Source organism: Ambystoma mexicanum, chromosome 9, assembly GCF_040938575.1.
Source record: "Ambystoma mexicanum isolate Mex_15411 chromosome 9, UKY_AmexF1_1, whole genome shotgun sequence".
NCBI classification, from domain to species: Eukaryota; Metazoa; Chordata; class Amphibia; order Caudata; family Ambystomatidae; genus Ambystoma; species Ambystoma mexicanum.
The window spans coordinates 1,487,099,438-1,487,171,526 of NC_090931.1; the positions used below are offsets into that span (position 1 = coordinate 1,487,099,438).

The 72,089-nt window shown below is 47.6% G+C and overlaps 1 protein-coding gene across 1 annotated transcript; it reads right to left on the reverse strand.

Annotated features, from left to right (window-relative positions):
- Nucleotides 1-819: 819 nt before the first annotated feature.
- On the reverse strand, nucleotides 820-47,976 carry LOC138489822 (uncharacterized). Its single transcript, XM_069617398.1, has 3 exons — nucleotides 47,881-47,976; nucleotides 37,777-39,012; nucleotides 820-1,218 (listed from the first exon to the last, which is right to left on the reverse strand). Exons 2-3 carry the CDS (start codon nucleotides 38,995-38,997, stop codon nucleotides 1,060-1,062), a joined length of 1,380 nt encoding a protein of 459 aa, XP_069473499.1. The 5' UTR covers nucleotides 38,998-39,012; nucleotides 47,881-47,976; the 3' UTR covers nucleotides 820-1,059.
- Between the last annotated feature and the right edge of the window lie 24,113 nt (nucleotides 47,977-72,089).

Below are 72,089 nucleotides of genomic sequence, written 5' to 3' on the forward strand. Positions count from 1 at the left end.
TGACATATTTAGACCCATGCTTGCCCAGTGTCTTAGATGGGTTAAGTCAGAAGCTAGAGTGGACACCTATGCCTGACACACTTGGACCTTCGCTTGCCAGGTGTTTTAGGTGGGTTAAGTCACAAGCTAGAGTGGACACCAATGCCTGACACACTTGGACCTTCGCTTGCCAGGTGTATTAGGTGGGTTAAGTCACAATCTAGAGTGGACACTTCTGCCTGACACACTTGGGCCTTCGCTTGCCAGGTGTATTAGGTGGGTTAAGTCACAAGCTAGAGTGGACACTTCTGCCTGACACACTTGGACCTTCGCTTGCCAGGTGTATTAGGTGGGTTAAATCACAAGCTAGAGTGGGCACCTATGTCTGACACACTTGGACCTTCGCTTGCCAGGTGTATTAGGTGGGTTAAATCACAAGCTAGAGTGGGCACCTATGCCTGACACACTTGGACCTTCGCTTGCCAGGTGTATTAGGTGGGTTAAGTCACAAGCTAGAGAGGGCACCTATGCCTGACACACTTGGACCTTCCCTTGCCAGGTGTATTAGGTGGGTTAAGTCACATGCTAGAGGTGGCCTCTATCTTTTCGTAGCACACTCAGCTAGAAGCACATCCCCTCTGAGACATCTCTGGGAGGTGCAAGACTGGAAGTTAGAGTCAGTGGAGTAGTCTGTTCTAAGACATTTACCTTTCAATCTACCTTTTTAAAACTACTAAAACATTCCATCACTGGAGCAATGCTTCATTGAAGATGATGGCTTAGTAGGATTTTGTTCTTAAGCTTTGCCGCTCTCACAATACAGAACGTTACAAACTGCTTCCATAATTTTTTTATTTTACATGCAAAATACACAGAAAATTCACAACTGAAATGGTCAAGCCATGTCAACTATCAATATGGTATTTCTATGTTAAGACTCAGTTCCTATTTATGGTAGTGAGGAGCACGTTTGCATCACATTGGTACAATCTGCTTTACACCGGTGTAGTCTGGTTGACAGTGGGGATTACCCCCAAGGTTTTAAATGCATCATACCCATTTGGTCTTCCCAAAGATGAGCTAGTCTTTGTTAAATATGTTGAACATGGCTCGGGAAGGTTCCGAAAAGACAGACAGCGTGTCCGAGTCGGTCTCGCTTGACGGCAGAAGACTCTCTTCAGCAGGCTCCTGTTCTCTCTGCTTTAAGACCATCTCCAGCCGGCTGCAGCTTTCCCGAACCTGAGGCGGAAAAAAACAACACTGCCCAGTCACATGACAATCAAGAAGGCCCAGTCACATGACAATCAAGAAGCGAGACTCAGGATAAGGGTGTGACAGGATTGTCATAGTCGGCCTTATGCTCCGCCAGTCTATTCCCATACACACTAAGAGGTGCATGACACTTATGGTTCCTAGTTGGCAAAGGTCTCCTTAAAGCTTCTGGTCACTAGGCAGGCTTCCTTGATTATATGCCCCCTGGACCCTTATATTTCCTCTTAAACAAGTGACGGGACAGTGATTTGCAGGATGTTAGCTGGTGCTTGGAATCCTGCTGAGATGGTACTCGTCACAGAAACGGCTGGGGATAGGAGTATCTTCAACTTTCCAGCATTCTGGTGGTAGGGGAGCAGGTTGGGCTATTTTTGTGGGGTAAAGGGCCACAGGGCAGATCATTTACTCAGTGAAATTCAATGGGCTAACCAATGATCATATTCATTGTGGATTTTCTGCTGATATGACTTGCAACTGGCTCAGGAGGCTAGCTCAGGGGCAACACGCTCGTCTTGGAAGCAAGACGACATGGAGCAACACAGGTGTAGAGGAAGTCCCAAATAAAGCCTGCACTCCCATCACCCATTTTGAAGTACCAGGAACGTTCACACCAAAATATGTGACATACGATGAGCAAATAAACCAGCAGAGAGGCGCAGTAGGGCTCTGCCCAGTACCCATCAGAAGAGCAACACCTATTGAAGTACCAATACCCAGACAACCATGGACAGTAAGGTATCCATTGAGAAAACCCTACCAACAAATGAGACAAAATGAGATTGCCTAAGTACCGTCCTTGAAGAAACCAAAACGGCCTTAATGGAAGACGAATGGTGACATCACGAGAGCCCGGACGGACTCAGAGATAGAACAAATGACTAACCAAGAATGACACAAAGAGATGAAATGCCCTGAGAAAAGAGATTGTGAGCTTAAAGTGATAGAAAGCTATCAAAGCGTAAGAGAGTTAAGCTGTAAACAAAATGAATACAGTCATTCAGTTTACGCCTGTACATATGCTTGAAACCGCAAGAAAGCTAAGAAAACAGTGCAGCTTGCTATGCTAAGTAGAAGAATAGTGCGGCAAGCACCATTATACGTAATCTACTTCAAAACGAAGCACATTATTATAAGTGCGATTCCACTTTGCACGAAAAGCAGAATCAACTCAGGTTACTAGAGGCCAAACAAGACAAGATTCATATTGTAGCAAATGAGAAGAGACGGCTGAATCGAAACTCGGCAGATGCAACTCGTGCCAGGAGAGCCAAGGTCATACTAATAGAAGGAATGAACAGTAGCTGCATCTAATTGAAATTTAAGAACAGAATATCCTGTCTTTTAAAGGTCAAGATAAGGAAGCGTAGGCAGGTGGCAAGCTAAATAAGAATTAAATGCACAAATTGAGAGAAGCTAGGCAAATTCACACAGACTGCATCACATGACCATCCGAGCGAGGAGAAGTTCGAGTTCACACCTACGCTTGGCATCCGCCCAGGAAGAGATATCGGAACTTTCCCAGACAGAAGATGCAGTTTCGAGGCCAACCACAGTAAAATAATTGACACATTGTTGTTGAAGTGATGATTGATTGTAACCTTAATTGGAGGAAGGCCGGGTAGGTGAGGGGGCACCCTGCACCTGGCTGACAATTCTGCGTGCTGCTAAGTAAAGTGGAAATGTATGCATGGGGTTGGTGCCAACCCAATCACAATGGACCAAATAATCTAGGGTCCTATAGTTAGTAGAACCAATGGGACGTTATACTTTTAGTGACGTCTACAGTAGTCATTTTTGAAGGAAGGGCTTAGACGCCCACCTGACAGTATTTAGCCAATCCCCTCACTCCGTTGCCATATACAGATATAGTACCTATATTAAAGTTACCTTTTCCTAGCTAATAGAATTGCATGTTAACTTCTAAGTGTAACACGTCATTATGACGAGTTTTGAGTATAAATGCCACTGTTTGTATGAAGTTCGTTGGAGTTGAAGCGAGACGGACTATCGCATCACTGCTGATTGCCATGACTCCCTTTGCCAAACCATTGAGTTGTCCTTATTGAATGGTGTTGGAGTAATAAATCTGCACCCCCTTCCATCTCAAGGTGCAGCTATCTCGTCTTAAAGTACTTCAGAGCAAACCTCGGCTCTATGGGCCAGCTGGGGGTCTCCTGAGTACACTGGTTAGATCCCTGGGTCCACGCTTAGAAACTCCTGGGTATTCTGGTCCAAGTGTGGCCCTCCTGACCCCACCCGACTCGCAGCCCGAAGACTGGAAAATGACTGATGTACATCACTCTTGGGCCCTTCATCACCATCGTCGATGTATCGCAGATATGAGAAACTTTACTCGCTCAACACTGCCATTCAAACCATACCCAACTGACAATATGGAGGACAGTTATCTTCCATCGAATACGTTGACTAACTACAACCTTGAAAACTGATGATATCATCATTACTGGCTTGATGCAGGCACACGTAGACATAAAGCATATAGGCATCCATGCACGAAGCTACACAAACACTCATCAGTTAATTGCAGTTAGACTTGAAACAAATTCTCATGACTCACGTGGAGGACTGACACACACACACACACACACACACACACACACACACACACACACACACACACACACACACCCCCCCCCCCCACCCCCTCCCCAAAGAATACAAATATCCAGCTTGCACATTCTCAACTGCAACTAACAGGGGAATCCATAAGAACAAAGATGGAAGCCATAGGTGCACTGAAGTGAATGGGAAAGATGAGACAGACTTCGAATACATAGAAAAGCGGACAGCCTGATTCAGCCAACGACAGGCAGACAGACAGAGCTTCCAGAGCACATACAGCATACATCCTAGCCAAGGACGAGCAGAGACAGAACGTTTCCAGAGCACATACAGCAATAAGACGCCTGAAAGGACTGCAGCTTAAAATCCTCATAATTACAAGCTCCATTTCGTGGTCCCTACACACGTGACCTGGAAAAACAGGACAATGCTTATTCACTCGAGGTAGATGGAGGGAAGCTGTTTCCATCGAACCAGAGGTGGAAAAAAACAATTACTACAGGGGTTCAAAACTGGATGTACTCTCTCAGGGGTTAAGGGATCAGAGATGGCAACATGATGGGAACACACAGCACCTTCGTGTTCGTTCCCATTGCCTTGAAAGGGTTCACTCAACCTGGTAGCTGTCCAAGGATCCAAGGCTGGGAAGACACGTTCTGTTCAATCCTTAGCTACCTTTCACATTAAGGCCTATTATGTTGCAGTGCCCAATAGTTTCTCTGCTAACCGGCAACTTTGTATTTGTTACATGTAGAGGGTGCCCTGGGGTGAGCCACCAGATATGGCAATGCAATAACCAAACTAAACCCTAAGGATCATATATATAGTTTTCCTAAACTGACCAATCCCCTTGCCAGATATGTTTTGGGGGATGCAACTTGTTCTTGTGATGCCGTGTATGGTTAAAATGGCGTGACACACGTTTGGAGGACGCGAGCTCTGCAAACGTCATGCTGTTGTAGTTTGAACCCTGTCAATTTGTTTGATAATAAATAAAGACAGCACATTTTGCCCTATGGTTGAGTCTTCTCTTCTTGCAGCAGGGATTTTGTTGGGGCCCAAGTACCCTCTTACTGGTAATCGGGGTGGCTGCTAAGAGTGACTCTGCCACTCCTTTACAGTAAGTTGAACAATGCTACTGTACGAAGGTTAAAATGTTCCTTATTGCAAACCTCCTATTCTGGAATCTTGAACAACTTCAATGAAATCATTTGTTGGTATCAGGGTTTTAAACCATATTTAAACTGCTTACGGTTAATCAACTACTGATGACCTGTTACCAGGCTGCACAATAATTTACTGCTGTTACCAGAAGGATCCATCTGCGTCCTTGTTGTGGATTGTGAAGTGACTTTTCTCTCTGGAACTTTGGACTGTGACTGTGAACTGCGCTTTTTGGAACAATGGTGACTTTCTCCCTCCATTTGGCTCGCGCCCTCGTGCCGCCTGGGTTAGGGAAGCTTCCCTGTGCTGTAAACATCCTACAAACATCCGGCCAGGGTCCCCACCATCTCCGCCTACAAATGGTCCTTTAACTCTTCGCTGGCTGGTGCTCTATGCAAGTAGGTGCGCCCCTTGCATCGCAGCGTAACAGGTACGAGTGGGGTTGTCTCTGGGTTACACGGGTGTACTGGTTGGATCTCGAAGAGGTATTGATATTCTGTATCTGTTTTTTTCTTCCTCTAAGCTCTGCTGCCCGCTCCTGCCTTTTCACCTGAGCCCCTGGCCTAGCAGTAGTTACCCTTTCTGCAGGCTGTGCTCTCGAGGGAAAAGTCTCCCTTTCGTCCGTGAAAGGAGGCCCCAGTACTCCTTTGCGACTGGGGCTATTCGAGTGTCTCCGACATCCCGACGGGACACTTGCTGATGTCGACAGCACCTTCTCATAGAACAGGATATTTGGCCATGTTCGCTCTCGGAAGAGGGGCACTCAGTCCTTTGGCTGCGGGCTCTCCTCTATTTTAGTATTGAAAATTATACAAAAAGGCCAGGAAAACATTCTATTTCCAGTTCTGTGAGCATTCCAAATGAAGCAGTGCTGCCCAGCTTTGTTGTTTCAGTTTTGGGTGAATTCCCCTCGATCCACTTGGGCATAAGTAATTTTGTACAGGCTGCCCTGTATAAAAGAACCACGTTGTTAATGTATTAGGACCAAGTTGCAAAAATGTTTCTAGGGCTATGTAATGCCTGTGCGCCCCCCCCTACTCCCGCACGTGTATATTTGAATTATGTAGGTAGATTCTGGGCTGGGTTTGGAAATAAGGTATGGATAGAGTTGCCTTGCTAATTTACTACCAAACTGGGGATTTAATTTAGGGTATTTAATGTTCTTTAAATGTTGTATGACTTATGTTTTAGTCTCGGGAGGATAGCTCAGGAGCAACGTGCTCACCTTGGAAGCAAAACGACACGGAGCAAGACGGGTTCTGGACAACACAGCCTTATGGACGGAGGGAAAATGACTCAGTTACCCAAACAATAGTAATCCCTCTAAGGCCTGTAAAAGCAATACATGTTTTGGAGCTTTCGTGTTGATGGAAAAACATTAAATAGACAAACTGAGTTAGTAATGTGTTTTTGTTTTGTAATATTTAAATAAGCTTGTCTTCATTAGTTAAGCATTTAAATTGCAACATGAGCATGCATTGGGAGTCATGTAAAAGTAAATGATTTCTCTATAAGAGAATGAAAGCCTTTTCCGATGTTTAAGCTTAATCTTTGTTTAGTTTAATAGGATATTGCAGAAACATAAGAACCTGGGAGGAAGGGTCTTGTTGAAAAGATTCTTGCTTGGAAATTCCATTGTTGTTTCGATTTTTAAAAAAAAATCTTTTTCATTTTGGTTGGTTCAAAGTTTTAAACCTTTCAAAACAGATACAATATAAAACAGAATTATTTTGATTTCCAACTATTTGATTAACATTCAATAATATTTTTCCTTTGCAATTCTCTTTACAATATCAGTAACAAATATAGCATGGCAATTGTATAAAATTCAATACATAAGAATTAAAAGGGAATAAAACATAAGTAAGAAGAACAGGGGAGAGACAGCAAAACCCAGACGAGTGCAAAATCTATCAATCAGTTTAAAATAATGCATTCAAAAACTGTACAATTGCAATTCGCACTGACAATTTAGTGTGGGTAAATAACCATTGCCACGCTTGCATAAGGTCCATAGGAGGTAATAGACATGTGACTCTTTGGAAGTGTTGCTTTCTCAAGTCCACCAAATCTGGGCATTCAATTAAACAGTGTTGCAATGTTTCTTTCTGGGTAGGGCATTTGCACCATGATACAGAAATTCTGATTTGGTGAGATCAGCTTCCTTTTTGCTAAAACATCTCGTGTATGCCAGAGATTGAATCTAAAGCCTAGATATTCATTACGCATTTGAGGACAGGGCCACTTATGAAGATAATCAGCTATGGGTCCCAATTTTTTGTGGCCAATCAACATTATATCAAAATCCTTTGCATGAGAGCATTGATTGATGGTGTTTATCCAATCCATTGAAATAATTTTATTTGAGCTCTATCAGGATTGTGTAGGAGTGTATCCAAAGGAATGCCCGCGTCAGCAAGATGCTGAAGCCATTTGCATGGAAACGAGTCTTCAGAGGATGTTAAATAACAGGCTAGTACACGTACTACATTTGCTGACGATAAATTGATTAAACATTTTCTAAGAAGGGCACATCTCTTCCACTGAACTTGGGAGAATAGTGAAGGCAGACCGAGTTCAAACCGTATCATTGCTCGGGATGTGCACTTGGGCAAGCACAACATTCTTTTCCAAAATTTGGCTTCAGTAACGTCCCAAAATTCACGTTCTCGAGGTAATGAAGTTTCTTTACCATACATTAGAATTGGTACTGCTTTCTGTTTGTAGAACATTACAATATGATTGTATGAACATTTTGCAAATTTGTAGGTTAGCAACTTTGCTTGATTGGTTAATGATTGCAACTTTTGTTGTTGAAGTTCCACTATGCCATCATCAGTTCTCAACGAGTTTGTGATCGAGACTCCCAGATACTTATAGAATGGCACTTTTTCTAATTTTTCCGGACCCAAGTACCAGTCCAGGTGTTTGGTGGTGGTCTTGGCTTTGCAATCCTGCACGAGGACTTGTGTTTTCACAATGTTTATGACCATGTTATTTACAGAGGCATAGATATTTAGCTTATTCAACATGTTTTGCAAACCTCTAGGAGTTTGTGATAACATGATGAGATCTTCTGCATATAGTAAATAGTTAATCAATTGTGAGCCTAATTTTGGAGCATCGCAGATGATTGTCATGATCTCTGTTTCCAAAAAGATCAGGACTTGCCCGACTCCCTTGGAAGCAGACCCATAACCCCGGTTCCGAGTGCCAGCCAGTCCCAATTGGGACCTTTTGGACCCTGTCCTGGCGCCAGTGGCACCAGGCTCATAAAGATGCCCAGTCCCAGCACTGGAAGCGCCGGGCTCATAATGCTTGGGTGGACTTACCTGCAGCAGACCATGCTGCTTACTTACCTGCCAGTTGAACCCCTGATCCTCTTCTGTTTGGGACTACTTTTCCTGTTGGGTGGGGCAGGAGCCACTCCCTAGGTTCAGAACACTGGAACTCTTCTGGAAAGCAGGAACTCTTTTCTTACCTAGGCGTGGCTGTTGAAGGAGACACCTAAGCACTACAGGAGGCTATTTAAACCACACCCGATGGATGAATCTTGCTTTGTGTTATTCTGCATTCTCTGCAGCAGAACGCTCATCGTGTCTTCTGCTTCTGATCCTGGGCCTAAGGGAACACAGGCTTACCATCCTGGAATCCAGTCTTCAGCAGCACCTGTAAAGACAAAGAAAGAACAGGTTAGCACTACGGTCTTCAGTGGCAGCACATCTCTTACCTGGTCCATCGGCTGTCACCAACGCCTCGCGCTGCATTCCGGCATCTGAAAGACAAAGGCTTACCTACTCTTCGCATGCTCCGGAGGTCTTCGCACTGCATTCCGGCATCTGAAAGACAAAAGCTTACCAGCTCTTCGCACGCTCCGGAGGCCTTCGGCGCTGCATCCCGCATCTGAAAGACAAAAGAAGGTGCGTTTAAAGACATTGGGCAACTTTATTACTCACGTGCCATTCCTCCTTGCCACGCCAAATCCAGTGGGTATTCCAGCACCCTTCAGCTTCTCTAAAGCTCCGAACTTGTACCTGCAAGATAAAAGGGACAGTTAGTGCGCATCGTGAAGCAGGCTACAAGCGCTTACTTACGTGCTTCCAGGCGCTTCTATTCCTCACGCGGGTTCGATCCTCAACTCTCATCAGCCCGCCATCCTCCATCGCCGGAACCCTGCAAAACAAGAGATATCATTACAAAAGACTTTTAAGACATTTGAAGTGCCCAGAACTTACCGTTCGTGCAGTTAACAACGGACAGCAGTCCTCTGAGGTCAAGAGGCCTGTACCCTTATCCAGTGAAGAAACTGGTTACGGCACCCTGCCCCGAGGCAGATGGAGAGCTCGGCGTTCACTTACCTAAGGTGAGGGCGTTAACCTTTGGGGTTCTACAGGAGAAGAGAAAGGGAAGAGGAGAGAGGCACCCAATAACCCCAGTTCATTAATCCCATATTTTCTATCTGCAGACATCTTACTCTTCGAGTCAGACATACAGTGCACAGAGGTCCAGCCCAAAGAGCCAACCGTGTGTTACACATCACCTTTGAAGATACGGCATTCCCCCAGTCAAGACCGGCGCCTCTGTGGGAATCAGGTGAGCGTTACAGAACACAAAGCCTACCGCAAAACTCCCACCCAGGCGCTATGGAAACCTCGGATACCGACCAGCTAGCCCAGTTACTTGGGGAACTAAGAGCAGAAGTGCATGCAGCCCGTCAGCAAACGAATGCTCTAAGAAGGGAACTGATTATTTCCAAGGAGCAAACAGACGATCTCGCTAGACAATTGCTACAGTCACAAGCCGGACAAACTCCGTTACCTGCATCAGGGGCAAATCTTCCTTCAACATCCTCTACGAACCCAGTGCAGATCAACCTACCTGGGAATGTACCTCTGGCTCCGCCCGAACGATTTTCTGGTGACCCAAAGAGGTTTGCAGTATTTATTAATCAGTGCCGGTTGCACTTCTTATGCCGGCCAGCAGCCTTTCCAACTGATCAAGCTAAGGTAGCTTTCGTGCTTTCGTACCTTAGTGGCAATGCGGCAGACTGGTCGATCCCTCTAGTTAATCAAGATGATCCGGTTCTCCATGATTTTCAAGCTTTTCAGCTCAGTATGGAAAAACTGTTTGCAAGACATTCACAGGGGCAGGCCTTGGACAATGAGCTCCTTTCATTGCGACACGGTAATCAAGACCTTTTGGCTTATATTGCGTCTTTCAACAGACTGATAGTGGAAACTCGATGGCCTGAGGACAAAAGGATTACGCTGTTTTATAGAGGTCTACGTGGAGAGCTCAAAGATGTGTTAGCCCAAGTAGTGAATCCCCCGCAAGACTGTTCGGACTATATTGACTTAGTCGTTCAAATTGACCACAGACTGAAGAACAGGAAGGCCGATCGTTCCAAGTTTGATGCTCGAGTATTTTCCAAACCACCAACTCCTACCAAAGGAGTAGACTCCGGGGAACCCATGCAAATAGGGGGCCTGAAAGGACCACTAACACAAAAGGAGCGGGAAAGGAGAAAACAGCTGCAATTATGCCTCTATTGCGGAAACTCGGGACACTTTCTTCGAGACTGTCCGGTGAAACCAGCCAAGAAGGCAGTAGGAGCTGCAGTTACCAGGCTCACAAACTCCGAGCAGGGAAACGACCTCGCCCGACAAGAATAGAGGTCCTCTTGCCGAGCGTTCAAACCAGTTCCGTGACCTCGCATTTCGTGATACCTATGGTCCTCATTAGCCCTGAACATCCGGATCGATTACATGCGATTGAAGCTTACGTCGACAGCGGTGCCATCGGCAATTATGTGGATCATGAAATGGTTTTGAGGATGAATCTGACTCTTTGTCCAAAGGCTGTAAAGGACGTCATTACTACGGTGGATGGTACGGAGATAGCCTCCGGACCAGTAACGCATACCACCCAAGAAGTGACGCTAGTAAGTCAAGATGGACACCATGAGAAGATCCTGTTCGATGTGATCAAGGCCCCTCAGTTCCAGATTATTCTAGGAATTCCTTGGTTAGAGAAGCACAATCCTCAGATCAATTGGCGAGCAAGAACGGTTCAGTTTCCAGAATGTGTCTCTACTTGTCACCCTCGACCTGGTGTTGCACTGGCAGCAATTTCCTCGGAGGCTCCCCAGTTACCTCCTGAATACTTAGAATTCCAAGATGTTTTCCGGAAGGATCAGGCTAACTCTCTACCTCCTCATAGGTCTTATGACTGCCAGATAGACCTGATACCTGGATCTACTCCTCCTTGTAGTAGAATTTATGCCCTCACCGAGCCTGAGAATGTTCACCTCCGACAATACCTGGATCAATACCTAGCGAATGGGTTTATTCGTCCTTCCAAGTCCCCTGCTTCCTCAGCTTTGTTCTTCGTTCCAAAAAAAGAAGGGGACCTTAGAACTTGTATAGATTATCGCGCCCTGAACCAGATCACCGTTAAGAATAGATATCCGTTACCTTTGATCCCTGAACTCCTGGACCAAGTCAGAAAAGCATGCATATATACAAAGCTGGATCTTAGAGGAGCCTACCACTTGGTACGAGTAAAAGAGGGCGATGAATGGAAGACGGCCTTCTGCACCAAGTATGGGCTATTTGAATATCAGGTCATGCCCTTCGGACTTTGCAATGCCCCGGCCGCCTTTCAATATTTTATGAACGATGTCCTCAGAGAGCTCATAGATGTGTGTGTTGTTGTTTACATTGACGACATCCTCGTTTATTCTTCATCAGAAACTGAACATCGGAAACACGTGAAAATGGTCCTCGAGAGATTGCGTCAACACAAACTTTTCGCTAAGTTGGAAAAATGTGTTTTCAACGTGACTGAAGTTGAATTCTTGGGATTCATATTATCACCTAGCGGAGTGCGTATGGATTCAAAGAAGGTCGATGCAATTCTCAAATGGCCATCGCCATCCTCCGTAAAAGGTGTTCAAAGCATGTTAGGCTTCGCTAACTTTTACCGCAGGTTTATCCCCGAATTCTCTCGAATAGTCCAGCCCATCACCGCCTTGTTAAAGAAAAACAAACGTTTTGAATGGTCTACCGAGGCGGAACAAGCTTTCCAGAATTTGAAGACTAGATTTATCTCTGCACCGATCTTAAAACATCCTCGCCCAGAACTCCCCTACATCGTTGAAACTGATGCTTCGAGCCTTGCCATGGGGGCAGTTCTATCACAAAAGGACCCAGTAACCAATCAGTTGCATCCCGTGGCGTTTTGGTCCCGCAAATTCTCGCCTCCTGAAATCAATTACACTATTACTGATAAGGAACTTCTAGCTATCAAGTCCGCCTTTAAGGCTTGGCGGCATTATCTTCTGGGGGCCCGACACACCGTTACTGTGATTACAGATCACCGAAACCTGCAATATTTGAAAAACGCAAAAGCTCAATCCTCTAGGCAACTCTGTTGGGCACTATTCTTTGCCGAGTTTGACTTCATAATTACCTATCGACCTGGTACAAAAAACGGTAAAGCTGATGCCCTTTCTCGGATGGGAGTGGAAGAACATTTGATCAATCCTAAACCTGTACCTATCATTCCCGAACAAAGAATTCTAGGTGTAATCGCCACACAATCCATAGAGGAAGTTAAGGATAAAGCCAGGCTACTGGTAACTCCAGCAGACATACAGAATTGGCATCTGCAGGGAAAGGACTTTACGGTGAAGGACAACCTATTATATTTCCAAGAACGGTTATACCTGCCCAGCACAGATTTACAGAAAAAGGTAATCTCTTGTTATCACGATTCTTTAATGGAAGGACATCCCGGTATGACCAAGACCTCGGAAAAGATCAAGCGCTACTTCTGGTGGCCATCTTGGAAAAAAGATATGAGAGACTTTATAATGTCCTGTGGAGTATGCGCCCAAAACAAGAGTCAAAAGGAAAAACCAGCCGGCCTCTTACGCCCTATTGACATCCCGCCTCGCCCTTGGCATACGCTTTCTATGGACTTCATCACCGATCTACCGCCATGCTCCGGATACAATACGATCCTAGTAATCGTGGACCTATTCTCCAAGATGGCGCATTTCATTCCACTCAAAGGCTTACCAACAGCAGCAACTCTGGCCCGAGAATTTCTCGAAAACATCGTCCGACTGCACGGTTTTCCTTCAGTTCTAATTTCGGATCGAGGTAGTCAATTTATTTCTCATTTTTGGCGAAGTTGCTGTCGGTCGGCTCAAATTGATGTGAGACTTTCGACCAGCCACCACCCTCAAACCGACGGACAAACCGAGAGGACCAATCAAACTCTGGAACAGTATTTGCGCTGCATGCTACAACAAACTGAAAAAACTTGGAAAGATATCCTTTGGATAGCCGAATATGCCTACAATAACTCTGTCCACTCGGGAACTGGGAAAACCCCGTTTTTTCTTTTATACGGTAGTCACCCTCGAACCTCGGAGTTGGATCCACTCCAAGATCTTGGAACACCAGCAGTAGACCACCTGCATTCTACAATCACCCAAGCCTTTAAGGAAGCCGTTTCTCACCTTCAAAGGGCTAAAGAACAATACAAGAAAGGAGCAGACCAACATCGGAAGGAAGCCCCCCAATATCAAGTAGGAGATCAAGTCTGGTTATCCACCAAATATCTACCTCTAAAAGGACCACGCACATTCAACCCAAGATACCTTGGTCCCTATTCCATCACTACCATAGTAAATCCAGTAGCGGTCAAGTTGGACTTGCCCCCTCACATGAAGATACATCCGGTCTTCCACGTCTCTCTATTAAAACCCGTGCAACCTCAAACCCGACTAACTACATCTCCAAAACCCATTCTAGTTGATGGAGAACTCGAGTTTGAAGTCAAAAGCATCCTGGATTCCAAGATCTCCAAATCTAAACTATTTTACCTGATTGACTGGAAAGGCTACGGTCCCCAAGAAAGATCCTGGGAACCTGCAGAATATGTCCACGCGCCTCGTCTAATCAAAAGATTTCATCGAACATTTCCTAACAAGCCCAAACCCCCGGAGAAGCCCGGTTTGGGAGGGGCCTTGAGGGGGGGTGCTGTCATGATCTCTGTTTCCAAAAAGATCAGGACTTGCCCGACTCCCTTGGAAGCAGACCCATAACCCCGGTTCCGAGTGCCAGCCAGTCCCAATTGGGACCTTTTGGACCCTGTCCTGGCGCCAGTGGCACCAGGCTCATAAAGATGCCCAGTCCCAGCGCTGGAAGCGCCGGGCTCATAATGCTTGGGTGGACTTACCTGCAGCAGACCATGCTGCTTACTTACCTGCCAGTTGAACCCCTGATCCTCTTCTGTTTGGGACTACTTTTCCTGTTGGGTGGGGCAGGAGCCACTCCCTAGGTTCAGAACACTGGAACTCTTCTGGAAAGCAGGAACTCTTTTCTTACCTAGGCGTGGCTGTGGAAGGAGACACCTAAGCACTACAGGAGGCTATTTAAACCACACCCGATGGATGAATCTTGCTTTGTGTTATTCTGCATTCTCTGCAGCAGAACGCTCATCGTGTCTTCTGCTTCTGATCCTGGGCCTAAGGGAACAAAGGCTTACCATCCTGGAATCCAGTCTTCAGCAGCACCTGTAAAGACAAAGAAAGAACAGGTTAGCACTACGGTCTTCAGTGGCAGCACATCTCTTACCTGGTCCATCGGCTGTCACCAACGCCTCGCGCTGCATTCCGGCATCTGAAAGACAAAGGCTTACCTACTCTTCGCATGCTCCGGAGGTCTTCGCACTGCATTCCGGCATCTGAAAGACAAAAGCTTACCAGCTCTTTGCACGCTCCGGAGGCCTTCGGCGCTGCATCCCGCATCTGAAAGACAAAAGAAGGTGCGTTTAAAGACATTGGGCAACTTTATTACTCACGTGCCATTCCTCCTTCCCACGCCGAATCCAGTGGGTATTCCAGCACCCTTCAGCTTCTCTAAAGCTCCGAACTTGTACCTGCAAGATAAAAGGGACAGTTAGTGCGCATCATGAAGCAGGCTACAAGCGCTTACTTACGTGCTTCCAGGCGCTTCTATTCCTCACGCGGGTTCGATCCTCAACTCTCATCAGCCCGCCATCCTCCATCGCCGGAACCCTGAAAAACAAGAGATATCATTACAAAAAACTTTTAAGACATTTGAAGTGCCCTGCAGTTAACGACGGACAGCAGTCCTCTGAGGTCAAGAGGCCTGCACCCTTATCCAGTGAAGAAACTGGTTACGGCACCCTGCCCCGAGGCAGATGGAGAGCTCGGCGTTCACTTACCTAAGGTGAGGGCGTTAACCTTTGGGGTTCTACAGGAGAAGAGAAAGGGAAGAGGAGAGAGGCACCCAATAACCCCATTTCATTAATCCCATATTTTCTATCTGCAGACATCTTACTCTTCGAGTCAGACATACAGTGCACAGAGGTCCAGCCCAAAGAGCCAGCCGTGTGTTACACATCACCTTTGAAGATACGGCATTCACCCAGTCAAGACCGGCGCCTCTGCGGGAATCAGGTGAGCGTTACAATGATGTCTTGAAAGGCACACCTTTTGTCAAGTATGAAAAGATTTAATAAGGTTGATGACAAGATGCACCCTTGCTTAAGCCCTCTATGAGTTTGAATATGTGAGGATAGCTGGCCATCCAACGTTAGCCTAACTTGCATAGAGGTGTGAGTATGCAATAACATAATTAAGGCTAATAATGAGGGAGGACAATTATACTTGCTTAGCTTCTGGTATAGTAATAACCGATCAATCGAGTCAAAGGCAACTCTAAAGTCTACAAATGCTAAGAACAAGTTTTGTTCACGCTTTACATATTTCGCTTTAATGAGATTCAAAATCATGATATTCGGAATGGTTCCTACTCCTGTTACAAATCCTGATTGTAGAGGATCAAGTAAGTTTGAATTAGAGATCCAACTATTAAGCTCTTTGAGCAGGATGCATGCAAAGATCTTCCCAAGCGCATCCAAAAGGGCTATTGGCCGATAACTGCTTGGGGCTTGTCGGTCCCCTTTTTTATATATGGGTACAGTTATTGAATGTTGCCAGGATTGAGGAATAGTTTGATATTTGTTGACTACAGCAAAGATGTTGTAAAGGATTTGTGCCCACAGAGTTGGATTTTATTTAAATGCATAATTCGAGAGGCCATCCGGGCCACAGGCTCTCGAGCGACTAATAGTTTTAATACATAATTGAATATCCAAGAGATCAAACTTAAGAAAGAACTTAGATGGGCAAGGCAAATCATCAAGACTCAGATTGTTTGCTGGGGGGCATATAAAGTGTTCAAATGATTGATTCAGTTGTTTTCTGTCACGCTATTAGCTTGCCGTCCAATATGGCTACCATTGATTATGGCCCATGTTCTCGATGAATCCTTAGCTTGTATCAAGTTTAACACGAAATTGGCAAAGGCCATCTTCTTGATATAACGCGGCCCACCTTGCTCTCAACCAGTTTTTGTATCTGGTTTTGCTATTTGCAAGCACCAGGCCTCTTATACCTACATGGAGTCAGAGGATGTTTCTTTTCTCAGCCCTAAACTCTGCTTTTCTCGCTTTTAGCTCCCTATCATACTGATGCAACGATGTTTAAGAGGTGTACATTTCTTAGATTTGCCAGTCAAAAAGGGTGGCATCTTCGCATAATATGATGTATCTGAGGTGAGGTAATGTTCTTTTGAAGAGAGATGTTGTGTCAAGAATTTATTATAATTATGTAGATGTGGCTCCAGACATCATAGTCTATTACCTCACAAGTGGCACACAAGTTCGAGAGTACTACAGCCTTTTTGATGTTCATACACCCTGAACCAGAACGCCATTTGGCAGTCAGCAATTCATGATCGCTATGATGTGAGTTTATGATCTGAAACACATTCACTGTTGGGAACGGGGCAGCACTCATATAAATGTAATCAATCCAAGCAACGGATTCCCCCCCGATGCCATGTCAGGTGCGTGGGAATATCGGACGAACAGGATTTATTGAGCATTATCAAATTGTGGGCTGTGGTGAATTTATTCCACAGTCTCAATCTCAAAGATGATTTGAACGTGGCTTTGCCCAGACAATTAAGATTAAGATCACCTGCAATAACAGTGTATTTAATTGAGTTATCTTGCGAGATTGCAAGCATATGATCATAAAGAGTTTCAATAAACGTGAATCCGAAATACCCGCTGGATTCCAGTACAAGTTAATAAATGCATATTCCTGCGATCTGGTTGTAACCTTTACCATTTGTACAAAGCCATTAATCGTCAGCCATTACTCCGACGTTGGCCCTGGTTGAGTTTTGATCGCTATAAGAAGTCCTGAGGTCGGGCGACCATTGGTCGATTTGGAGGCAGCATTTAGGAAGACATCAAAACCATCTAGCAGTGGAGGGTTCATGAGCCAATTTTCTTGGAGCATTATATTGTTATAGTTCATGAGATCCTTGAAACTCACTGCTAGATGCTTAAAGCCCCTTGTATTCCAACAGACCGACGCACATGTGTCCCCTGAATCAACGTGTGTTGGCTATTTATGAGCATGTGAGCAAGTGCAGACCACAGGTTCATTTTGAGCATTGGGAGCACCATTGGTAGTGAATTTGGCCTTTTCACTATGAGGCTCCTGTTTTGAATTCACTTGCTGACTTGGAAATCAGCCATTGCAATATCAAATCCCAAATTATGAAGGGGTTCTTTCGCTAGCCAAATGGCGTTTTGCACAACTCTGGAATTCATCCAGAGTTTTATGGCCAAGGTCGACTTGTTTTTAGGAAATTCCACACGTGCAATATCAGATGACCTAATGTCTTCCAATTGAGGCAAATCCGAAGCCAAAGCAGCACGTCAATTCAAGATATATTGTGGCGATGGTGCTGGACAACACGTTAAAGTCAAGGCATAGGTCGCTGGACGCTTCACCACTGAAGGGAACAGCGATTCTGCGGATACACAAACCTTTTTTTCATTACTTTTGATGGATCCCTCTAAGTTGGCAGGATTCAACAGTCCTGTCAGTGCTGTCTGAAGTAGTTGCATCACTTGAGCTGAGCGTATTGCAACCGGCTCCCTAATTTGGGGTTCTTTTGACGCCGAGGGCGTGGTTTCTGAATTAGGACACGTAGGGACTTGTTTGCAAGGTTTAAACGCCTCCGTAAGCACAGATGATGCCAAGAGCTTGTCCTCACAATCTCTTTCGGCTCGGATATGATCAGAATCTGATTGCTTCACAGGAACAGCTGATATACCTCGGCTCACCGGCTCTTAGGCTTTCACCTTTGAGTTCACGGTGATATCCGATGTTTTGTTGGGCGGACGACGTTTCAACATATAATCATCCTCAGCTTTACGAATCTCACGCCGCTGAAGCGTTTGGGAGTCACTAGCTTGGGAGTGAGACTTTGGACGGCGTACCTCACCAGATTGTTTCTTTGAAACGGCAGCCACCAAACTATCTAGGGGGCATAGGGTGTTACTTCCTTTGATGTTACATTATTGGCAAAAAAGGTCACCTTTTTAGCCAAATCAAGTCTCTGATACTTTTTGGAGATGGCTTTAGAGGTCAGGAGCGAGTTCTTCATTACTTTAGGCATTGATAATACCTTAATAAATTGTTTAGTTTTCGCTCTGCTAGTTTTTGTTTGGGTCTTCTGGTTTTTTTGATAATTTTGAAGACCGAGGATCCTCTGAAGACTTTGTCTTGGGTTTATTAAAGATGGTGTAAGCAGTTGTTTTGTTTTTTGAAGGTTTTGCTGGCACTTGCTGCGAGACAGGCAATCGAGAATCTGACGCCTGCAAGGCAACAGGTGTAATCGGAGGTAAGTTTACACAATTTAGAGCTGCTTCTGTGAAATTTGACCCGCTTTTATGTCCTTTCCTGCAAAGGGGGCGTGGCCACACACGATACAAGCAAAATACAGCTAAAATAAAGAAAGAAAGCTGTAATATCGTATTACCAAAAGTCAAATAGGCTCTTATTGGACACAGTTCAAAGGACAAGGTATACCGTGCTTCTTTAGTCCATTAGGTTCGCTTGAAAAATGAAAAGCACACGGAGCAATGAGTCACACTGAAGCAGTCGGGAAGGCAAAGAGGCACTCAGTAGGCACTCAATAGGCACTCCGCTAGGTGCGCACGCGCTGGTGCGCGCGGGGACCCGCTTTTACGTCCTTTCCTGCAAAGGGGGCGTGGCCACACACGATACAAGCATAATACAGCGTGCTTCTTTAGTCCATTAAGTTCGCTTAAAAAATGAAAAGCACACGGAGCAATGAGTCACAACGAAGCAGTCGGGAAGGCAAAGAGGCACAACATTGTTGTTTCACTGTTTGCTTTCGATGACAGAATGTTCAGAATGCAGTCAATACCGGTAGTTATTGACTGCACTCAGAACATTCTGACAGGCTCACAGGACAGTAATGATCTCCATGTGCCAATAATATCTAGAGCATTTTGTATCTGATTTGGATTCACTTACATTTGATCTTGAGAGTCGAGTGTTTTTAAATCTGCTGTTTTGTTGATTTCAATTTGGTTTTAACTGATGTATAACACACATGTCACATGTATATATATACATGTGGATATACATTTATATAAGTGTGGAATGTTAGATGAATGTAATAATTATTGTCGTGTTGTATTTTTATGGTTGATCCAACCACTAGAAAGTTTATAACTGACTATTTTAATGACATCTTTTTGAAATAATTTGTATGTGCATGTTTTTTTTCTTTTTAAACGCACATTGGTGTAATCCTATTTTAAATAGAGGAGAGCGAAAATGAAGTCAGTGGTTTTGAAATTCTTGAAAACCATCTGATAATTCTTAATATAAATTAATCCTGGGTGTGTTTATAAAACACAGCAGGGTGCTATTTCTGCTACTGTCTTGTCAGAGTGACTGCAGTAAACTGTAGTACTGTTCAATCTCCAGCACAATGCACCCGCCAAAAAACGCATCTTGATTTTTAATCTTTCCAACCTTTTAAACAAAGTACCTGTTCTCATCGTAATCAACATATTTTAGGAATTGTAGTACGTGTTTGAGTAAATAAGTAACTGTAAACTTTCCAAAGATCTGAACAATATCTGTCTAATTTGTATTCACAATCGGTTTTAATTTGATTGAATGTCATTTTTTGTACATTGACTCTCATTATAAACATTTGAAAAGTCAATTTTGTGTCAAATATAATTGTAATTGGTTATTTATAACGTGTTTGATACCCATTGGTTTCTAAGGGCAGACCTAGGGATCGAACCTGCTTTGCTCCGTGTCATTTTACTTCCAAGGGGAGCACATTGCCTCTGAGCTAACCTCTCGAGACCTGTCTCTCTTCCTGTCCTGTCACCCTACCTGCTCCCAGTCTGATTGGTTTGGCAATAGTAAGGACCAGGAAATGTGATTGCCAAAAAGAAAACGCTGCCATATTTCAGACAATTGAAAGTTTGCTTTCTAGTGCTGATTGGCTGGTTAGTTGCTGAAGTCTGGCACCCAATGAGTACAATTAAAAAGGGGAACTGTCATGTCTACATTGGTACTGCTCTTGGTGTAACGAGAATCTCCCTCCTGGCAGCTACTGGTTGCTCTCCGAGTGGTTCCTGCAAACATAGGGTTCCAGGATGATTCCTCTCAACAGGGAACATAGATGTTCCATTGACTTATTCCAATTATGAAAGTGACTTGGGATTGTAACAACGCTTTAGTGGCATCCTGATGTGCTGGGTTCCATGAAGGTGGTAGAACTCTGGACATCTCAATGATGAAAGAGGCCAACTTGAAAGTGCCTCATTAAGGCATCTCTCCACACCATAAAATTCCCTGACCTTTGCTGTGTAATGTTATGATATGTTATGTTATATGGCATTGGTATAGCGCCTAATGCCATTGGTAGGGTCTCAATGCACTGTGGGGTGAATGCTCTTGGAGAACCGAGGTCTGAGATGTGAGATTTGAAGGAGGATTCTAGAATGCGTTTGTGCATTTATAGCCAGCACAAAGGTAGGTAGGGGTGGTTAAGTCCCTGATAGCGACCCATGGAGATCTGGCTAGTGGATGGATGCTGTGATAGACTGTCAAGGAGACTGCTGGGAGGATAGCGCTGGGGCAACGTGCTCGCCTTGGATGCAAGATGACTCGGAGAAACACAGGTTCGATCCCCAGGGCTGCGCTTAGTAAACCTCTGGGTATTAAGTGTGTTATAAATAACCAATCCTCACAGCTGGACCAAATTTTTTGTGGGACTCAGCTGCATTCTAATGGTAGAGGTAATGTGCGTTATGTCGAGTAGTGAATTGCTGCAGATGTGTGCGGGTGAGTGGCCGTGCCCTGGGCAGGATGTGGCTATGTTCTATTTAGATGGAGTGCTATACGTACCAGAGTATCCCTGTAGGCTTCAGAATGCAAGCCTACAACATTGTCCCTGTGCAAGAAGATGCGGGTTAGTGGCACAAAACAGCAGCGAGATGCAAAGTGCGATCCTACAACACTATCTCTGTGGAAAAGGAAGCAATGCAGTGGCACCAAGTATAGTTAGATTCAAAGTACAGGACTACAGTGCCATCACTGTGGGAAAGATGCAGGGCAGCGGCACACAATACAGCTAGATTCAAAATACAGCTAGAATCAAAACACAGCCCAATTATAGCACTTGATGAACCCACAAAATATTGTTCCCCACCTGATTGTTGCAGAAGACAGGGGTTGTGGCATGGCAGGAGCTAGAGCGCCCATGACAAACAGGCAAACAGGTGTTGGAGGTGCCCTTTGCCTGAGCCTTGAGCCGGCTGCCCTGGGAGGAGGGCTCAAATAGGTGTTCTGGATCTCGTGGCAGCCAGGGCGGCAGTGGGAGGGGGAGGAGTGGCTGAAACTCGGGCCCGGAGGGTCCTGGGTGAGTGCTGTGGTTCTCGGAGCACAGCAGAAAAATAAATAACTAAATAAAGCCTCAAGCAGGGCTAAAGCCTGGAGAGAAGGGCCGCTAGGCCCTGAGAAGTGATCCAGTGGCCAGGCGGGCATCTGTCACGGGCATCAACATTTCAGCCAGAGTAGTACTGGGATGTCAGAGCCGTGCCCCTGCTGATCTGCCACTCTGCAGTGGAGGCGTGTCTGGTGGAAGCGGTCCTGCTAAAGCCGCACCCCTCCCTAGGAATATCTACTGGGGATACACGGGCCACGTGAAGCAACAGGCATCAGACATTTCTAGCAGATTCTAGAACCCAGCTTTCAACATTCACTTTACCAAACAAAAGAGCCTGAGCTTACCCAACAGACCCCAGAAGCTAGACCCCAGAAGCCATGCCCAGGGCTCTTGGGATGGACTGGCCACCTGAGCATGAAATATTCGTGGAGCATTGGTTTCACTCAGCTCTTACCAAATTTGGGTCAATGGTTAACGGGTCTTGTTGGGTTAAGAGAGCTTGGGTATGTGCCTCGGAACACTGATAAGCGACTTTTGATGAAAAGGGCCCGCAATGAGTGGGGCCCCTTCCTCTACCCTCCCCTGGAAAATTCTGCTTTATCACTCTTCTGTGTTCTCTTCTCCTCCTTCTCTCTTGTCCCAGCTTTTGCACTCCCCTTTATGTCTTTTTGCTTTGCTCATCCTCCTCTACTCAATATTACCATTTCCAGGTCTTTACACTCTCTTGTTTTTTGTTTACCTCTATTCTCCCTTCAAGTTCAATTCTGCCTGTCCTGCTCTCTCCGCTCCAGCTTTGTTCTTCTCTTTTGGATCATTCCTCCCCAGTGGAGAATCTCTCCTGCCTGCTTTACTCTCTCCTCTCCCATTCAGTTATGTACTGCTCTGCTTCCCTGGCTCTCTCCAGCTCTGTTCTGCTGGGTTTACTCTTTCCTTCTGGCTATCTTGGCTTCTGCTGCTTGATCTGGCTCTCCTCTTTTTTCCCCTGCCCTGGGCTGCCGGGTTTATTCTTTCCTTCTGGCTATCTCGGCCTCCGCTGCTTGATCTGCCCCTCTCCTGTCTTCACCAGCTCTGTTCTGCCGGGTTTACTCTTTCCTTCTGGCTATCCTGGCTTCTACTGCTTGTTCTGGCTCTCTCCTGTCTGGTCCAGCTCTGGTCTGCCTGTTTACTCTTTCCTTTTGGTTCTCCTGGATCCTACCGCGTGGCTGGCTCTCTCCTGTCTACTCTAGCTCTGTTCTGCCTGTTTTACTCTTTTCATTTGGTTCTCCTGGCTTCTGCTGCTTGGTCTAGCGCTCTAATGTCTTCAGTTCTGCAGACTTGTTCTGCCTGTTTTACTCTTTCCTTCTGGTTCTCATGGCTTCTGCTGCTTGTTCTGGCTCTCTCGTGTCTTCTCCAGCTCTGTTCTGCCTGTTTTGTCTTTCCTTCTGGCTGTCTTGGCTTCTACCATTTGGTCTGGCTCTCCTCTTTCTTCCCCTGCCCTGGGCTGCCTGTTTTACCCTTTCCTTCTGGCTATCTTGGCTACTACTGCTTAGTCTGGCTCTCTCCTTTCTGCTCTTCCCCTGCTCTGTGCTGCCTGTTTTACTCTTTCCTGATAACTATTCTGGTTTCTGCTGCTTGGGCTGGCTCTCTTCTGTCTTCTCCAGCTCTGTTCTGCCTGTTTTACTCTTTCCTTTTGGTTCTCCTGGCTTCTGCTGCTTGGTCTAGCTCTCTCCTGTCTTCAGTTCTGTTCTGCCTGTTTTACTCTTTCCTTATTGCTCTCCTGGCTTCTGCTGCTTGGTCTGGCTCTCTCCTGGCTTCTCCAGCTCTGTTTTGTCTATTTTCCTCTTTCTTTCTGGCTCATCTGGATCATACCGCTTGGGCTGGCTCTCTCCTGTCTTCTCCAGCTCTGTTCTGTCTGTTTTTCTCTTTCTTTCTGGCTCTCCTGGATCCTACGGCGTGGCTGGCTCTCTCCTGTCTACTCTAGCTCTGTTCTGCCTGTTTTACTCTTTTCTTTTGGTTCTCCTGGCTTCTGCTGCTTGGTCTAGCGCTCTAATGTCTTCAGTTCTGCAGATCTGTTCTGCCTGTTTTACTCTTTCCTTCTGGCTCTCATGGCATCTGCTGCTTGGCCTGGCTCTCTCATGTCTTTTCCAGCTCTGTTCTGCCCGTTTTTCTCTTTCCTGCTAGCACTCTTGGCTTCTGCCGCTTGATCTGGCTCTCTCCTGTCCTCACCAGCTCTGTTCTCCCTGTTTTTCTCTTTCATGCAAGCTCTCCTGGCTTCCACTGCTTGGTCTGGCTCTCTCCTGGACCCCTCGCTGTCAAGAGGCATTTGAGCAGATCAAGAACTCGCTATCGGCTGACATGGCCATGGCTTCCTACGACACCACACTACAGACAGAGCTATACATAGAGGCAAGCCCTGTGGGGCTGGGGGAATCCTGGTACAAACCTCCCCATCCGGCGAGACTAAGCAAAACGCATATGCCTCTCGGGCCCTGATACTTACAGAGCAGTGATACTCCCGCATTGAGAAAGAGGCCATCGCAGTTTTGTGGGGCTACAGACATTTCCACCTCTACCTCTACGAACCGAAATTCAAAGCGCACACGGACCACAAGCCACTACTAACAATATTCACAGGCTCAACCCTGCACCCCCAGCGCGGATCACAAAGTGGTTATTACACCTCCAACAGTACGAATTTGACTTACTCTACCAAATGGGAGCCGGTAACCCTGTAGATTTCCTGTCAAGGCAGCCGAGGGCAGCAACAAGAGTCTATGGAAACAGAAGAACACATCTGCCAGATCGTGAGCACCATGAAGCAGTCAGCATTACAGACATTGGGGGTCATTACGAGTTTGGAGGCAGCCATGGTGCTATTAGCACCATGGCTGCCTCCAAAGTCGTGTCCGGGTTCTCAGAATGGGGACTTACCGGGTCATTCCAACCTTGGAGGACCCGATAAGTCCCCATTCAGAAAACCATTCCCCATTCCCATTCGAGCCCCCATAGGGCTCAATGGGAATGGGGAGGGAGCTAATAACGAGCCCGCTATTAGCTCCCTGGTCCCTTAGCTGCTCCCGCTAAGGACGGCTGGTTTTACCAGCCAGCCTTAGTGGGACCCACTAAGGGACCTCGGAATGCGGCAGTAGGGGGTTAACGGCACTGGCATCCTTACCGGTGCCATTAACCCCCTACCACGTACTCGTAATGACACCATTGTCTAAGCCACCAACGCAGACCCATGTTGCGACCTATTGAAGAACGCAATACTGGCAGGCGAGTGAAAGTCATTCCTCAGCAACAACCACCACCGCACGGCAACGGCTAAGGAGTTACTAACAGGGGTGTTCACAGGTCGTCAGGAACTGTCCATCACAAGTGATGGGCTAATTCTGAGAGGCGCACGCATCCTCATCCCGGCCAGTCTCCGGGACAGAATTATCACCCTGGCACATGAAGGACATCAAGGAATCGTTAGGACCGATCCCGAATACGCCACAGAGTGTGGTTCTTGCAATTGGACGCAAAGGTTGAGTGCCTGGTGTCGTCATGCCACCCATGCCAGGTGACCAGTGCACCACCAAGGCATGAGCCGATCTGAACAGCCCTGCAGGGCACAGCACAGTAAGATGCAAAAAGCGTTGATTTCTGCTCAGTGCAGGATACAACATACCTCCTGGTTGTCATGGACGACTACTCAGGGTACCCTGAGGTGGAGGTAATACAATGAACAGCGGCAGAGGCAGTGATATCAGCAATGGAGAAAATATTCACGAATCACGGACTACCAAAATTCATAAAGAGTGACAATTGACCCCCCTTCCAAAGGAAAGAGCTGGCAAAATACATTTATGACCTACACATCCAACACCACCACATCACCCCAACACCAATTGGTTTATGAGAATGATAAACAAGGTACTGCGCATAGCAAAGGCCCAGAACAGCCCATGGAAAGTGGAACTATGCTGATTCCTGCGGAACTGCAGGCTGACACCCCATGCTGCGACTGGCATAGACCCAGCCGACCTGATGTATGTGAGCGTTTTGAACTCCTCGATACCACACCACCCCAGCAGACAGGTGGACAACATGAACCAGCAACGAACGCACGGAAAAAGTGTGGCGGCGAAGGAATACATGAGCATTGAACGTCGAGTGAGCAGAACTCACCACACGGTGGGAGATCAGGTGCTAATCCCATGTAACGTCCCAAAGTCGAAGCTGGTGAGCCAATATGACCACACCCCATAGATCGTGGTCTGGAGGAAAGGGGCGATAATAATAGCCAGCAGGGGAAGCAGGAAAATGGCTCGGAATGCGTCTTGGTTCAAATGAGTACCCAAAACCACGTGGAAGAAGATCAAGGCCGGTCACAGGAGGAGGAAGACGAACGACATCAACAGGAACCAATCCACCCTAGAGGACTCAGAGCCTGTTCCCGACTTCCAAGCCTGAGCGACGATGCCCGATCCACCAGTTAGTCCCGCCGCTGACATAGAAGCAAGGGAGAGCCCAGCGGCAAGCCCACCTACCGGCACAGCAGGTACAACCTGAGAGAAGCCACAAGGTCCCCAGGTAGACTAAATGACTATGGCCTCATTACGACCCTGGTGTTAAGGGTTTAACGGCACTGTAAAAGGTGTCGGCGCCGTTAAACCCTTAACGCCTGATTACGAGGTCCCTTTGCGGGACCCAACCTTAGTGGCTGGTTTTTCCAGACGTTAAAGTAGGGACCCGCAAAGTGACTTTGGTGCTAATAACGGTACCGCAAATTGCGGTACCGTTATTAGCACCTTCCCCATTCCCATTGAGCCCTATGGGGCAAAAATGGGAATGGGGAAGGGCCATGGCGGCATGGGGAATTACCGCCCCACCAACCTCGGAATGGGGTGGTAATTCCCCATTCCGCCATGGCGGACACCGGCATGGTCCATGGTGCTAATAGCCTGGGTCGTAATGAGTCCCAATGTGTGCTAATAGAGACTGGACGCACGGTCGAGTTGAGACTGTTTTGTTAATTGTCAATTGTTCATTTATTTCATGGGAAAACGGCGAGGAATGTTGTATAAATGCTGCATTAGTGCGCCATGCTGGATGAGGCGGTATAAAGCTGGGGGGTTGGACTTCCGATGGGAAGCCGGCACTTCCGGAGTAACCCACAACCTGCTTCAAGCGACTTCTTTCTCAGCTCCTGTTCGGCCTGTATTATCGAGCACATGCTCCATCAGCACTGCGCTGTGTTTGGCTCCAGGCAAACCCAACATCCGCCACAGATGAACAACACGTAGGGGGACATCCTACGGCAACACAGCCCCCCCCCGTGTACATACGTAAGGACATCTGTAGGGTTCAGCATCTTGCAAACCTCAGATGCCAAGGACCATGGAGCTCACTGCTGAGCTCATTTGTATTGCTCCAGGATTACGCCCTGTAGTGTTCTCGTTTTGACTAGGTAATTAGAAGTTACTTTTGTTATTTGTTTTGGGGCAATTGACTATTGTACAGACTGTAAGTGTACTGCCTCTTTTAGTTTGAATTTCTCAGCATCCCAATTTAGCAATCACAGGTAACCAAGAGGCTTCACCTAGGAGTACATTTAGTCATATAGACCTCATACTCAACTCACAATATTATTGTTTTCCCCATGCATTTACCCACGCTACCCTCAACAGTGGTCCAGGAGCACAGTGTTCCGGTTCCAGTGCCCCCCAACCTAACCACCCTTGGGGAGGGTGAGGAACCAAAGCTCCTGTGATATATTTAACAGAGCGTACGGTTCACCGGTTTCCCCAAAGAGTACAGTCATCCTGGTTCCTGGGAGTTCAGGTTAGTGATTTTCAATCTGATATCTTACAAGGGTCGAGACAGCAGCCCCATCCCCGTGACCCTCTTTTCTCCCTCGCAACCCCCTCACTCCTCTCGACCTTACACGCTCTATCTCCTACTATCACCTACTATCACCCGTTGGACATGTATTGTCGTGGGATGCAGAAGCTGACCCTGGGGATAAAGGCGGACCCAGAAAATCCTCAGCAGATGCTGACAGTGGAGTGTGCAGATTAGCTTGTGCAAGAGTTGCAGGAGATACGAGAATGGTATCCTAATGAATTTGAAAAAGGAACCGGATGTCTGAATGGGTTATTCCACAGGATTAAAGATGGGGCGGTTCATGTTCGAGCTAAGACACGGGGATTCCCTTAGCATTGAGAGCTGAAATACAAGACAAGAACTCCCTCAATGAAGATGGCTCCTGTGCCAGACACTGTATGTATATAGTGGTACTTGAGATATATATATATAAATATATATATAGAGAGAGTTTTCATTTTTTGATGGCAGCAGTTAGCTCTAGAGCCAAAGGTCGACCTTCCGGGGGGCTGGCCCCCAACATTCTGATCTCTTTGGGATGGATTACTATATAAGAGGGTCAGTCGAATGGGAATATCTTCTCTGTGACAGCCAAAAGGCCTAGTGCAAATTCCCTTCGGTTGGTTAATAACAAAAATCTTAATAAAATCCTTACAAAATCTAATGGCAAAGGTTTCTCTCCATAAGAGATCTGAGTTTCCTGTGATTGTCGGAGGGGATCTTAATGTTCACTTAGGATCAGGGAAGAGCTCCTCTACGACAATGCGCAGGAAATAGCCTTATCAATTCCAAAGGCATGTCCGGTGCACCCTGTCATGTCTAGCCATGCCCTGCTGCTATGGGAATTGGTGACGGAGACTGGCGTCAGGGCAATGAATGGGCCAGGGGAATCTAACACGGGAGGTAGCTATACCTTTGGCAACAGCCGATTCCGTAGCATCATAGATGATATTCTGATCCTGACGAAGTGGTGGAGTAGTATCAGAGGTTTAGAGATCCTGCAAAAACGGAAAGCGACCATCTTCCGCTCTCGCAGGACTGGATGTCGGGGTAGGCAGTGACCGCTACAGGTGACATCCACACAGTACTACTAGTGAAAGCAGGGTAGTCCACTGGCAGGATGATAGAGAGCTGGAGCCATCCAGGAAGACCTTGGCTTTAAACAAGGAAGTTCTAATGACCTGTCTTGATACCATGTCTTCACTGGCAGAGACCATCAAATCCTTTACCCTATTTGTGGAGAATAGCAGGTTGACGTTTTGCCCCGTTAAGCCCGCCAAGACAAGTGGGAATGCTAGAGGAATGTCCTGACGTTCCAACGCTTACAGAGAGAAAAAGAGGTCACTTCCTGCTGCCATTAAAACGCCTTCCCCAAATGCTGCTAACATTAGAGGAAGAAGGCGGGAGTACAAACGCGAGCTGCTAAACGGAAAGGCAGCGAACGCTAGTGAACAGTGGGATGCTCCGAGTGATATGATATGATAGGTTATTCATAACACGCTTAATACCCAGAGGTTTCTAAGCACAGACCCGGCGATCAAACCTGTGGTGCTCCGCGTCGTCTTGCTTCCAAAGCGAGCACGTTGCACCTGAGCTATCCTCCCGACTCAAGTGTGGCGGCTGCTTCACATGATACCAAAACTTTCTGAAGAATTGTACTCGAAATATGAGGGCACTAGACCTGGGCCATGCTGCAGTCGCGCAAGGGCACATCCTGGAACAGGCCTGCATGAGACTGTTTAATATTTTATGCAGCTGCAGTAGGATTGTAGAGGAACCCAGGGCGCAGCCACTTGCGAGCTCCTGGTGACAATGGCCCCTTTGTCCGTCGAGGAACTTTTGGTTGTTACGAGAAGACAAAAAGCACTTTAAGCCTCGGCTTTTGATGGTGTGCAAATGATTTGTTTTGTGTTAACCTCGTTCTATGGCCCCCTTTCTTCACCCAAGTGTTTAATGGCATTATTGTCCCAATTTATAAAAAAGGTGACAGGGCCAAACCCTCTTCCTACAGTGAGTTACCTTGCTGGGCGGAACATCCAAACTCTTTAAAGGGACACTGCTCTGGACTGGAGTAGTGGGTTGAAGACCATAATCCCCTAACTAATAATCGACTTGCCTATCGGGCGGGTCAGGGGACTGTGGATCAATGTCTGGATCTTTCTCTGATACCACCCAAATATGTGTCTTTGCTGGCGTCTCCTGTCTACGTATCCTTTATGGATCCGGGTTCGGCCTGTGACCACATGGAGAGGAGGCTGCTTTGGAAACACTGGCTCCGCTGGGCATACCTAACCCAATGATCCAGATGATGGCGTGCCTTCATGCTAACTCATAGGTTTGGGTACACTATGGGAGCCATGGTCAATCAAGCAAGCCAATTAGGGTGGCAAAAGGTGTCAGGAAGGGGTGTGTACTCGCACTCCTCCTGTCCAACCTATATACGAACTCCCTAGTGTCAACATTGGACAACACCGATGTTCCCCAATGCGGTGGCAGAAGGTTGCCGGCCTTGGGCTATGCGGATGACGTAGTTCTACTTGCCCGAACACCCAAATCACTGCAGGTATCAGTGGATATGTATAGCAGCTACATGAGGATGAGAGGTCTAACCGCCAATGTCGGGAAAAGTAAGGTCATGGTTTATTTCCCTAAAAACAAAAGAATGCAGGATCTACGTATTAGTCTGAGGGTCAAAGACTCCAGGTTTGCCAGGACTTTGTCTATTTTGGGATTAACTTCAGTCAACATCTCACCGGGAAAACTAATATTGTTAACCAGAGGTTAAAAAGAAATCAAGTCCTCGGCAGCTTGTTTAGGTTTGCCAAGTCTTTGAGGCAGTTCTGTGTCGGTCATATCTTGGAGATTTATAGGTGCAAATCCATCGGCACTGGGGTGATGGGTGTGAGTTCTGGAGCTATGAGAACCTGGATACACCACAGTGGGGAAGCACTCTTTCTTGCACGCCTTTTGGGCGTGCCTCTAACGGCAGCCACACACATGATCCATGCAGAAACTGCTATTGCCTTTCTGACAGATTTGCTCAGGCTTAGGGTGAACCTAGTGTGGCAATCGGTGTGGGTGAGCAGCGAGGGAACTTTAACGCGACTTTTACTAAAGCATCTCCTCAGTTTGGGTAATTTGCCTAGCGTTAGATGGCCTTTGTTTAGCAGTATGGGCAGTAAGAGTTTAGAGTATTACTTTGATAATCCTAAAAGGTTAGAGAGTTTGCGGATCACACTGATCAAATCACATTTTTGGTCAGGTCATGCACGTTTACGTGAGATGGCAAACTGGGATAAACTATGTGTAAGATCGTACCTCCTCTTGAATCCGGCCACCGGCCCGGCTGAGTATTTATCCTTCGCCTCAAGCCAAGGGACAACATCTCTTCAGGCCTAAAAGCTCTCCACTGGCTCCTGGTTTTTGCAAGGATCAAATTCAAATCCCTGTGCATCACCCATAAGGCTGTCTGGGCCCAGGGACCACACTATCTATAACTGGCTCTCACTAAATACACTCCCTCCATTTCCTTACATTCCTCCATCACCAACTCTCTGCTGTTCAACCAATTCGCTAAACAGCATGCTGGTGGACGATCCCTCCTTTGCTAAACCCCACAGTCACTGAGATTGGTGACCAGGGCCCTTATGAGCCCACCTGCCTCCCACCCCCAACCGCCTTCAGCCTCTGCCCACCCCCTGCACTTACCTTAGGTTCCCACTGGTCTGTGCGATCACAGGCCTGCACTTATTTATTGGCAGGTGACCAGTCTCACCAAGTGATCTCTGCCAGTCACTTAACAGTCTGCAACTTACTCCCTAGCACTCCCCCCCATCCCTTTCTCTCTCTGCATGTGCACGCTCTGAAAGCTCACAAGGCCTAGTAGGTCCGCCTCTCTCTCGTTCATTATTATATTTTCCTTTCATTCCCATGTTCCCTCCCTGTTGCCCTGTGGGCTCTTTAAAACACAATTTACTTGATGTATAAGCGCCTTAAAAATGCACAATAAAAAAAATTGTCTCCAAAAAGTACCATTGGATATTATTAACCTCGGCTCGTTTAAACACCTTGGACCTCATTATGAGTCCGGCGATATTCCCCATTGCCGGGCGCTGGAACAAATTACTCTCCCATTCTCATTCGAGTCCCATTGGACTCAAAGGGAATGGGGAGGACGGATGCACCAGCACCATTAATGAATGGTGCTGGTGCATCCGTCAAGGTCTGCGAGCGGGTGCCATTCCACTCGCCAGGTCAGCCCTGGCGGGTTGAAAGGCAGCCGCTCGCAGAACTCGTAGTTTGTCGGTCTGGTAACAACGGTGCCGGTAGTTTACAGGCATTGTTGTTACCGGACCAGAAACCTTGTACTACTACATGTAAATGGCAGGGTGGTTCTGACACAGGTGACAGCCATTGTTTCTGCAGGGAATTGGATTCACTGTTGCACTTTGTGCTATTATGTCCACTTTATAAAGACTTATGTTTCGAATATCGACAGAATGTCCTTAGATCAAGCGACCTGCACCAATGGAAACCAGCACTTGTTTTACTATTGTCTGTGCCCACGGTTGAGGTTGCTTTTGCTTGTTATTTAAAAACTGCATGCTATGAAAGAATTAAGTTATGTCAGGATGTATACAAAGAATTATATTGGTATGCCTCAGACTGTTCCTCGCTTTTTTAAAATTTTGTGTGTTTCCACTTTTTAATCATGATGAGAAGGTGCCTGCCGATTTGTGCACCTAATTTGCCCGTTGGCCTTGAATTAGACCTACAGCCAAACGCGAAAGCTTGAAGGGCCAAACCATTATTCTATTGGGCTAGACTGTGGACGTGTGAGCATCTACTCAAGTACAGACAGGCAATAGGTGATGTGCTCTCTCAAGAAGTCCTTGTGCCCGACTGCTACAACATCTAACATAGAGGCCGGCCGAACAAGACCGGCATAGGCCTCGCAGTCATCCACAAGTTCTTGTGGCCCTGCACCAGACTTGACGTCAACAACATTGGCTCCTTCGAAGTCCTCTACTGCCACTTCCCACCAGATACAGTCACCTTCCATCTCATCTACAGACCTACCAACACCGCCTTCAGCAGAGACTTCACCGACCTAGTCACCACCAAGTCCCTCACGCACGCCAACAACATCTTCCTAGGCAACTTCAACCTCCCAGGGAATAAGGTCACCAAACTGATGAAGGAAGCTCTCCTCAGCCTTCTCGACACCCTCAGTCTCACACAGCACACAATAGACCCGACGCACGAGAAAGATAACATCCTCAACCTAATCATCACAGCACTGCCTTCCCTCCACTACAGCTCTCCTCTCCCGCTTGACTGGTCTGACCACCTGTCCATGCTTTTCAACATCGTGAACACCACCCCAGTTATGCACTCCCAGTCAAGCACTCCCAGCAGAACCCCATCAGATGAACCTTCAGGTCCTTCAAGAACTTCCCAGTAAAAGCCCCCATGGAGGTCCTGCCAATCTCTACATCAAATGGACTGAACACCCTCAACTGACTGCAACACTCTACTGGAAGCATTCAACGCCTCCCTCTCAGCCTCCATCAACCAGCAAATGCCCTGAAACAAAGCACATGCAAACTGAAACCATCCGTATCCTGGTAGACGCAAGAACTCAACCTCAGCAAAAGAGTCATCAGGAAACAAGAGAAAAACCTGGCACTGCTCCAGGACCGCATCCAACCTGGCGCTACCCAAGAAACCTCGAGCAACCCGTTGACAACTAATCAACACAACCAAGGACTCTTACTATCAGAGCACCATAGTAGAAGGCGACAATAAAAGCAGAGCCCTCTTCGAAGCGGCCAAGCACAGTGTCAACCTGCTACCCAACCCTGCCATTCCACACTCCATTGAAAAGTCCACTGCCATCAACAACTTCTTCATTGACAAAATCAGCAACATTCGCCAGCACAGACAACAGCTCTACATTCACAGACCCACCTCACAAAATCTTCATACCCTGTACAACATTCAAGACACTCGCTACAGAGAACTGGTAGAAACTCTGGAGGCCTCAAAGCCACATCGTATATGGACTAAATCCTCATAGAATCCATCCTCAAGACCCTCCGGAGAAGCTCTCCTTTCCTACCTGGAGATCTTCAACAGCTCCCTAACTCAAGGAACCTTCCCATTGACCTAAAGACAGGACAAATCCTCCCTCTACTAAAGAAACCTACTCTAGATCCCAACAACCTAAGAAACTATCGCCCCATCATCCATCTTCCCTTCCTAGGTAAGATCATCAAGAAAGTGGTAGCCACACAACTGCAGCAACACATCGACACCAGCAATCTCCTCCAAACCTACCAATACGGGTTCAGACCCTGATGCAGTATGAAGACGGCAACCAAACAGGTGGTCGACGGCGCACTCAATATCCTTGACGAAGGCCTCCTGGTTCTACTAAACCTCTTGGCCGTTTTCGACACAGTAGATGACCATGCGCTCACGGACAACCTACATCGGCGCATGGTTCTCAGCGACCTTGTTTTATGCTGGATGGGGTCCTACTTCGCCAACTGCCAACAGGTTGTTCAGATGGACTCCTCTAGATTGCCAATGCTACCCGTCACCTGTGGAGTCCTGCAGGTTTCCAACCTTCCCCAGTGATCTTCAATCTATACATGGAGCTGCTGGGAGCCCTCCTAGCCACACAGAACATCCAAATCCACCAATATGCTGATGACACACACCTATACCTCAAAATCTTCTCCATCAAGGACATCCATAGGCTAAAACCTGCATCTCGCTATTTCAGTCTTGCATGTCCAATGCATACTTGAAGGTCAGCCCCTCCAAGACCGAATTCCTACTCTTCACCAACACCGAACACCCAGCTATACAGACCTGGCTATCAACCATGAACTCTGAGGGCTCGACAGCTGAGCTCACCTCCTGCACCAAGTCCCTCGGGTTTCACATCGACAAACACCTTTCCTTCACGACACACATAGCTAAGAAAACTCAGAGTGCTTGGTATCAGCTCTCCCTCCTGAGGAAAGCCAAGCTCATCCTCCCTTCAGACATCTTTAGATCCACGATCAAGCACTGGTCCTATGCCACCTGGATGGGAGCAATACCCTCCTCAAAGGCCTCCCATCGTCCTCCCTTGTGCCACTGAGATGTGTAATACACACGGCCAAACGCCTCATCAAGTGTCTAAGCATATACTACTACCCTGGCCCTCATCGACCTTCACTGGCTCCCACTGCATGCACAAATCACCTTCCAGTCTTGCTGCATCATCTATAAGGCAGTTGCCCTCAACTCACACAGCATCTCCAGCATACAGCGCACCACTAGAAGCCAGGAAACGTGCAGTCTTGAAATCCAGCACTGCAAAAAGGAAAGGACCAGAAAACAAGCCTCCTCTGCCTATGAACCAAGACTATGGAACCTCCTCCCGTCAGCATCAGACAGGCCCCCACACTCCCACAATTCAGAAAAGAACTCAAGAACCATCTCTTCAAGGAGTCTCGCCTCCTCAACACCTAGGCCATCACGTCACTTCTGCGCCACCTGACCTAGTAGACGCTGTCTGCCCCTCTCCTCCCCACAGCCTGTACAGCTGTACACCTCCTCTGTGCCCCCTCCGTATCCTAGCCCCCCGCAGTATATCTGTTATGTTGACAACTCTCCGATCCATTGTGTATCTGTATTGTTGTATGACTCTGTAAAGCGCTCTGCTGCTTCTCGATGCTAGGTCCACACTCAACCATTATAATAATTATAATAATAATGGGAGGGTGATTGATTTATTTTCTAAAAATCTAAATGCCTTAAAATTATGATGCAAAGATGTGTCAGACTATTCCTGTCATTTTTAAAATATGCGTACCCACATTATACTTATTTGCTGCAAAGATGAAATATTGTTTTTAGCACTTTGGTGCCGTTCGCTGTTTTTTTACAATATGTATTGGTGATTAGTCGTCTGTGACTGAATTGTTATGTATTATGTTGTTTGATGGATCTTTAGTATCTGAATAAACAGAATTAACGATGATATAAATTGTGCCCATTGAACGCGAGAGGAGCTCAAGGGAATAAGATTGTGATAGCAGTAGATATTTTGTCAAAATGTCCTGAAGTTAGTGTATTGAAAGACATTAGTGCGAGGAAGATTATACAGTTTCTGGAAGCTGTTTTTGGAGGGAAGATGTTCTTAAAAGATTGATATTGGTCAATGGTCTGCAATTTGTAGTGAAAGAGTTTGAAGAATTTCTGGAAGTAAATAAGATACAACATGCAACAATGACTCGATACCATCCTAAAGGAAATGCTGTCATTGAACGTTTTAACAGAACCCTAATTGATGTGGTTAGAGTAGCGACAACCACTGGGGGTGATTGAGTATGAGTGGTGATGGAAGGGGTCTTCCAAAAGAGGCTAGCTCCACACAGTACTATAGGCACATTGCCATTTGAAAGATTGTGGAGACGAAAGCCAAATACTAGATTGTGTCCGGAGTGGCTGAACAGATCAGGTGCAGTTAAGGTGAAGGAAGAAGAAATGACAAGAAGGGTGGAAGTGCAAGGATTAGCATCTGAAGAAAGGTATGACATGTTAAACTGTGTGCGGGTCATACCCATGCCTAAGGGTACAGTCATAAAAGTGAAGTTGGAGCGAAATGTGCAAAAGGGCATGTCAAAGTTCTCAAAAGCTGTGGTGGTCAAGGTGGATTTGGGAAATTCAGTGAGATTGGAAAATGGAGAAATATGGAACAAAGAAAGGGGTGCTAAGATGCCACGGTGAAGAGATAGAATGATTTGACATGGTTTTTATATGTATATATATATATATATTGTTTGTATGTATGTTTGTATGTAAAGGAAAGGAGATGCTTTACATATTGATATGGGAATGTTAGTTAAAGTATTGGTCAGGTAGGCAAATCTGCATGAAAGTCTGATACAAAATAGATTGTAAATAAACAGAAGCCCAGCAGTGAATGGAATATAGAATGTGGAAGCAAAGGTCCGACTGGAGATAGAAGTAGATGGGAGGATCTAGAATGTGTACGTTTGAAAGGAGTGAGGGGGTTGCGAGGGAGAGGGGAGGATTATATGGCTGAGGCTGCTGTAACGTTATTGCTCAACAAAGAAAGGCCAAATACTGTGGGAGTCTCCACCCTCAATAGAGGGCTTCCAGGAAAGGCTGGTGCAGCCTTTACTCTTTCTGTGGTGGATAGAATGAGTACCCTTTACTTGAAAATTACTGACATATAGTATCGTGGAGCTTGGTCGGCCCAGTGTTGAAGTGCCTTATAAAAACAAGATATATCAATAATAATAAGCATTCTGATTATTAATTTTATTAGTGCATTATGGAAACCTAGTCTGTGTCTGCAATGTAGGCTTACTCATGTTGTGGTGCACATCGGGAAAGAACTTGAGCTCCTGGATTTCTAATTAATGCCCTTATCACACTTCTCCAGACAGGGCACATAATTTGGATGGTGCACTTCGTTTGCAATAACTGACAAATAACACAGTAAGGGGAGGTTTGAAAGTGTCTGGAAGGGGTGTGAGGTGCATCACAACAGGCGCCATATCGGCACCCAATTTTGGGGCTGGATATTGTGGGGAGACCACCCCCCCCATCTCAAGACTTGCAGGAACTTCCTTTTCCAATCCTGGGGATTTCACATGGAACACCCTCCCTCCTTCACTCCCCACACACAAACACCTGTCCCCACATGCTGACCCAGGAGGGGGAAACAGAAGAGATGTCCTTTGCGCCGGAGGTTGAAGTTGGGCGGGGGCTTCCCATGAATATCCCAAGGTGATTACTGTGCACCATCAGGCTGACCCAGCGGCGCATGGCAGAAGCCTACTGGATGGACTCGGCCAGACAGGTTCCTCTTTGTAACCCTTGCTGGCTCAAGGTGTAGCCGAGAGGCTGATCTCCCTCAGGGCTGGGAGGTAGCGAGTGGCCATGGAATAGGCAGTGTTTCCATTCGGCTCTCAAGATCAAGTGTACTACTTACTGTGTCAATTTGTCGAATGAGAGAAGGGCGGACCTCAAGCTCCAGCATCCAGTCACTCTGCAGGATTTTCTTCTGAAAGCGCTCGAGCTTCAGTTGCCTCTCCAAGGCATCTATGAGGCCCAGCAGCTCCTGAGCCGGGCCGTGTGAACTGTCCTTGCCTTCCTGCTCAAGCCTCTGCTGGAGGGTATCTAGGGCCTTCCTCCTGTCCTCCAGTTGATGCTGTAGGCTGCCAATCCTTTGGATGGTCTCTTGTACCTGCATTTCCAAGGCTTCTGCTCGCTCTGCTCTCCAGAGGAGAAACATCAACTCCTCCCGCCGCTCTCTCAACCTGGCCCTTATGTCGCCGAGGTTCTCCAACCAACCATCATCGTCATCATTGCTACGGTCGCCATTTAAGGAGGCATTTGAGTGAGAACCAGAGAGGCTCAACTGTCTCCCCTTTGAAGGATGATGGCGCAGTCTGGGTTGCTTGGTACAAAACTCAGAGAGGCTACTTCCCTGGACCTCTTTGGATAAGAGTTGAATAGACTGGCTGCGGCGTTCATGGAGGTGGACCCACTGCCTGGCTAAGGTGGCAGTGGCCAGACTCTTGTAGAAGACATCCGGTACCAGCCTGAAAACTTTGGCAAAGGGGGCCACATTCCCGAAGGCATGGAGGTCCAGCAGGCTATCGGAGGCAAAGCTTTTCTCATTGATCGCCCCACCCTTGAGGAGCAGAGCCCATTTCCTCCTGTGGTTGAACAGCTCTTTGGCGGTTTCGGTGATGGAGGTCATAGAATGGGGCCGCTTTATGTTAAGAAGCCCTGATCCAGATGAGCTGACGGAGTTTAAGGACTCGTTCAAAGAAAGGTTGGGCGGCTCAAGCGTCTCCATGTCCTCGTTGACGTACAAGTTCTCACATAGTGGGAAAACAATTTTGGTATCAAACATCTCCTTCAGCGACCTCAAGTATCCCACGTATGACACAAACCACGAGACGTATCCTTGAATGTCAGATCTGCCCTCGTTGAAGGTGAGCTTCACCGCGTCTTTCTTGGGCCAGTTCTTGCTTTCAGCGAGTTTCGCCAGCTGCTCTATGCTGTCCAGTTCCTCTGTGCAGTTTTCGGTCAGCAGTGCCAGCAAGTTGTAGAACGTTTGGAGGTCGAATGTCTTCTGGCAGCTCTGCACATGCTCCTCAAAGGTTTGTATTTCGCTACGTAGGGAAGCGTAGAGGGGCTCCATGGACTCTGGGGGACCCTGAAAAGCAGCAAATGGCACGATTAATAGAGAACTAGGCTAACATCCCCAAAGATGTCCTCATCTGTTTAAGAGAAGCGTCCCCCCCCATAAAGCGACATTCCGAAGCATGTACTCTATCAACACATCACCACCCATGAATGACAGACCATCTTAGACTATCAAACACATGTGGATCCACCGTCAAAATGTGTTTATCTTCCACCAAAATGTATCCCTCCTTCTCATCGCCTAATAACTCCTATGTACAATCGGAACCCTTTCGGTTCATAGCTGTACCCATCCTATGTGGGTCAGTGGGTAGGCCTGATGTATTTAAAACATGTGACATGCCATTAGGGGTCTGTTACAGAAAAGGAGGGTTATGGCTGCCTGATGGCTCTAGGCAAACAATGTTTCTCTTCTTCCCAACAGTTTAGGACTGTGATGTGCTACTAGGAGAGGTAAGTGGCAGGTCAGTCTGTTCCAGATCAGAATCTGGGCATGGTTGCCCAGCCCAGGGAACTACCATCGTAATGAGTAATGTGAGATTCCCAAGAGCTGTATAGGGCGAGGCCACACTCAACGCTGATTCAGACAATGTCCCTGCTGCAAGTGCAGTATTGCCAAGACCCTGGCAGCGGGTGCCCTGCTTCGAAGGTGCCTTAGGCCACCGCCCACGATAAAAGGCACAGCTCTGTGGGAATATGAGAGAGAGAGAGAGAGAGAGAGAAGTGTATTGGAGCTGGCAGACCATATACAAAGCACCAGGCAATCTCAGAGGGCCCTGGCAAGGACAGAACACAAGATTATTAAACATGAATTCCCTAATGAGAAGTTAGGCCCACCACCTTATTACACCAGCCCCATGTAGATGGAACTAGGTTCTTAACATCCCAATATAGGTTCCTGATCGGCTGAGCATACAGTGGTGTGCTAGCAGGCAAACCTATAAATGAAAGGAATTGAATGATATTGCCAGAGACGTAGACGGAAGAAAAGGAGTAATAAGTATCTCCTAATAGAGATGCTCTGCTGGAGGAAGGGTTCTATGTTCATTTATCAACAGTCTTTTTTCCAATGTTTTTCTGTGATTTTTCTTCCTCGAACCCTTCCTTCCAACCCTTCTCCTCCCCTATTAATTGTACAGTATTCCCTACCCCAACCCCTTATATACCCTTGCCCACACCCCATATATTTGTCAATGAGATCTTTAGGAGAAAATAATTTGGAAAAAAACCATCAAAAAAACGACTGTCGATGAATAACCGTTATACCGCATGAACATGCTAGTGAAGTCCTGCAACTGCAAGTATGCGCGGTCATGAAGGCCAGCAAGATTGGATGTCCGAGTTCACAATATGCATCGGGGGATTGGTTACAAGATGAAGCACCTCAAATAAAAACGGGATCCTCCCAAGCAGAGCAAAGGTCAGGGTGGTTCTTCTCGTCGGTTAGGTCGGGTCTCTTCCTTCTTAGAATCGTCCCCTTGCCCATTGCCCCTTCCTTCAAATACGGGGAACTAGGCCTTCCCAGCCCTAGAAGCAAGTGTCCAAGATGGTACAGTTCACAAAGGGATTACGCCACCCTTCTCTGGCATGACGGGCTTTACAGTGACCAAATTCCTCTTCTTGATCTGAATTAGATGAGGGATTGGCAGGGCGCCATACACAGGTAGAACACTGGACTTAGCCCGCAGGGAGAGCTGGAGGTGTGTCCCTGGAACTATCTGGGATTTCCTTTCCCAAGCTCCCACAGCAATATCCCTGCTCCAAGGATATCATTGGATCAGGGATCATGGGAGCCACCAGATAATTGGAGCCTGTGGTCTGGTTCTGCCTTATTGGTTAAACTGAAACTCCTTTCAATACATAAACGCAGAATTGCTGGCTGTGGGGAGTTTGTGGGACACCCAACCACCCCGGCTGTCAGCTTCTCATAAAACGACTTGTAAGGCTGGTGATTAAGCAAATGGATGTGAGGAGCTGCTGAAGGTGTCAAGGATAACACTGTGACAAAGCTGGCAATGCAGTCTTTTCCAGAATGCAGGTGGTACCGGGGGAGGGGGCATTGGTGATTCAATGATTGCATGAAAAAGCAAGGGTTCTCAAGGGGAGCCAATAATGACATTGGAAGAAAACAGTACCCCACAAGCTCCAGGAGTTGGGGCATAAGGGGTGGGGAGCATGGACCCCAAGTATCATCAGTAACCACTTGAGAAACGATGAACCCCTAATTCCTTTCATAACAAATACAGTTATTGCAGATGTCTGGGGTCAGCCATATCAATCGCTGCAGTCCCCCAAGTTACCCGAAGACAAGGCTGGATCCATGAGCTCTGCTCACCGTTTGAAATTGAGTGTAGAAAGCCAAAGGTACCACAAGTGGGCAATAACACACATTAGCACACCCTCTCCTAACAAAATACCTTTTCGTGAATGAATCTGAGGCAGGAGAGCCTTGGCTAAGCTCCCAGACCTCCACCAGTCTAGGAAATTCAATGATCTCAGCAGATCTTTCAATTTTAGAAAGGAAAGGAGTGAACGGCAAAGAAGAAGGGAGTGAACGTGGCAAAGAGTTGAGTGGCTGGTCAGAACAGGGAGTTATTCTCTATCACAGAAGGATGCTACACATAGAGATGGTAGTGTTATAACAATTTTGAAAGAGAAGTTGGTGTAGCAAAAGCGTTCAAAGTCACAGGGAGTGAAAGAACAAGCAGGTAGGTCCATTCACGATTGTTCACGTGAATAAACCTACATGTGTGAATGGAATGGCACTGTGCAGTAGCAATGCTTTCATTTCCCTGCACATAGGCTGGACTGGATTTGGGGTGATTGCATAATGAGAAGATGAACTGGAAGAAGGAAGGAATGCTAGGGAAAAGGGGGTAAAAAAGACCTCCACATTAGAAGAGGTTTTGCTCACTAGGATAGACAGTGAGCTCCAACAGTCTTTACAAAACGAGGAACTGGAGAACTGTTCAAAGAGAGTTAATCTAAATACGGTTGGTGTACCAGAAGGTGAGGCCGTAGGTGTCAGAACAGAATCCCTGCTGGTCTCTCTTCTGCAGAAGTATCTGATTTACGACCCAAACCTTTGAGGCTCTTTAGACTGGCAGGGCTCAGCGTCCCTATGGGTGGCACCCCAGAACTATCATTGCTTACGTTAAGACCTCAGAAAGAAGGATGTCATTATGATTACGGCCAACGAGCTACAAATGATTGTTTGCAATTTGGGGGTTTCTTTCCAGATTTTTCTGGACATATCCTATGGAATGTCTCAAGGGCAAACAAATGTACACTTATATCAGAGTTTAAAGTGGTATGGGATTGGGCTTCGATCTTCCGGCTATCCATGTAAGTGCTGGTTAAATGCACTCGTAAGAAGTAACTTCATTGAAAGGTTTCTTGCAGGAATGACATACAAAAACATATAGTGGATAGGCATAACCACAGATTAATTAATGCCATTTATTAGTACATAGTAACTTAATAACTTGGCTGTTGCCTTGATTTAGTACTATCAGAGGAAAAGCAGATATGGGCGGATGGTCTTGAAGGGCCTGGATACCGCTGGTAATCAGGAAAGGTTGGGTTGGATCAGGAACTTTTTGGTAAGATGTTGGACCCAGATTGGGCTGTGAGAGTTATTCTCTGGTGGTTAAACTGGAAAGCAAACATTAAATGTTTGAATTTGTCTTCATCACAGCATGCAGACAATTATTGACCCGTGTTCAGGGTCTACATTGCACCGTTTTAACTCCTTCTGTAATAAGTAGTGGCAGAGGCATTGCTGGGGAGGGCGCGGGAGGGGTCTATAGCCCCGGGTCTTTTGTTTGTAATGCCAGATAGAAGCTCAGGGGCTACAACCAAAAGGCTCTAGCTAGCCCTGAGTGAGTGCTGACAGTCCTGACATTAGCGTAGCCCCGGATCTTTTGCAGACATAGCAACACCCCTGAGGAGTGGAGGGGAGACATTAATAACGTAAGAGGTTTACAAAAATGGAGGGATGGGAACGTAAAAGACACGAAAAACCTACACGAAGCATCTATTGCTTACAAACTATTTCATTTACATGATCATTTTTTAACCATGAATAAATAAACATTGACAAAGCCATAAGGTTTTGTTTGTCAATATGTCATGACACATGAGTTACTTCAAAAGCCCAATAAACTTCCTGCCATTACTAACAGACATCAACAAAGTTCATACCATTACTAGTCAAAGAACTTAACACAAACAGCAATATACTACCAATGAAAAAGAAGATCAAAGCAAATACTGTTCTGCCAAACCTGAGACATCGAGAACTCTTTTCACTAAATTGCCAGCAGAAGCAACCAACTGAAACTAAACTATGTTCACTTTCCAGCAGAACAAAATGGCAAAATATTCATAAAGAGGGAATAGTGACACGTGAGTAAAGCATGTGTTTATTCATGCATGTTTGCCATCTATCACTACCTAAACTGAGATATGGCCCTTGTGGCTTAGGATGATGCGTGTGCATCAGTTCGTCTTATTCGAATGGGATGTCGCTGTGCCCTGTCCACCTGTAGGTAGGGGCGAGCGAAATGCTCACATGCAAAGCCAAAAGTGCAGAATCCACACTGGAATCTGCTTCCGCCCGTTCATCGAAATCAGCATTACAGTTTCACCACCACTGAAATTTCATCAGGTTTTGTGCAGTTTTGCGCTGTATTTTGTTCCCATGTTCATTTCGTGTAGCGTGACGAGAAACTTTGCACAAGTCTTTTTTATCATCCGTATTAGTTTCATGCGAGAGACTATGCAAGGTTTTTCGATTCATGATAGGTTTATCCAGCGTCACAAGAAAATTGTGCAGGTCTATTTTCGATCTGTGCTAGGTTTGCGCCATGAGATACTTTGTGCAGATCTTTTATTCTTGCCGTACTAGTTTTGTGCAATGGCACAAGAATCTTTGTGTAGGTCTTTTTTATCTGTGGTAGTTTTGTCCAGTGATATAAGTCATTTATAACGTGCCTATACACAAGTGTTTCAAGGCGCGACAAGACAAGGTAGGGAAGACAGAGGGAGGACAAGACAAACAATCTTACTAGGCCTTGTGTCATTCAGATTGTGCATGTGCGACAGCGCAAGGTGCAGGGGGGAAGGGAGAGCAGAAAGTGCCAGAGATAAGGAGGTGGGAAGTGCAATCTGGGCAGCAATTGCTCTGAGTCAGTGCAGTCAGGGCAGCGCGGCTCTGGGTAAGTGCAAGCAGGGAGGGGACTGTAGAGGTTACAGTTACAGCCCCTAAGTGCCCTTTAGGCCCGGAGACAGTGCAGTGGAGACTGATCATGGAGGTGCCTGGCAACCAATGAGGCCTTGAGGGTAGCCAGGCAAACAGTCGGCACAGCAGACAGCCAGGTCCGCAGGGGAAGGGAAGAGAGAAAGCAGAGGAGAAAAGGTAGGTCTTGAGCTGCTTCCGGAACTTCGGGAGGTCCGACTCAAGTTTGAGAGGGACAGGGAGACCATTCCAGAGGGAGGCACCTGCAGAGGAGAGAGATCTAACTCCCACTCTCTGCCTGGAGAAGCGTCTGACCCTTGGAGAGTTGGAGGTAGCTGAGCGAAGGACTCAGGAAGGAAGGTATTTTGGACGAGAGATTTGGATATAATGCAAGACCCGGCCCCAGAAAGCCTTGTGGACGATGCATAGGGTCTTGACCTTGATCCTTGCAGCACCGGGAGCCAGTGGAGAGATTTCAGGGCTGGAGAGATACGGTCCCTGGACGTGAGGCCAAGGATGAGTCTTGCAGTCCTTTTCTGGATTATTTGAAGAGGGCGTAGAGTAGAGGAAGGCAGATTGAGTAAGAGGCTGTTGCAGTAGTCCAGCCTAGAGAGAACAAGGGCTCTGGAGACAGTGAGCTTCCTGGGGAAGTGAGAAAAGGAAAAATACCTCTGAGGAGGTGCAACTGGTAGTGGGGCTTCTTGGCAAGGTCTGTGTCATGAGGAGAGAAGGAGAGAGTGGAGACGAAGCTGACACCAAGGTTTTTTGCCTCACAGGAAGGCGAAGCAAAAGGGCCCAAGGAGGGCGGCCAGAGTGAGAGAGAAAGTGGGAGCAGGGGTCCCAATGAGAAGGATCTCTGTCTTACGGGCATTAAAGCAGAGATCGTTAGAGGCACACCAATCCTGAATTGCGGACAGAGAGTCAGCAATGAGTGGGAGAGGAGGCTGAAGGGAGCCTGAAAGAGAGCTGAGTGCCATCCGCCTAACACTGAAAGTTAGAGATCTGGTGGGCCAAAGAGGCCATGTAGACATTGAAGAGCCAGGGTAAGAGGGTGGAGCTGTGGGGAACACCACATGGAGAGAGGGGTGGTGGAGAGGAAGGACCCAATTTAGACCTGGGAGGGTCGGTCCAGAAGGAAGGAGGCCAACCACTCCAGGGTCTGATCCGTGATGCCCAGGCGATTGATTAGGATGCTGTGATTGACGGTGTCAACGGCAGAGGAAAGGTCAAGGAGGATGAGAACAGAAGGAAGGCTGGAGTCAAGATTAGAAAGCAGGACTTCACGGGCATTCAGGAGAGTGGTTTCCATGCCCCTGGCAGCTCTTGAGCCAGACTGATGGTCATGGAGGCAACCAACAGGTTTGGTGTGGAGAGCAAGCTGGGCGATGACCAGATTTTCCAGGAGTTTGGCCAGGAAAGGAGTGATAGAGATCGGGTGGTAGTTAGCCAGGCAGGTAGGATCGGCCGAAGTCTTTTTAAGAAGGGGGTGCACAAGGGAATGCTTGAAGAGGGAGGGGAAAGATCCAGTGCCAAAAGAGTGACTGCAGAAATCGGCCAAGGCTGGAGCGATGGTGTCGACGTGGTCCTTGATGGTTCTGCAGGAGAAGGGGAGCACCTGCTTGGATGACACCTTTATGGATCGGACTTGTCTAGAAACGTTGTCAAGTGTAGTCGGAGAGAAAGAGGAGAAAGGCGGTGGAGAGGGAGAGGTGGGCAGATTGTGGACGAGAGAGAGAGGTAGAGGGAGAGAAGGAGAGAAAGGACAGGATGTCCAGAGTTTTAGTGGTGAAGTGAGAAGCCAGAGCTGTACAGAGGGCATGGAAGGGAACAGGAGAGGTGGAGAGTGCAGAGGGATTGGTCAGTGCCATTCATATTTTAAAGAGTTCGGTCGTGTTGTTAGAGGCCTCAGAGATCCGCCTGAGAAACTTTGCACGGTTTCCATGATCCCTGCTAGTGCCACACAACGACACAAGAAACTTTGCGTGGTCATATTTTAGATCCATACTAGTTTTGCATTGAGGCACAAGAAACTTTATGTTGTTTTTCGAACTGCGCTAAGTTCGCACAGCAGCACGAAAAACTTTGTGCTGTTCTTTTCGATTCGTGCTAGGTTTGCGCAATGGAACGAGAAACTTTGCGCCGATTTTTGTTCGATTAGTACTCGGTTGGCGCAGCGGCACAAGAACCTTTGTGGCATTATGTTCAATTTGTGATATGTTCGCGTAGCGGATTGAGAACATTTGCACAGATTTTGTTTGATTCGTACTAGGTTTGCGCAGCGGCATTTGAAACTTTGTGCCGTTCTTTTCAATCTGTGTTAGGTCCACACATCGGCAGTAGAAACTTTGTGCCGCTCTTTTCAATCTGTGTTAGGTCCACACATCGGCAGTAGAAACTTTGTGCCGCTCTTTTCAATCTGTGTTAGGTCCACACATCGGCAGTAGAAACTTTGTGCCGCTCTTTTCAATCTGTGTTAGGTCCACACATCGGCAGTAGAAACTTTGTGCCGCTCTTTTCAATCTGTGTTAGGTCCACACATCGGCAGTAGAAACTTTGTGCCGCTCTTTCGGATCCATGCGACCTAGCATGGATCCAAAGAGCGGCACAAAGTTTCTACTTTTCTACTGCAGCTGCACGAGAAACTTTGCGTGGCTCTTTACGATATGCAGGGTTGGTGGAACAGCAGATTGCGACGAAACAGACCCCAAACTTCCAGAATTTCACACTTTTGCGCAGCCCTGCTCGTAGATTAATTAGACTGGTTGTTCCCATGTCTGTTGCAGATTAATAATGTATTAAGGAAATGCTGTCTGGTGGTGTGTGGGTAAACAAGTGGTGCAAAACCTTTACCATCAGGCTGTCACACATGCACCGTCTTCCTTGACCCGCAGTCTGTTTCCTGTGTGCTCTCCTTTGCTCTCCTGCAGTCTGTCACTTACGGACTCTCCTCTTTAACCTGCAGCCTGTCACTTGTGGGGATTCCTGACTCGTCCACAGTCTGCACCTTATGTAATGTCCTTCGCCTGAGGTCTGTCACTATATACTCCCTTCACTTGTAGGCTGTCAATCATGCACCCTGCGCACTCACAGGCGGTCTGACACTCACGTGCTCCTTTCACTCACCTACAGCCGACACTCATGGAATTTTGTAGGCTGTCAATCATGCACCCTGCGCACTCACAGGCGGTCTGACACTCACGTGCTCCTTTCACTCACCTACAGCCGACACTCATGGAATTTTGTAAGCTGTCAATCATGCACCCTGCGCACTCACAGGCGGTCTGCCACTCACGTTCTCCTTTCACTCACCTACAGCCGACACTCATGGAATTTACCAACTCGGCAGCCTGGAGTCTGTCACTCGTGCGCCCTCTTCACTCGCAGCTTCCTGTCACCCGTTGACTCCCCACACACCTGCAGCCTGTCACTCGTACTCACCTGCAGATTGTGATTAATGCGCCCACTGCAGCCTGTCACCCCTGGTGAATCCCTACTCGCGTGCAGCCTGTCACTCCTGGTGTCTGGTAACTCACCATGCCCGCTGTGTAGGTGCATCTCCACTCAGCCGCAGCCTGTCCTCCGCTGGAGAATCTCCCACCCAGAGCCTTTCCCTCCTGCTCTGTCCGAGTCTCCACTTACCTGCAGCCTGTCACTCGTGGCCTCTCCTCTTCCACCTGCAGCCCGTCACTCCCGCTCCCAGGCTGCGGCTGGCTGGCTGGTGTTTGCAGAGCGTCTGCACCGCGATGGCCTCTGTGGCGTGTTGCAGGTGTACACTCCCCTCTCCACAGCAACTGTTGCCAACAAGGTATGGCCCAGCGCCGCCACTTCCAAACAGAAGCCCTGCAGGCGCCTGGGCGCCGGGCGCCCGAGCCAAGGAACGCCACTCAGACGCGCACACACACACACACGTGTCCATGAAAAGCCCAACATGGCAGCCCCACCGCGGCGCCGGGCACAGCGGCCCTCGGGCGACGGCGCCAGTGACGAAAACACCCCGGCGATAAAAGCTCCAAGAACCCCCCCCCCCATAACCGTGGGACCGGAAACACAGGAGAGAAGGACCCAGGCCTTTGCTGATGGGACCCCCACCCTGGGGAGTGTGACGATTCCCCGCGTGGATTTACAGAGGTGGGGGGAACTGGCCTCTCTTTCCAGTGGGGCGCCTTGAGGCTGCGGTGTCGGGTTGCTACAAGGAATGGGGTTGAACTAATATCCGTCCGCGGAGGTAACCTAGATAAAAGTCTCCCTTCCCTGTGTCTGCTCTTTCTTAAGAAATACTAGGCCCCCCCCTCTGATATACCTTAGCCCAGGGGTCTGCAACCTGGCTCCCCAGATGTCATACAAGTCAACATGACCCATTCCAATCTGTGGGTGCTTGTCCAGTCCTGTTTTTTTCTTTGTATTCTGGGATTTGTAGTTCCACTTTTCCCAGTATAATACGTGGACGATAAGTGCCAGAATGTAAAGAAATATCCAGGACTGGATAAACACCTACAGATTGGAATGGGCCATGTGGTCTGGACTATAGAATATAGGGTAAGAGCAAGGAATTCCATATGTGTCCTGATATGTTCAGGCATGAAATGAAATGATATTTTATTTATATCGCACTCGTACACAAGTGTTTCAGAGCACAACCAGGCAAAACGGAGGGGAACAAGGGAGAAACAAAAAAAAAGGAAGCTCCGATCTCTCTAGGCCCAGTGACATTAAGAAAGCGCAAGTGCATGGAAAAGGGAAAAGGGGGAAGTGCTTGGTAGGGGGGAATTGGAAAGTGCAGAAACAGAGGAGAGAACAGAATGAATACTAAATAAATAAATAAAGTCGATAAACCATGGTAGTGCAGCCAGCAAGTGGCGAGTGCTAGGTTAAGCTGATAGGGTATATCTGATAAGTGCAGAAGAAAAGTGGGTTTGGGACTGTATGGGTACAGACACAGAACCCCAGTGCAGGGGGTGGCCTGGAGCCAGTGCAGGAGAGTGGCAGGGTGAGCAGGTACCTGGGACCGAATGACAGAGGGTGGCCAGGTGCATGATGCCAAGAGGGGAAAAAAAAACAGATCAACAGGGGCCAAGGGGGCAAAAGCAGAGGCAAAGAGGAAGGTCTTGAGGTGCTTCCGGAATCGGAGATGATTCTCCTCAAGTTTCAAGGTGGCCGCATGGGCGTGGGATGTGATGTAGGCATGAACAGAGCCTAGGTGGCACCTCGGTATTGACTGGAGAGTAAAGGCTTGCGTTCCTTCCTGGACCACACAAGCATTGGCATGGCATGGAGTGTCACTAGGATAGGCTCCAAAAGGGTTGCAACCGGGATAGGCAGGGCTGTACCGAGAGAAGGTCTGCTTCCTGGTTTCTTTCATTGGGTGCCAGTTTCGTCAGGCGCCTACTGGGGCCCTGACTCCTGTAGGAGGGTGGGCCCCCCTGCGCTAAAGAGTTTCGGCGGTGGGTGCCTTATATGCAATGCTTATCTTTACAAGAAAAAGTACCCCATCACAGAAGTCAATATACCTTTTTTTCAAAATGTTGTTTACATTTATTTGTAACAATTATCCTTCCACACAAAGCAAAACACATCAATTACACATACGTTAAAACATGCATTGCAACCCTACATGATTAACATAATGATTGAGTATTCTTCATTTCCAATGCCTCATGATGCCTCCATATGCGTATCTACAATTACAATTCATCAGTTCGAGAAACAAAATAATTACTATATCTGTACAATCACTTAATTGCCCATTATATGGGATTCATGATTGGACAGGAATTTCCTTAAAATCAATTTTCACAAATTGCGTTAGAAAATGCAGTAGATCTCCCGGATACTATATACGACCAAAATTCATCCGTGTCATTTATAGACGAGTCGTGATCCTGTTCACTATAAAATACTGCATAATACTTTTTGGGTGACGAGCACTGAGTTAAAAGATGTCGTATCTGTTCCTCTGATGCGTGGGATAAGCAACATTTTCCTTATCGCACGGGACGTTTGTGGCAGACACCAACTACCATCAAAGTAGGCAACTGATTGAATCGCAATTGCAAGATAAATCTTCGAAAATTCCTTGTTTCTCGTAAATAGATAGATAGGCAGGACAAGAAAAGGAAATGATTGTCTAAAATATTCATGCCTACTGCGTAATTTAGATAGATATGCGATACTACCAGTACGATCCCATAAATACGCTTTTTCAGTAAGCCCTTTTTACAGTGTCCAGTAATCCATGTTTATATTCATACTCCAATTCATTGCGTCATGAAAATTATGAAACAATTCTATAAAATCAGTTAATGCTTTTGATCTCCAAAATGTTTCCCGCCTTATGTAATGTCCAAATATAGGCAGCAAAGAATGATCGCTACATGTCATGATTCTTATCAAGAGTAATCTCTGTGTAATCTTATAATGCGTGAACAGGGATATCGGGGCTAGTCATAACCTGATTGGCTCGATAGGAGTACTCTTATTTTACGTAGTCCCTGTACAGCTCGCCATACATTTCCTTCCAAAACCTTCAACCAGCTCTCCTCATTCTCCTCATAGGTCTCAACTGCGTATAGGATACTAGGTATAAGACAAGTGCGAGAAAGTTTCATGCTGCCTATAAATGAAAAAAAAAACCTTTGTGCATAAAGTTTTTAATGGCCAGAAATGTATAACTTATCTCTAACTGACACATGACTTCTACACGTTATACACATGTTGTTGTTACTTAGCCGTGCTCTGTAGACTGTAGTTTCTGCCCCACCAAAGTCCACATAGGTTTATTTTTGCTATATCTTTTCCCAGAAGCCAGCGTTTTTGTTTTAGTACAGTTAATTCTAAGATAATTACATTTAGAATAATCAGCCAGGGCTTGCAGAGATCTTTGCAGTCCTATCGCCGTACGATCCAATATCACAATATCATTTGCGTACCCAAGCCAATGTACATGTAAATCATTAATCTTCGGAGGAAGGCTATGAAACGGCCTTAAGGGCCTGGTCCAAGTCAGCAATATATAGATTGAATCACAGGGATGCCAATACGCTCCCCTGTTTGAATCCATCATTTGTGTCGAAAGGATCAGATAGCTAACCCTATACAGTTTAGTCGTACATAAACATTACGGAAGTAATCTGGTCTTTCCCACCCACTCAGTTTCTGCCAAAGCAGCCCCCTATTGACTGCATCAGAGGCCTCGGTAAACTCAGCAGACCCCATGTACAATATTGAATTAGCCAGTTCAAGGCACCATCTTTTACGTAAAGTGCTATATCCTGGTCTGAAAGCAGCTGGGAAGGGGGATAACAGTTCTTTTTCCTCAGCCCATTCCCTAATCTCCCAATGAGATTAAGAAAGCCCTGGCTTGGGGTATCCGACAGGCGTATTAGTTGATCATTGCTGTGGTCATTGCGCATAACTCCCTTTTATGAATAGGAATTTCTCCAGGATCCAGGTATGGTCCCAGGTGAACACATCCTTTCAACTAACAAATTTAACAATTGGGCCCACAATATAGGATTACTTTTGATGACCTCATTAGATAGGCCATCGGGGCCTGGAGCAAAGCTATAATACACCTGCACATGTCTACACCAGTGATAACTCACTATATCAACAATCAAATGTTTCCACTGGAATGTTCATCATTACAACAAAAAAACACGTATTATTTTATATAATTTTGATATGGCAACATTTCATCTGAGGAAATTCATTTAATACACATCAAATCTGGAGAGAACAACATGAAAGGAGAATATTATGAAATACAGAATGTTCTTTTTTGGTAAAATAATCAAAAATTAATCAACAAAAATTCGATCAGGCAATTAGGAAAAATAGGAAATAGATACAAACATGCATAAAAAATCGGAATAATTAATAAAAAAAAACCTATAAACTCTATCAAAAAGGAAAATGATTTTAAAAAAACAAATAGGCTTAAAAGCCCAATGTCATACTCCACATTGTACACCTCAATTGCGGACAGTAATCCTGAATATTAGTTACAGGACCCTATTTCCTGCATATTCCTTAAGTCTAAGAATAACTATTTATTTTTTCATTTTTCTTTTTGGTAATGTTTCCACCTGCAGTTCCTTTGCATGCGGTCTACATTACCAGCGTGAGGAAAACATTGAACTGCCGATGGGGCGAATGAATCCCAGCGGGCCTGGTGCACCCCCATTTACTGGAATGTTGGTATGGCCTAGCAGTGAGATCATATCCTCTGCGTCTGACATCACTTCCTGTGACGTTGCGCATTCCGAGTTTATGATTAGTAGAGAGTCTCCTGGCACTTATTAAAATCACGCTTCTGGCTCAGGTCGCCGCCTGCCCGCTTTATTGCGCCTCTCGGGCATGTGCAGGCATGCGGGAGAGCCAAACCACCCTCGCAAAATGCACTACAATGCAAGGCAGGGAACTGCATTGGCGTGCACGGCCAAGTCACTGAGAGTAAAGAAGCCTGGACGCCCTCTTGGCTCCGGCTGTAGCTGGAGCGGCCTTTTCTGAAATAGGGGATTATTCGCTTCCAATTGTGGAGCGTTACTGTCCGCACGTTGCCATGGCGCATCCCTTCACAGGACTGCTGGAATAGCTTATTGCAGTCGCTGTCAACATGTTACCAGCAGCTCCAGCAACTGGCACCTGTCACTGAGGGGTGGTCCACTGCAAAGGGGCGAGGGGATTCCTGGAAGAGAAAGACAAGAAGAGAACGCGAGAATCACAAGGAAAGGAGACACGTCAGCACACGAGCAGAGTGACAAAGAAGAACAAGGCGCGAAGGAGAACGGAAGAAACGTCAACATAATGGGGAGGGAGATCAGAAGAGAGGAAGCAGTGAGAGCAAGTACAGGAGAAGCAGAAAGGGGAGAATGCGAAAGAAATGCTACAAGGAGAAAGAAAACCACTGAGAAAAAAAACAAGAGGGAACAGAGCAAAAATCTACAAGCACAGCTATACGGCAGGAAATTAAATGAGCAGGGGAGACCTTTTTGGGAAGGGACTAACACTGACAGTAGCGTTTTATAAGAAATAGAATACCACAGATTTGACGAAGTAATGTTCCTCAGAGTTCCATCCCCATGTAAATGCATCTATGGCCTCCTGCCCCTCCATAGCCACAGAGCTCCTTGCAGAGTTCCGTCCCCTTGTAAATGCATCTATGGCCTCCTGCCCCTCCATAGCCACAGAGCTCCTTGCAGAGTTCCGTCCCCTTGTAAATGCATCTATGGCCTCCTGCCCCTCCATAGTCACAGAGCTCCTTGCAGAGTTCCATCCCCATGTAAATGCATCTATGGCCTCCTGCCCCTCCATAGCCACAGAGCTCCTTGCAGAGTTCTGTCCCTGTGTAAATATATCTATGGCCTCCTGCCCCTCCATAGCCACAGAGCTCCTTGCAGAGTTCTGTCCCAGTGTAAATACATCTGTGGCCTCCTGCCCCTCCATAGCCACAGAGCTCCTTTCAGAGTTCCGTCCCCTTGTAAATGCATCTATGGCCTCCTGCCCCTCCATAGCCACAGAGCTCCTTGCAGAGTTCTGTCCCTGTGTAAATACATCTATGGCCTCCTGCCCCTCCATAGCCACAGAGCTCCTTGCAGAGTTCTGTCCCTGTGTAAATACATCTATGGCCTCCTGCCCCTCCATAGCCACAGAGCTCCTTGCAGAGTTCCGTCCCCTTGTAAATGCATCTATGGCCTCCTGCCCCTCCATAGCCACAGAGCTCCTTGCAGAGTTCTGTCCCTGTGTAAATACATCTATGGCCGCCTGTCCCTCCATAGTCACAGAGCTCATTGCAGAGTTCCGTCCCCTTGTAAATGCATCTATGGCCTCCTGCCCCTCCATAGCCACAGAGTCCATTGCAGAATTCCGTCCCCTTGTAAATGCATCTATGGCCTCCTGCCCCTCCATAGCCTCAGAGCTCCTTGCAGAGTTCTGTCCCCTTGTAAATACATCTGTGGCCTCCTGTCCCTCCATAGCCACAGAGCTCCTTGCAGAGTTCCGTCCCCTTGTAAATGCATCTATGGCCTCCTGCCCCTCCATAGCCACAGAGCTCCTTGCAGAGTTCTGTCCCTGTGTAAATACATCTATGGCCTCCTGCCCCTCCATAGCCACAGAGCTCCTTGCAGAGTTCTGTCCCCTTGTAAATGCATCTATGGCCTCCTGCCCCTCCATAGCCACAGAGCTCCTTGCAGAGTTCTGTCCCTGTGTAAATACATCAATGGCCTCCTGCCCCTCCATAGCCACAGAGCTCCTTGCAGAGTTCTGTCTCCTTGTAAATGCATCTGGCTATGGCCATAGATCTCCTTGCAGAGTTCTGTCTCCATGTGAATGCATCTGGCTATGTCCTCTTCCCCTCCATAGTCACAGAGCTCATTGCAGAGTTCCGTCCCCTTGTAAATGCATCTATGGCCTCCTGCCCCTCCATAGCCACAGAGTCCATTGCAGAATTCCGTCCCCTTGTAAATGCATCTATGGCCTCCTGCCCCTCCATAGCCTCAGAGCTCCTTGCAGAGTTCTGTCCCCTTGTAAATACATCTGTGGCCTCCTCTCCTTCCATAGCCACAGAGCTCCTTGCAGAGTTCCGTCCCCTTGTAAATGTATCTATGGCCTCCTGCCCCTCCATAGCCACAGAGCTCCTTGCAGAGTTCTGTCCCTGTGTAAATACATCTATGGCCTCCTGCCCCTCCATAGCCACAGAGCTCCTTGCAGAGTTCTGTCCCCTTGTAAATGCATCTATGGCCTCCTGCCCCTCCATAGCCACAGAGCTCCTTGCAGAGTTCTGTCTCCTTGTAAATGCATCTGGCTATGTCCTCTTCCCCTCCATAGTCACAGAGCTCATTGCAGAGTTCCGTCCCCTTGTAAATGCATTTATGGCCTCTTGCCCCTCCATAGCCACAGAGCTCATTGCAGAGTTCCATCCCCTTGTAAATGCATCTATGGCCTCCTGCTCCTCCATAGCCACAGAGCTCCTTGTAGAGTTCTATCTCCTTGTAAATGCATCTGGCTATGTCCTCTTCCCCTCCATAGCCACAGAGCTCCTCAGTGAGTTCCATCCCCTTGAAAATGCATCTGTCTATGTCCTCTTCCCCTCCATAGTCAAAGAGCTCCTTGCAGAGTTCTGTCTCCTTGTAAATGCATCTGGCTATGTCCTCTTCCCCTCCATAGCCACAGAGCTCCTTGCAGAGTTCGGTACCCTTGCAAATGCATCTGTCGATGGCCTCTTCCCTCCATAGTCACAGAGCTCCTTGCAGAGTTCCGCCCCCTTGTAAATGCATCTGTATATATCCTCTTCCCCTCCATAGTCACAGAGCTCCTTGCAGAGTTCTGTCTCCTTTGTAAATGCATCTGGCTATGTCCTCTTCCCCTCCATAGTCACAGAGCTCCTTGCAGAGTTTGCCCCCCTTGTAAATGCATCTGTCCATGTCCTCTTCCCCTCCATAGCCACAGAGCTCCTTGCAGAGTTCTGTCTCTTTCTAAATGCATCTGCCCCACCATAGCCACAGAGCACATTCCAGAGTTCCTTCCCCTTGTAAATGCATCTGCCTATGACTTCTGGCCCATCCATAGTCACAGAGCTCCTTGCAGAGTTCCTTCCCCTTGTAAATGCATCTGCCTATGTCCTCTTCCCCTCCATAGCCATGGAGCTCCTTGCAGAGTTCCATCCCCTTGTACATGCACCTGGCTGTGTCCTATTGCCACTCCATAACCACAGAGCTCCTTGCAGAGTTCTGTCCCCTTGTAAATGCATCTGTCTATGTCCTCTTCCCTCCATAGTCACAATGCTCCTTGCAGAGTTACGTCCCCTTGTAAATGCACCTGTCTATGTCCTCTTCCCTCCATAGTCACAGAGCTCCTTGCAGAGTTCTGTCCCCTTGTAAATGCATCTATGTCCTCTTCCCTCCATAGTCACAGAACTCCTTGCCGAGTTACGTCCTCTTGTAAATGCATCTGGCTATGTCCTTTTCCCCTCCATAGCCACAGAGCTCCTTGCAGAGTTCCTTCCCCTTGTAAATGCATCTGCCTATGACTTCCGGCCCACCATAGTCACAGAGCTCCTTGCAGATTTCCTTCCCCTTGTAAATGCATCTGCCTATGACTTCTGGCCCATCCATAGTCACAGAGCTCCTTGCAGAGTTCCTTCCCCTTGTAAATGCATCTGCCTATGTCCTCTACCCCTCCATAGCCACAGAGCTCCTTGCAGAGTTCCATCCCCTTGTACATGCACCTGGCTGCGTCCTATTGCCACTCCATAACCACAGAGCTCCTTGCAGAGTTCTGTCCCCTTGTAAATACATCTGTGGCCTCCTGTCCCTCCATAGCCACAGAGCTCCTTGCAGAGTTCCGTCCCCTTGTAAATGCATCTATGGCCTCCTGCCCCTCCATAGCCACAGAGCTCCTTGCAGAGTTCTGTCCCTGTGTAAATACATCTATGGCCTCCTGCCCCTCCATAGCCACAGAGCTCCTTGCAGAGTTCTGTCCCCTTGTAAATGCATCTATGGCCACCTGCCCCTCCATAGCCACAGAGCTCCTTGCAGAGTTCTGTCCCTGTGTAAATACATCTATGGCCTCCTGCCCCTCCATAGCCACAGAGCTCCTTGCAGAGTTCTGTCTCCTTGTAAATGCATCTGGCTATGTCCTCTTCCCCTCCATAGTCACAGAGCTCATTGCAGAGTTCCGTCCCCTTGTAAATGCATCTATGGCCTCCTGCCCCTCCATAGCCACAGAGCCCATTGCAGAGTTCCGTCCCCTTGTAAATGCATCTATGGCCTCCTGCCCCTCCATAGCCTCAGAGCTCCTTGCAGAGTTCTGTCCCCTTGTAAATACATCTGTGGCCTCCTGTCCCTCCATAGTCACAGAGCTCATTGCAGAGTTCCATCCCCTTGTAAATGCATCTATGGCCTCCTGCTCCTCCATAGCCACAGAGCTCCTTGCAGAGTTCTGTCCCCTTGTAAATACATCTGTGGCCTCCTGTCCCTCCATAGCCACAGAGCTCCTTGTAGAGTTCTATCTCCTTGTAAATGCATCTGGCTATGTCCTCTTCCCCTCCATAGCCACAGAGCTCCTTGCAGAGTTACATCCCCTTGTAAATGCATCTGTCTATGTCCTCTTCCCCTCCATAGTCACAGAGGTCCTCAGTGAGTTCCATCCCCTTGAAAATGCATCTGTCTATGTCCTCTTCCCCTCCATAGTCACAGAGCTCCTTTTAGAGTTCTGTCTCCTTGTAAATGCATCTGGCTATGTCCTCTTCCCCTCCATAGCCACAGAGCTCCTTGCAGAGTTCGGTACCCTTGCAAATGCATCTGTCGATGGCCTCTTCCCTCCATAGTCACAGAGCTCCTTGCAGAGTTCCGCCCCCTTGTAAATGCATCTGTATATGTCCTCTTCCCCTCCATAGACGCAGAGGTCCTCAGTGAGTTCCATCCCCTTGTAAATGCATCTGTCTATGTCCTCTTCCCCTCCATAGTCACAGAGCTCCTTGCAGAGTTCTGTCTCCTTTGTAAATGCATCTGGCTATGTCCTCTTCCCCTCCATAGTCACAGAGCTCCTTGCAGAGTTTTGCCCCCTTGTAAATGCATCTGTCTATGTCCTCTTCCCCTCCATAGCCACAGAGCTCCTTGCAGAGTTCTGTCTCTTTGTAAATGCATCTGCCCCACCATAGTCACAGAGCACATTCCAGAGTTCCTTCCCCTTGTAAATGCATCTGCCTATGACTTCTGGCCCATCCATAGTCACAGAGCTCCTTGCAGAGTTCCTTCCCCTTGTAAATGCATCTGCCTATGTCCTCTTCCCCTCCATAGCCATGGAGCTCCTTGCAGAATTCCATCCCCTTGTACATGCACCTGGCTGTGTCCTATTGCCACTCCATAACCACAGAGCTCCTTGCAGAGTTCTGTCCCCTTGTAAATGCATCTGTCTATGTCCTCTTCCCTCCATAGTCACAATGCTCCTTGCAGAGTTACGTCCCCTTGTAAATGCATCTATGTCCTCTTCCCTCCATAGTCACAGAGCTCCTTGCCGAGTTACGTCCTCTTGTAAATGCATCTGTCTATGTCCTCTTCCCTCCATAGTCACAGAGCTCCTTGCAGAGTTCTGTCCCCTTGTAAATTCATCTATGTCCTCTTCCCTCCATAGTCACAGAGCTCCTTGCCGAGTTACGTCCTCTTGTAAATGCATCTGGCTATGTCCTTTTCCCCTCCATAGCCACAGAGCTCCTTGCAGAGTTCCTTCCCCTTGTAAATGCATCTGCCTATGACTTCCGGCCCACCATAGTCACAGAGCTCCTTGCAGATTTCCTTCCCCTTGTAAATGCATCTGCCTATGACTTCTGGCCCATCCATAGTCACAGAGCTCCTTGCAGAGTTCCTTCCCCTTGTAAATGCATCTGCCTATGTCCTCTACCCCTCCATAGCCACAGAGCTCCTTGCAGAGTTCCATCCCCTTGTACATGCACCTGGCTGTGTCCTATTGCCACTCCATAACCACAGAGCTCCTTGCAGAGTTCTGTCCCCTTGTAAATGCATCTGTCTATGTCCTCTTCCCTCCATAGTCACAAAGCTCCTTGCAGAGTTACGTCCCCTTGGAAATGCACCTATCTATGTCCTCTTCCCTCCATAGTCACAGAGCTCCTTGCAGAGTTCTGTCCTCTTGTAAATGCATTTGGCTATGTCCTCTTCCCCTCCATAGTCACAGAGCTCATTGCAGAGTTCCGTCCCCTTGTAAATGCATCTATGGCCTCCTGTCCCTCCATAGCCACAGAGCCAATTGCAGAGTTCCGTCCCCTTGTAAATGCCTCTATGGCCTCCTGCCCCTCCATAGCCTCAGAGCTCCTTGCAGAGTTCTATCCCCTTGTAAATACATCTATGTCCTCCTGTCCCTTCATAGCCACAGAGCTCCTTGCAGAGTTATGTCTCCTTGTAAATGCATATGGCTATTTCCCCTTCCCCTCCATATTTACAGAGCTCCTTGCAGAGTTCCTTCCCCTTGTAAATGCATCTGCCTATGACTTCCGGCCCACCATAGTCACAGAGCTCCTTGCAGATTTCCTTCCCCTTGTAAATGCATCTGCCTATGACCTCTGGCCCATCCATAGTCACAGAGCTCCTTGCAGAGTTCCTTCCCCTTGTAAATGCATCTGCCTATGTCCTCTTCCCCTCCATAGCCACAGAGTTCCATCCCCTTGTACATGCACCTGGCTGTGTCCCATTGCCACTCCATAACCACAGAGCTCCTTGCAGAGTTCTGTCCCCTTGTAAATGCATCTGTCTATGTCCTCTTCCCTCCATAGTCACAAAGCTCCTTGCAGAGTTACGTCCCCTTGGAAATGCACCTATCTATGTCCTCTTCCCTCCATAGTCACAGAGCTCCTTGCAGAGTTCTGTCCTCTTGTAAATGCATTTGGCTATGTCCTCTTCCCCTCCATAGTCACAGAGCTCATTGCAGAGTTCCGTCCCCTTGTAAATGCATCTATGGCCCCCTGTCCCTCCATAGCCACAGAGCCAATTGCAGAGTTCCGTCCCCTTGTAAATGCCTCTATGGCCTCCTGCCCCTCCATAGCCTCAGAGCTCCTTGCAGAGTTCTATCCCCTTGTAAATACATCTATGTCCTCCTGTCCCTTCATAGCCACAGAGCTCCTTGCAGAGTTATGTCTCCTTGTAAATGCATCTGGCTATTTCCTCTTCCCCTCCATATTTACAGAGCTCCTTGCAGAGTTCCTTCCCCTTGTAAATGCATCTGCCTATGTCTTCCGGCCCACCATAGTCACAGAGCTCCTTGCAGATTTCCTTCCCCTTGTAAATGCATCTGCCTATGACTTCTGGCCCATCCATAGTCACAGAGCTCCTTGCAGAGTTCCTTCCCCTTGTAAATGCATCTGCCTATGTCCTCTTCCCCTCCATAGCCACAGAGTTCCATCCCCTTGTACATGCACCTGGCTGTGTCCCATTGCCACTCCATAACCACAGAGCTCCTTGCAGAGTTCTGTCCCCTTGTAAATGCATCTGTCTATGTCCTCTTCCCTCCATAGTCACAAAGCTCCTTGCAGAGTTACGTCGCCTTGTAAATGCACCTGTCTATGTCCTCTTCCCTCCATAGTCACAGAGCTCCTTGCAGAGTTCTGTCCTCTTGTAAATGCATCTGGCTATGCTCTTTTCCCCTCCATAGTCACAGAGCGCCTTGCAGAGTTTGGTCCCCTTGTAAATTCATCTGGCTATGTCCTCTTCCCATCCATAGTCACAGAGCTTGTTGCAGAGTTTGGTCCCCTTGTAAATGCATCTGTCTATGTCCTCTTCCCCTCCATAGTCAAGGAGCTCCTTGCAGAGTTCTGTCTCCTAGTAAATGCATCTGGCTATGTCCTATTCCCCTCCATAGCCACAGAGCTCCTTGCAGAGTTCTGTCTCTTTAAATGCATCTGCCCCACTATAGTCACATAGCTCCTTCCAGAGTTCCCTCCCCTTGTAAATGCATCTGCCTATGTCCTCTTCCCCTCCATAGCCACAGAGCTCCTTGCAGAGTTCCATCCCCTTGTACATGCACCTGGCTGTGTCCTATTGCCACTCCATAACCACAGAGCTCCTTGCATGCAGAGTTCTGTCCCCTTGTAAATGCATCTGTCTATGTCCTCTTCCCTCCATAGTCACAAAGCTCATTGCAGAGTTACGTCCCCTTGTAAATGCACCTGTCTATGTCCTCTTCCCTCCATAGTCACAGAGCTCCTTGCAGAGTGTGGTCCCCTTGTAAATGCATCTGTCTATGTCTTCTTCCCTTCATAGCCACAGAGCTCCTTGCAGAGTTATGTCTCCTTGTAAATGCATCTGGCTATTTCCTCTTCCCCTCCATATTTACAGAGCTCCTTGCAGAGTTCCTTCCCCTTGTAAATGCATCTGCCTATGACTTCCGGCCCACCATAGTCACAGAGCTCCTTGCAGATTTCCTTCCCCTTGTAAATGCATCTGCCTATGACTTCTGGCCCATCCATAGTCACAGAGCTCCTTGCAGAGTTCCTTCCCCTTGTAAATGCATCTGCCTATGTCCTCTTCCCCTCCATAGCCACAGAGTTCCATCCCCTTGTACATGCACCTGGCTGTGTCCCATTGCCACTCCATAACCACAGAGCTCCTTGCAGAGTTCTGTCCCCTTGTAAATGCATCTGTCTATGTCCTCTTCCCTCCATAGTCACAAAGCTCCTTGCAGAGTTACGTCGCCTTGTAAATGCACCTGTCTATGTCCTCTTCCCTCCATAGTCACAGAGCTCCTTGCAGAGTTCTGTCCTCTTGTAAATGCATCTGGCTATGCTCTTTTCCCCTCCATAGTCACAGAGCTCCTTGCAGAGTTTGGTCCCCTTGTAAATTCATCTGGCTATGTCCTCTTCCCATCCATAGTCACAGAGCTCGTTGCAGAGTTTGGTCCCCTTGTAAATGCATCTGTCTATGTCCTCTTCCCCTCCATAGTCAAGGAGCTCCTTGCAGAGTTCTGTCTCCTAGTAAATGCATCTGGCTATGTCCTATTCCCCTCCATAGCCACAGAGCTCCTTGCAGAGTTCCATCCCCTTGTACATGCACCTGGCTGTGTCCTATTGCCACTCCATAACCACAGAGCTCCTTGCATGCAGAGTTCTGTCCCCTTGTAAATGCATCTGTCTATGTCCTCTTCCCTCCATAGTCACAAAGCTCATTGCAGAGTTACGCCCCCTTGTAAATGCACCTGTCTATGTCCTCTTCCCTCCATAGTCACAGAACTCCTTGCAGAGTGCTGTCCCCTTGTAAATGCATCTGTCTATGTCTTCTTCCCTCCATAGTCACAGAGCTCCTTGCCGAGTTACGTCCTCTTGTAAATGCATCTGGCTATGTCCTTTTCCCCTCCCTAGCCACAGAGCTCCTTGCAGAGTTCCTTCCCCTAGTAAATGTATCTGCCTATGACTTCCGGCCCACCATAGTCACAGAGCTCCTTGCAGAATTCCTTTCCCTTGTAAATGCATCTGGCTATGACTTCTGGCCCATCCATAGTCACAGAGCTCCTAGCAGAGTTCTGTCCCCGCCTAAATGCGTCTGTCTATGGGTTCTTCCCTCCATAGTCACAAAGCTTCTTGCAGAGTTCAGTCCCCTTGTAAATGCGTCTGTCTATGGCCTCTTACCTCCATAGTCACAAAGCTCCTTGCAGAGTTACATTCCCTTGTAAATGCATCTAGCTATGTCCTCTTCCCCTCCATAGCCACAGAGCTCTTTGCAGAGTTCTTTCTCCTTGTAAATGCATCTGCCCCTCCATAGTCACAGAGCTCCTTGCAGAGTTCCTTCCCCTTGTAAATGCATCTGCCTATGTCCTCTTCCCCTCCATAGCCACAGAGCTCCTTGCAGAGTTCCTTCCCCTTGTAAATGCATCTGCCTATGACTTCCGGCCCACCATAGTCACAGAGCTCCTTGCAGAGTTCCTTCCCCTTGTAAATGCATCTGCCTATGACTTCCGGCCCACCATAGTCACAGAGATCCTTGCAGAGTTCCTTTCCCTTGTAAATGCATCTGGCTATGACTTCTGGCCCATCCATAGTCACAGAGCTCCTTGCAGAGTTTGGACACCTTGTAAATGCATCTCTCTGTGTCCTCTTTGCCCTCCATAGTCAAAGAGCTCCTTGCAGAGTTATGTCTCCTTGTAAATGCATCTGGCTATATCCTCTTCCCCTCCATAGCCACAGAGCTCTTTGCAGAGTTCTGTCTCATTGTAAATGCATCTGCCGCTCCATAGTCACAGAGCTCCTTGCAGAGTTCCTTCCCCTTGTAAATGCATATGCCTATGTCCTCTTCCCCTCCATAGCCACAGAGCTCCTTGCAGAGTTCCTTCCCCTTGTAAATGCATCTGCCTATGACTTCCGGCCCACCATAGTCACAGAGCTCCTTGCAAAGTTCCTTTCCTTTGTAAACGCATCTGCCTATGACTTCTGGCCCATCCATAGTCACAGAGCTCCTTGTAGAGTTCCTTCCCCTTGTAAATGCATCTGCCTATGTCCTCTTCCCCTCCATAGCCACAGAGCTCCTTGCAGAGTTCCATCCCCTTGTACATGCACCTGGCTTTGTCCTATTGCCACTCCATAACCACAGAGCTCCTTGCAGAGTTCTGTCCCCTTGTAAATGCATCTGTCTATGGGCCTCATTACGACCCAGGCGGTAAGTTACCGCCTGGGCCGTGACTTTACCACCATGGCGTAAACTATGTTTACGCCATGGTGGTTGGCGGACTTACCGCCCCATTCCGACCTTGGCGGGGCGGTAAGTCCCCAATCCCCATTTACCCTTCCCCATTCCCATTTTTGCCCCATAGGGCATAATGGGAGTGGGGAAGGCGTTAATTACGCCACCGTAAATTACGGTGGCGTAATTAACTCCATGGTCCCTTAGCGCCATGGATTTTAACACCTGCTAAAAGCAGGTGTTAAGTCCGCCATGGCGCTAATGAACCTCGTACTCAGGCGGTAAGGGTCGGCGCTGTTTACGCCGCCGTAAAACCCTTACCGCCTGAGTCGTAATGAGGCCCAATGTCCTCTTCCCTCCATAGTCACAGAGCTCCTTGCTGAGTTATGTCCCCTTGTAAATGCACCTGTCTATGTCCTCTTCCCCCCATAGTCACAGAGCTCCTTGCAGAGTTCTGTCCCCTTGTAAATGCATCTGTCTATGTCCTCTTCCCTCCATAGTCATAGAGCTCCTTGCCGAGTTACGTCCTCTTGTAAATGCATCTGGCTATGTCCTTTTCCCCCTCCATAGCCACAGAGCTCCTCGCAGAGTTCCTTCCCCTTGTAAATGTATCTGCCTATGACTTCCGGCCCTCCATAGTCACAGAGCTCCTAGCAGAGTTCTGTCCCTGTGTAAATGCGTCTGTCTATGGGCTCTTCCCTCCATAATCACAAAGCTTCTTGCAGAGTTCAGTCCCCTTGTAAATGCGTCTGTCTATGGCCTCTTACCTCCATAGTCACAAAGCTCCTTGCAGAGTTACGTTCCCTTGTAAATGCATCTAGCTATGTCATCTTCCCCTCCATAGCCACAGAGCTCCTTGCAGAGTTTGGTCACCTTGTAAATGCATCTCTCTATGTCCTCTTCCCCCTCCATAGTCAAAGAGCTTCTTGCAGAGTTATGTCTCCTTGTAAATGCATCTGGCTATATCATCTTCCCCTCCATAGCCACAGAGCTCTTTGCAGAGTTCTGTCTCCTTGTAAATGCATCTGCCCCTCCATAGTCACAGAGCTCCTTGCAGAGTTCCTTCCCCATGTAAATGCATCTGCCTATGTCCTCTTCCCCTCCATAGCCACAGAGCTCCTTGCAGAGTTACATCCCCTTGTACATGCATCTGGCTATGTCCTATTGCCCCTCCATAGCCACAGAGCTCCTTGCAGAGTTCTGTCCCCTTGTAAATGCATCTGTTTATGTCTTATTTCCCCTCCATAGTTACAGAACTCCTTGGTGGGTTCCACCCCCTTGTAAATGCATCTGTCTATGTCCTCTTCCCTCCATAGTCACAGAGCTCCATGCAGAGTTCTGTCCCCTTGTAAATGCATTTGTCTATGTCCTCTTCCCTCCATAGTCACAGAGCTCCTTGCCGAGTTATGTCCCCTTGTAAATGCATCTGGCTATGTCCTCTTCCCCTCCATAGCCACAGAGCTCCTTGCAGAGTTCCTTCCCCTTGTAAATGCATCTGCCTATGACTTCCGGCCCACCATAGTCACAGAGCTCCTTGCAGATTTCCTTCCCCTTGTAAATGCATCTGCCTATGACTTCTGGCCCATCCATAGTCACAGAGCTCCTTGCAGAGTTCCTTCCCCTTGTAAATGCATCTGCCTATGTCCTCTTCCCCTCCATAGTCACAAAGCTCCTTGCAGAGTTACGTCGCCCTGTAAATGCACCTGTCTATGTCCTCTTCCCTCCATAGTCACAAAGCTCCTTGCAGAGTTACGTCGCCCTGTAAATGCACCTGTCTATGTCCTCTTCCCTCCATAGTCACAGAGCTCCTTGCAGAGTTCTGTCCTCTTGTAAATGCATCTGGCTATGTTCTTTTCCCCTCCATAGTCACAGAGCTCCTTGCAGAGTTTGGTCCCCTTGTAAATGCATCTGGCTATGTCCTCTTCCCCTCCATAGTCACAGAGCTCGTTGCAGAGTTTGGTCCCCTTGTAAATGCATCTGTCTATGTCCTCTTCCCCTCCATAGTCAAAGAGCTCCTTGCAGAGTTCTGTCTCCTAGTAAATGCATCTGGCTATGTCCTATTCCCCTCCATAGCCACAGAGCTCCTTGCAGAGTTCTGTCTCTTTAAATGCATCTGCCCCACTATAGTCACATAGCTCCTTGCAGAGTTCCTTCCCCTTGTAAATGCATCTGCCTATGACTTCCGGCCCATCCATAGTCACAGAGCTCCTTGCAGAGTTCCTTCCCCTTGTAAATGCATCTGCCTATGTCCTCTTCCCCTCCATAGCCACAGAGCTCCTTGCAGAGTTCCATCCCCTTGTACATGCACCTGGCTGTGTCCTATTGCCACTCCATAACCACAGAGCTCCTTGCAGAGTTCTGTCCCCTTGTAAATGCATCTGTCTATGTCCTCTTCCCTCCATAGTCACAAAGCTCCTTGCAGAGTTATGTCCCCTTGTAAATGCACCTGTCTATGTCCTCTTCCCTCCATAGTCACAGAGCTCCTTGCAGAGTGCTGTCCCCTTGTAAATGCATCTGTCTATGTCCTCTTCCTTCCATAGTCACAGAGCTCCTTGCCAAGTTACGTCCTCTTGTAAATGCATCTGGCTATGTTTTCTTCCCCTCCCTAGCCACAGAGCTCCTTGCAGAGTTCCTTCCCCTTGTAAATGTATCTGCCTATGACTTCCGGCCCACCATAGTCACAGAGCTCCTTGCAGAATTCCTTTCCCTTGTAAATGCATCTGGCTATGACTTCTGGCCCATCCATAGTCACATAGCTCCTAGCAGAGTTCTGTCCCCGCGTAAATGCGTCTGTCTATGGGCTCTTCCCTCCATAGTCACAAAGCTTCTTGCAGAGTTCAGTCCCCTTGTAAATGCGTCTGTCTATGGCCTCTTACCTCCATAGTCACAAAGCTCCTTGCAGAGTTACGTTCCCTTGTAAATGCATCTAGCTATGTCCTCTTCCCCTCCATAGCCACAGAGCTCTTTGCAGAGTTCTGTCTCCTTGTAAATGCATCTGCCCCTCCATAGTCACAGAGCTCCTTGCAGAGTTCCTTCCCCTTGTAAATGCATCTGCCTATGTCCTCTTCCCCTCCATAGCCACAGAGCTCCTTGCAGAGTTCCTTCCCCTTGTAAATGCATCTGCCTATGACTTCCGGCCCACCATAGTCACAGAGCTCCTTGCAGAGTTCCTTCCCCTTGTAAATGCATCTGCCTATGACTTCCGGCCCACCATAGTCACAGAGCTCCTTGCAGAGTTCCTTTCCCTTGTAAATGCATCTGGCTATGACTTCTGGCCCATCCATAGCCACAGAGCTCCTTGCAGAGTTTGGTCACCTTGTAAATGCATCTCTCTATGTCCTCTTCGCCCTCCATAGTCAAAGAGCTCCTTGCAGAGTTATGTCTCCTTGTAACTGCATCTGGCTATATCCTCTTCCCCTCCATAGCCACAGAGCTCCTTGCAGAGTTCCTTCCCCTTGTAAATGCATCTGCCTATGACTTCCGGCCCACCATAGTCACAGAGCTCCTTGCAAAGTTCCTTTCCCTTGTAAACGCATCTGCCTATGACGTCTGGCCCATCCATAGTCACAGAGCTCCTTGTAGAGTTCCTTCCCCTTGTAAATGCATCTGCCTATGTCCTCTTCCCCTCCATAGCCACAGAGCTCCTTGCAGAGTTCCATCCCCTTTTACATGCACCTGGCTGTGTCCTATTGCCACTCCATAACCACAGAGCTCCTTGCAGAGTTCTGTCCCCTTGTAAATGCATCTGTCTATGTCCTCTTCTCTCCATAGTCACAAAGCTCCTTGCAGAGTTACGTCCCCTTGTAAATGCACCTGTCTATGTCCTCTTCCCTCCATAGTCACAGAGCTCCTTGCAGAGTTCTGTCCCCTTGTAAATGCATCTGTCTATGTCCTCTTCCCTCCATAGTCACAGAGCTCCTTGCCGAGTTACGTCCTCTTGTAAATGCATCTGGCTATGTCCTTTTCCCCTCCCTAGCCACAGAGCTCCTCGCAGAGTTCCTTCCCCTTGTAAATGTATCTGCCTATGACTTCCGGCCCATCCATAGTCACAGAGCTCCTAGCAGAGTTCTGTCCCTGTGTAAATGCGTCTGTCTATGGGCTCTTCCCTCCATAGTCACAAAGCTTCTTGCAGAGTTCAGTCCCCTTGTAAATGCGTCTGTCTATGGCCTCTTACCTCCATAGTCACAAAGCTCCTTGCAGAGTTACGTTCCCTTGTAAATGCATCTAGCTATGTCCTCTTCCCCTCCATAGCCACAGAGCTCCTTGCAGAGTTTGGTCACCTTGTAAATGCATCTCTCTATGTCCTCTTCCCCTCCATAGCCACAGAGCTCTTTGCAGAGTTATGTCTCCTTGTAAATGCATCTGCCCCTCCATAGTCACAGAGCTCCTTGCAGAGTTCCTTCCCCTTGTAAATGCATCTGCCTATGTCCTCTTCCCCTCCATAGCCACAGAGCTCCTTGCAGAGTTACATCCCCTTGTACATGCATCTGGCTATGTCCTATTGCCCCTCCATAGCCACAGAGCTCCTTGCAGAGTTCTGTCTCCTTGTAAATGCATCTGTTTATGTCTTCTTTCCCCTCCATAGTCACAGAACTCCTTGGTGGGTTCCACCCCCTTGTAAATGCATCTGTCTATGTCCTCTTCCCTCCATAGTCACAGAGCTCCTTGCAGAGTTCTGTCCCTTTATAAATGCATCTGTCTATGTCCTCTTCCTTCCATAGTCACAGAGCTCCTTGCCGAGTTATGTCCCCTTGTAAATGCATCTGGCTATGTCCTCTTCCCCTCCATAGCCACAGAGCTCCTTGCAGAGTTCCTTCCCCTTGTAAATGCATCTGCCTATGACTTCCGGCCCACCATAGTCACAGAGCTCCTTGCAGATTTCCTTCCCTTTGTAAATGCATCTGGCTATGACTTCTGGCCCATCCATAGTCACAGAGCTCCTTGCAGAGTTCCTTCCCCTTGTAAATGCATCTGCCTATGTCCTCTTCCCCTCCATAGCCACAGAGTTCCATCCCCTTGTACATGCACCTGGCTGTGTCCCATTGCCACTCCATAACCACAGAGCTCCTTGCAGAGTGCTGTCCCCTTGTAAATGCATCTGTCTATGTCCTCTTCCCTCCATAGTCACAAAGCTCCTTGCAGAGTTACGTCGCCTTGTAAATGCACCTGTCTATGTCCTCTTCCCTCCATAGTCACAGAGCTCCTTGCAGAGTTCTGTCCTCTTGTAAATGCATCTGGCTATGTTCTTTTCCCCTCCATAGTCACAGAGCTCCTTGCAGAGTTTGGTCCCCTTGTAAATGCATCTGGCTATGTCCTCTTCCCCTCCATAGTCAAAGAGCTCGTTGCAGAGTTTGGTCCCCTTGTAAATTCATCTGTCTATGTCCTCTTCCCCTCCATAGTCAAAGAGCTCCTTGCAGAGTTCTGTCTCCTAGTAAATGCATCTGGCTATGTCCTATTCCCCTCCATAGCCACAGAGCTCCTTGCAGAGTTCTGTCTCTTTAAATGCATCTGCCCCACTATAGTCACATAGCTCCTTGCAGAGTTCCTTCCCCTTGTAAACGCATCTGCCTATGACTTCTGGCCCATCCATAGTCACAGAGCTCCTTGTAGAGATCCTTCCCCTTGTAAATGCATCGGCCTATGTCCTCTTCCCCTCCATAGCCACAGAGCTCCTTGCAGAGTTCCATCCCCTTGTACATGCACCTGGCTGTGTCCTATTGCCACCCCATAACCACAGAGCTCCTTGCAGAGTTCTGTCCCCTTGTAAATGCATCTGTCTATGTCCTCTTCCCTCCATAGTCACAAAGCTCCTTGCAGAGTTACGTCCCCTTGTAAATGCACCTGTCTATGTCCTCTTCCCTCCATAGTCACAGAGCTCCTTGCAGAGTTCTGTCCCCTTGTAAATGCATCTGTCTATGTCCTCTTCCCTCCATAGTCACAGAGCTCCTTGCCGAGTTACGTCCTCTTGTAAATGCATCTGGCTATGCCCTTTTCCCCTCCATAGCCACAGAGCTCCTCGCAGAGTTCCTTCCCCTTGTAAATGTATCTGCCTATGACTTCCGGCCCATCCATAGTCAAAGAGCTCCTAGCAGAGTTCTGTCCCTATGTAAATGCGTCTGTCTATGGGCTCTTCCCTCCATAGTCACACAGCTTCTTGCAGAGTTCAGTCCCCTTGTAAATGCGTCTGTCTATGGCCTCTTACCTCCATAGTCACAAAGCTCGTTGCAGAGTTACGTTCCCTTGTAAATGCATCTAGCTGTGTCCTCTTCCCCTCCATAGCCACAGAGCTCCTTGCAGAGTTTGGTCACCTTGTAAATGCATCTCTCTATGTCCTCTCCCCCCTCCATAGTCAAAGAGCTCCTTGCAGAGTTATGTCTCCTTGTAAATACATCTGCCCCTCCATAGTCACAGAGCTCCTTGCAGAGTTCTGTCCCCTTGCAAATGCATCCGTTTATGTCTTCTTTCCCCTCCACAGTCACAGAACTCCTTGGTGGGTTCCACCCCCTTGTAAATGCATCTGTCTATGGCCTCTTCCCTCCATAGTCACAAAGCTCCTTGCAGAGTTACGTTCCCTTGGAAATGCATCTAGCTATGTCCTCTTCCCTTCCATAGCCACAGAGCTCCTTGCAGAGTTTGGTCACCTTGTAAATGCATCTCTCTATGTCCTCTTCCCCTCCATAGCCACAGAGCTCTTTGCAGAGTTATGTCTCCTTGTAAATGCATCTGCCCCTCCATAGTCACAGAGCTCCTTGCAGAGTTCCTTCCCCTTGTAAATGCATCTGCCTATGTCCTCTTCCCCTCCATAGCCATAGAGCTCCTTGCAGAGTTACATCCCCTTGTACATGCATCTGGCTATGTCCTATTACCCCTCCATAGCCACAGAGCTCCTTGCAGAGTTCTGTCCCCTTGTAAATGCATCTGTTTATGTCTTCCTTCCCCTCCATAGTCACAGAACTCCTTGGTGGGTTCCACCCCCTTGTAAATGCATCTGTCTATGTCTTCTTCCCTCCATAGTCACAGAGCTCCTTGCAGAGTTCTGTCCCCTTGTAAATGGTTCTGTCTATGTCCTCTTCCCTCCATAGTCACAGAGCTCCTTGCCGAGTTATGTCCCCTTGTAAATGCATCTGGCTATGTCCTCTTCCCCTCCATAGCCACAGAGCTCCTTGCAGAGTTCCTTCCCCTTGTAAATGCATCTGCCTATGACTTCCGGCCCACCATAGTCACAGAGCTCCTCGCAGAGTTCCTTCCCCTTGTAAATGTATCTGCCTATGACTTCCGGCCCATCCATAGTCACAGAGCTCCTAGCAGAGTTCTGTCCCTGTGTAAATGTTCTGTCTATGGGCTCTTCCCTCCATAGTCACAAAGCTTCTTGCAGAGTTCAGTCCCCTTGTAAATGCGTCTGTCTATGGCCTCTTACCTCCATAGTCACAAAGCTCCTTGCAGAGTTACGTTCCCTTGTAAATGCATCTAGCTATGTCCTCTTCCCCTCCATAGCCACAGAGCTCCTTGCAGAGTTTGGTCACCTTGTAAATGCATCTCTCTATGTCCTCTTCCCCTCCATAGCCACAGAGCTCTTTGCAGAGTTATGTCTCCTTGTAAATGCATCTGCCCCTCCATAGTCACAGAGCTCCTTGCAGAGTTCCTTCCCCTTGTAAATGCATCTGCCTATGTCCTCTTCCCCTCCATAGCCACAGAGCTCCTTGCAGAGTTACATCCCCTTGTACATGCATCTGGCTATGTCCTATTGCCCCTCCATAGCCACAGAGCTCCTTGCAGAGTTCTGTCCCCTTGTAAATGCATCTGTTTATGTCTTCTTTCCCCTCCATAGTCACAGAACTCCTTGGTGGGTTCCACCCCCTTGTAAATGCATCTGTCTATGTCCTCTTCCCTCCATAGTCACAGAGCTCCTTGCAGAGTTCTGTCCCTTTATAAATGCGTCTGTCTATGTCCTCTTCCCTCCATAGTCACAGAGCTCCTTGCCGAGTTATGTCCCCTTGTAAATGCATCTGGCTATGTCCTCTTCCCCTCCATAGCCACAGAGCTCCTTGCAGAGTTCCTTCCCCTTGTAAATGCATCTGCCTATGACTTCCGGCCCACCATAGTCACAGAGCTCCTTGCAGATTTCCTTCCCTTTGTAAATGCATCTGGCTATGACTTCTGGCCCATCCATAGTCACAGAGCTCCTTGCAGAGTTCCTTCCCCTTGTAAATGCATCTGCCTATGTCCTCTTCCCCTCCATAGCCACAGAGTTCCATCCCCTTGTACATGCACCTGGCTGTGTCCCATTGCCACTCCATAACCACAGAGCTCCTTGCAGAGTTCTGTCCCCTTGTAAATGCATCTGTCTATGTCCTCTTCCCTCCATAGTCACAAAGCTCCTTGCAGAGTTACGTCGCCTTGTAAATGCACCTGTCTATGTCCTCTTCCCTCCATAGTCACAGAGCTCCTTGCAGAGTTCTGTCCTCTTGTAAATGCATCTGGCTATGTTCCTTTCCTCTCCATAGTCACAGAGCTCCTTGCAGAGTTTGGTCCCCTTGTAAATGCATCTGGCTATGTCCTCTTCCCCTACATAGTCACAGAGCTCGTTGCAGAGTTTGGTCCCCTTGTAAATTCATCTGTCTATGTCCTCTTCCCCTCCATAGTCAAAGAGCTCCTTGCAGAGTTCTGTCTCCT

Excerpts from the sequence above, each read along its gene's own strand:
- LOC138489822 (XM_069617398.1), bottom strand. The coding sequence starts at position 38,997 with ATGGAGCCCCTCTACGCTTCCCTACGTAGCGAAATACAAACCTTTGAG. Across the intron at positions 1,219-37,776 it reads TCATTCGACAAATTGACACA|GTTCGGGAAAGCTGCAGCCG; the intron begins GTAAGTAGTACA and ends TTTCCGCCTCAG.